The sequence below is a fragment of the Somniosus microcephalus genome, chromosome 30 (assembly GCF_052327205.1).
Source record: "Somniosus microcephalus isolate GS21.2 chromosome 30, FLI_Smic_1.0, whole genome shotgun sequence".
NCBI classification, from domain to species: domain Eukaryota; kingdom Metazoa; phylum Chordata; class Chondrichthyes; order Squaliformes; family Somniosidae; genus Somniosus; species Somniosus microcephalus.
The window spans coordinates 37,943,932-38,016,020 of NC_141016.1; the positions used below are offsets into that span (position 1 = coordinate 37,943,932).

General features: G+C 48.7%; 1 protein-coding gene across 1 annotated transcript; it reads left to right on the forward strand.

Moving 5' to 3' along the window:
• Positions 1–15,836: 15,836 nt before the first annotated feature.
• On the forward strand, positions 15,837–58,642 carry LOC147098153 (myelin-associated glycoprotein-like). The gene is made up of 9 exons (XM_085971348.1): positions 15,837–15,876; positions 21,001–21,366; positions 21,858–22,151; positions 35,378–35,659; positions 46,281–46,556; positions 47,147–47,440; positions 48,944–49,040; positions 54,577–54,658; positions 58,409–58,642. Exons 1-9 carry the CDS (start codon positions 15,837–15,839, stop codon positions 58,640–58,642), a joined length of 1,965 nt encoding a protein of 654 aa, XP_085827474.1.
• The last annotated feature ends 13,447 nt before the right edge of the window (positions 58,643–72,089 follow it).

The window sequence follows — 72,089 nt, forward strand, 5'->3', positions numbered from 1 at the left end:
GGTCTTTTGGATTCCTTGGCTAGCAATAGCTGACTCGCTGGTGGATTTATGAGACACACCAACCCGTTTGCCTTGGCTAGGGCTGTTCTCAGGTCCTCTTGCTCCCGGCGGCAAGCGCTGTGGTCGGTGCTCTCAGATCTATCCTCCATGGCCATCTTATATGCTGCCCTGACTCCCAGAAGTTTTTCCTCTTGGGTCTCTATTTGCTTAGCTAGACGGAAACACCTCTCTCTCTCATTCTACCTTCACAGGCCTTGGCTTCAATGACCTGACATTTTAAATATTCTACCCGGGTTTCGTGGCAGCGAGTTGTGGAGTGGCGTTCCTGATTCAGCGCGTTAAGCGCTTCAATCAGTTGCTGACCTCCCGCAACCTTCTCCTCTACGTCTTTAAGCAAGCCTTTGATCTGGGCTGTCTGTGCTGCAACGACCTGGTCCAAAAGCTGGACTTGCTTTTTGTAGCACATCAGCCAGACCGCCTTCTCGACAGATTTCTTATGCTCTTTACCCGCTGTCCGCTTGATGGCTGCGTCTAGCGGGCACCTATCTCTCAACAGGTCAGATATCCACTGCTTTGTGAGGTTAACTTTTCCAAAAACATAATCGGCTATTCTTTCGTCCATCACATCTCGTTTATTCAGATCTAACACACTACTTTCCTGCTGCCAAGGTCCTGCCGCGGTCGCCATTTCTGTAGGGGGTTTCTCTTGCTCGTTCTGGTCTCCTGCCAGGTTTCGTGCAATAATTACCCTTGAGTGGTTCGACCCACTCCCCCCTACGGTTCTAGACCTTGGACTTAGATGCAGGGAACAGTAGTGCAGAGAAAGAACTTAATAGACCAGGTTAAATAGCACGAAATGGATGCTTTTATTTTTAAACAGTTTGAAGCATTACAAAATACCTGTCATAGGCACAGATTAAAGTTACTACAATCATACACAAATTTATGAACTTAACTCTATGGAAATGGGGAACACACGGCACATCGAAAAGGGGGAAACACATTACGATTACCCTTAACTCCCTCCCCTATACCTAAACTAAGTTTCGACCTGGGGAACTTGGGATCATGCTCACCACTCTCGAAATCGCGAAAAAGGGGGTTCGCAGCCTTTTGGCACCGCTTTCCGTCGTCACGTGGATTTGGAAGCTTCTGGCGCAGTCGATATTTTCTCTCCCTCGAGGCGGTGGGGTAGACACAGCCTTGATGAGCGCTCATCAAGGTTGAGATCCACTATTTGGGTTCATGGAGCAGACTTAGATGCAGGCTGCTGAAGAAGTGCATGCACATGGGAGAATCTTTTGGCCTGGATCGCCGGTCCTCCAGAGGGTTTCTTCTCCGTCGGCCTGGGTCATCGATGATCTCCCGACCTCAGTACCCGGGCCACCCTCGTCGTCTTCTTGTCGTGGCCGAGCCTTGTTTGGCTGAACACCGACCACGTTGTCTTTTCACCGAAACCGTCCGTCTTTAAAAAGACAAAAACGTTTTCATCGATTCTGCATCTGCCGAAGTGGAAGAGGCGCCGATCCTGGCACCGTCCGTCCTTCATTCGTTCCTTGTAGGAGAAGTCCTTGAAGAAAAGTCAAGTTCGAAGTTGTTCCGAGTAGAAGCGAAGTAACGTAGAAGTCGAAGAAGTAGTCACGTAGATGGACTTTCAATCCATAGTTATACTCTTTTGGGACAGTCTTATCTCCCGCCAAATCATAGTCCTGTCTTTGTATTAATTTTGGCGGGCAGAAATCTCTGCAGGGGCACTTTGTCTTGTAACGGAGCCGGTGATAACTTAAACTGGCCTTCCTGGCCGATAATGTCTTTTAATGTCTTTTTCATTGTCACCGCGGCTCGGTTCGCATATTGATCGGTCCGGAGATTTTCCTTGATGGCTGCTAAACGGTTTTTCCTTTGTACAATAAATGGGTATAAGTGTTTTTGCATTGTCCGCCCATATCTTGATGGGCCCCATCCTGTACTTAGAATCCATTGAATATGTATGCTGTTTCTCTGAGTTTCAGTTCCCAGATACTGGCTTTCGCGGGCTTACTGTCTTCAATCCACAAGCCTGTCTGGCTTGCAGTAACAGAAATAAAATGGTCCAGAAAACTGATCACGGGGCCTGGCGGCCATTTTGTATGCCCTTTTATCAAAGGTTTTTCTGTGCAAGCTTACTTTGGTCAATAAACAGTGTTATTTTATCCAGTTTTCTTGCATGATTTTTTGCTGAAAATTTCGAATCTTACACAGCCCTGCTGTGTGGCCACATCTCAACGGAGGTACTGCCTAACTGCGTGCAGCCAACATGGCCGAATAGTAATGAACAAAAATGTGGTGCCACTCAACTTTGATATTTGATGTGAACGTACTTTCTGATTATTGCAACTTTTTATGCTGTGACAGATTCCAAGAAGCGTATGAGTTATATATAATATTACATTTATTAACACAATTGATTAAAATGCTCAGACTGTTATGTACAGATGTATTTACGTTAAACATTTCACATCTGTGCACAATTCGTGTCTTCAAAAGGTTACTTCCTGTTGTCAGGCCCCCCTCCCACTCCATTATGTAAATTCTGGTGTCCATATGTATAACAGGAATTTCCTATGTAAACATGTCACGCTGAAATTACACCCAGGAGTCAGTAGTGGCGTTGTAGTGACACAGTTTTGCATTTCAGTCAAAATATTCCCACTGTGTTTACGATATTTTTAACACACAGGGACAAGGGGGGATCTTTCGATGATGTTTACGATGTTCTTAAGACACTGGGACTTGGAGATTCTTCCTGCTGTGTTTCCGAGGTTGTTAACACACAGGACCAGGTGGAATTTTCTGGCTGTGCTTATGATTTTATTAAGACAGAGGATTGGTGAAATCTTCCAGTTCCTCCCAACTTGAGGGCAGGGCCAGGTCTGGCTGTGAGACAGCTCTCCCCTCCCCCCACCGCCCTGTTTGTTTAGTCGACCTTGCTTAAAATTACTCGATTTACAAATGAACAGTGGGCACATAGGATAACTATCGAAGGGCTGCCCATTGTCGCTGGAACAGAAAACCCAGCCGGGGTTGCAGGACACAGTGGGTGAACAACGGAGTAAATATCCTCCTTCCCAATCGCCATCGCTGTCTCTACCGAGCGGGAACAGCAGTCTCGAAACAGAGGCCAGAGTGCTCCCAACTGAGCCAAGCTGACACCGAACCCAGCAACAAATTGTCTGCTTAGGCACAGTATAGCATCAAGAAGGCACACTGTCTACAGCTCACACAGCTACTGCCCAAAAACCAAGCAAGGCATTGTGAAGCCAGCACGCAAAGTGGATTTTGACCTGTTTTATTCCCCGCTGTGGTCTTGAAATTTGGATTGCACGCTGTCCTGGCTCTGTTTCCCTTCTTCTTTCGCTCTCTCATTCACCCTCTCCTTTCTCCCCTTATGCTCTCCCTCTCATCTTCTCTCTCTCCCTCTTTTACATTCTCCAGTGTATCACATGCCTCCTCCCCTCTAGTCTCCTGAGACTGTGACAGAGAGAACACGATTGAAAGTGTGTGGGTGTGTTACAGAGCAAGAAGGATAGTGAGTGTGATTCAGAGTTTGTGTTAAGGTAAGTGAGAGGGTAGTAAGTGTGTGAATGAGATTTTGTGTGTGAAAGACTGAGGGCAGTGTGAGCGTGTGCTTGTGAGTGAGAGTGTCTGTGCACAAGTGCGTGTGCATGCAGGAGTACCCATGCATCAGATTAGTGTTTGCACCAGATTTCTCCGTTTTATGTGTAAAGGTTTGAATGTCCCAGGTGTTACGTCCGTGTGTAATTGAGACACGGACTGCAGGAGTTGGTTATAACAGGTGTTTACTGAATGGAGACAAAACTGGAGCTACTATACAAAGTTACTACACAGGCTTATATACCGGGGTGGTCACTACTGGTACTGCAGTATACAGGGGCTGCAGAATATAGTTCCTTCTTCAAAGTACATAAACTACAATTCCTCCCTGTTGTGTATGTACCTTTAAGAGAATAACTGGTCTCAGACTGCAGTACCGGCAGTGACCACCCCTATATAAAAGGCGCTAGTAAGCCTCTGTAGTTTCAGTTTTCCCGATTGACTCCTTTCAGTAAAGACTTGTTTTGTTCAACTCCTGCTGTCCGTGTCTCAATCATACATGGACATAATACTGGCGATGAGCAGATACGAACTTACCTACAGTCTGCACCACCTCCTGGGATCCATTCCTGCAGCGAAGTGAGCAGAGGTCGAGGCCAGAAGGAAGAAAGAAGCAGTAGAAACGGGCGTTGACCATGGGCATCCGCCCCTGTGTTAGCGGAGTTGAAGATTGCTGGAGAAGCTGTCGAAAGCGGGGCCTGGTTCCTGTTGACGGTGCTTCAGCTAATCGGGCTGGTGGCAGGTAGTACACTGATCCTTCCTGGGCTGCGGTGGTCGCGAACTCGAGCGGGTGGCTTGCAACAGGGCCGAGCAGCGTTGTCGGGAAGAGGAGAGAGAGAGGGTGGAGCACACAGGGCGCGGCCGGTGCTACGAAGCCGGGCTGCATATAGACCCGAGAAGAGGGAGGCAAGAGTCCCACAGGGTTGCTCCACGACGGGAAAATAATAAAAAAAAGAAATATTAAACGCGCAGGAAACCGCGAGGAGCTGCAGGTTGCAATGGAAACCGCGGAAAGCAGCGCTAGCAACAGCGGGGAAGAAGGTAAAGCGCGGGAGGCGCCATCTTAATCAGCGGGGAAGAAGGCAAAGCGCGGGAGGCGCCATTTTGTTAAATCGGGGAAGAAGGCAAAGCACGGGAGGCGCCATTTTAGATTTTCAAGATGCCGAAGACTGGCTGTATCACTGCCTTTGATAATACAATAGAGGACTGGACCACGTATGTGGAAAGAGTTGAGGTATATTGCGAGGCAAACGAAATAGCCGATGAGAAAAAGGCATCGGTATTGCTAAACTTAATGGGCGCTAGAACGTACGGCCTATTGCGGGACCTGATTATTCCAGCCAAACTGAAGGCGAAGAGTTTTAACGAAATTGTTGCTGTCCTACAGGAACATCTAAACCCTGCACCGCTGTTGATAGCAGAAAGATTTAAATTCCACAGGAGAACTCAGCATAAAGATGAGAGCAATGCTGAGTACCTTACGGAACTACGCAAGCTATCAAAGCACTGCCAGTTCAGAGCAGGACTGGCAGATACACTACGGGACAAATTTGTCTGTGGACTTCTGAGTGAAGGAACACAGAAGAAGTTACTCTCAGAGAAAGAGCTGACGCTAGATAAGGCTTTCAGCGTGGCAGTATCGTACGAAGCAGCAGCCAGGGGAGCTGCGGAAATTCAACAAAACCACAGGAATACGGCACCCACGAAATGACACGGGGATTTGCAAAATGTGATCGCTGCGGCAGAACTGACCACGACCAGAAGGACTGCCGGTCCAAGGACAAAATATGAAGGCAATGCGGAAAGATGGGACACATTGCACAAGTTTGCAGGTCTGGGAAGAAGACCAGCGACAACAAAAAGGCTACTAAGGAACCGTACAAGAAAGTACAAAAGATGACAGACAGTAGTTCCGAAGACCAGATGAGCGATAGTGAATCCGGGAACAGGAGACTAAGCTGTCTCAAACTTCACAATGTAATCGCAAAAGCGGATCACCGAACCATTTGGGTCACCCTCACGATAGCCGCGTCCCAAGTTAAAATGGAATTGGATACAGGATCAGCGCTAACCGTCATGAATCGACGAGACTATGAGCGGCTATTCCCACACATACCCTTGAGAGAGACATCCATCGTCTTGACGACGTATATGGGGCAAAAAGTATACCCCAGAGGAAAAATAAGTGTACCTGTTGAACACAACGGCAAGAAAATACGGAAATTGTATCTCTACATACTGCAAAATGGTGGACCACCGTTATTGGGGCGTGAATGGATCAGGAAGATAAGCTTAGATTGGCACTCCATTCATGCAATGATGGTGGACGGTAAAAAAGATGAAGACGTCACTCCTGGACGATTGTCAACAATCTTAGCTAACGGCAAAGAGGTATTTCAACAAGAACTGGGCACTCTTAAAGGCGTAACCGCCTCGATAAAAATAGAAGAGAATGCAATTCCCAAGTTTTTCAAAGCAAGACCGGTACCATATGCAATTCGCCCAGCCGTCGAGACAGAGCTGGAGAATCTGGAGAAGGCAGGCGTGTTGTCTAAGGTCGACTGGAGCGAGTAGGCGACACCCATCGTTCCTGTCATGAAGAAAACGTTAAGGAACAAGTCTGAGGAGCCAAGGAAGGTTCGCATCTGTGGGGATTTCAAGGTGACGGTGAACCCAGTCCTTCACACAGTACAATATCCTCTTCCAAGGATAGAAGACATCTTCGCCTCACTGTCTGGAGGGAAGCGTTTTACAAAAATTGACCTAGCACAAGCATATTTGCAGATGGAGGTTGAAGAATCCTCTAGGAAGTATCTCACGATAAACACTCACAAAGCTCTTTACCAGTATCATCGATTGGTATTCGGAGTAGCATCGGCTCCGGCGCTATGGCAAAGAGCGATGGAACAAGTCCTGCAAGGGATTCCGGGGACTCAGTGTTACTTGGACGACATCCTTGTGACAGGTGAAGATGACAGTGAACACCTTAACAACCTAGAACAGGTGCTCACTAGACTACGGGAACATGGGCTACGAGCCAACCGCCCCAAGTGCGAGTTTATTAAGAAACAGATATCGTATTGTGGCCACGTGATTGATGAAGAGGGGTTACATAAGTCCCCTGACAAAATTGAAGCGGTTCTTAAGGCCCCAGCGCCTGAAAATGTGTCGCAACTGAGGTCATTCCTCGGATTGGTGAATTAATACCATAAGTTTTTGCCGAATTTGTCGACAATCCTGCACCCACTGAACGCCCTGCTACGAACGGGAGTAGCATGGGAATGGAGCAATGACTGTAAGCGGGCCTTTCAGAAGAGTAAGGACTTAATCACTTCAAGAGAAGTATTGGCTCACTACAACCCAGCACTGGCGATCAGACTGGCGTGTGATGCGTCTCCCTACGGCATTGGGGCGGTACTGTCACATAAATTCCTTGATGGTTTAGAGAGGCCGATAGCTTTTGCGTCACGCTCGTTAACTTCTGCCGAGCGTAACCACGCCCAGATTGACAGAGAGGCCCTCAGCCTAGTGTGGGGGGTGAAGAAGTTCAATCACTACCTGCACAGTCAAAAATTTACTCTACTAGCCGATCATCAACCTCTTGTCTCCATTTTCAACCCTCAGAAGGGCGTACCGATAATGACAGCGCAACGGCTGCAGAGGTGGTCCCTTTTCCTAGGGGCACACCAATATGACATTGAGTACAAAGGAACTAAACAGCATGGGAATGCTGATGGATTGTCACGCCTACCGTTGCCGACGGTGGAAGAAGAAGACCTTGCAGTGGATCCAATGGAGTTATTCCACTCGACCATAGTCGAATGTCTCCCTGTGACGAATGCAAACATAGAAAAGGAAACACGGAATGACCCGACACTATCACGGGTTTATGATTTAACGGTGAAGGGATGGCCAGCACATGTGGAACCACTGCTGCCAGCATTCTCGCCGAGAAGAGAACAGCTGTCAGTGTGCAGAGGAACCTTGATGTGTGGATCCAGAGTAGTAATTCCACCTAAGTTGACAGATAGAGTGCTCAATGAGCTTCATGAGGGTCATCTGGGTGGGGTAAAAATGAAGAACTTAGCCAGAGCGTTTGTGTGGTGGCCGGGAATCGATAGCGAAATCGAAGAGATGACCAAGAGCTGTGCAGGATGCCAGAAGGTCCAAAACGCCCCATCACATCCATGGGAGTGGCCCTCATCTCCATGGCAAAGGGTGCACATTGATTTTGCTGGTCCCTTCATGGACTCGATGTTTTTAATTGCGGTGGATGCACATTCAAAGTGGCCAGAGGTAATAAAAATGTCCTCAACCACCACGGAAAAAACTATCACAGTTTTACGAACCATATTCGCCAGGAATGGGCTGCCTGAACAGATTTGCTCTGACAATGGACCACAGTTTGTGTCTGAAGAGTTCCGGAGGTTCTTAAAGAACAATGGTGTTAAGCATTACACATCTGCCCCATATCATCCAGCCACTAATGGATTGGCCGAGAGGTTTGTTCAAACATTCAAGAAGACTATCAAGGCAATGTGTAATGAAGATATACCCCTACAACACAAGGTGGACAACTTCTTGTTTGCCTACCGGAATGCGACACATGCGGTTACCAACCAAACTCCAGCCATGATGTTCTTCAATCGAAGACTACGATGCCACTTGGATTTGGTTAAGCCAAATGTCCGAAGAGATGTGGAGAACAGGCAGTTTCAGAATATGAATGAAAGGCCGACCAGGAGTTTTAAGATAGGTCAACCAGTTTTGGCCCGGGACTACCGCACTGAGAAATGGCAGCCAGGAACGATTTGTACATGGCAAGGACCTCTCATGTATACCGTGGACGTTGGAGAGAGCATTGTAAGACGCCATGCTGACCAGATTCTAGAGTCACTGGAAAACGTCAACTCCACACCACGATCTGATACACCTGGCAATGAAATCGACATACCAATTGCAGCTACCGCAGAATCGGTGATATTGGAAGCAGATGAACCAAACAACGACATTGATCCCGACTCAACCTTGCCAGAGGAACCTGATACCCCAAAGAGGCGTTATCCAGACAGAATCAGGAAGCCTCCTCAAAGACTGAACTTATAATTGCTTAAACTTAACCAATGTATCTAGCAACCGTAATTGTGATTGTAATTAGTTATCATTTAGTTGTTAAATGAATGTTATGTACTGTTTATCTAAAAGGGGAGGAATTGTTAAGAGAATAACTGGTCTCAGGCTGCAGTACCGGCAGTGACCACCACTGTATAAAAGGCACTAGTAAGCCTCTGTAGTTTCAGTTTTCCCGATTGACTCCTTTCAGTAAAGACTTGTTTTGTTCAACTCCTGCTGTCCGTGTCTCAATCATACACGGACATAATACTCCCCTTTTAGCTAAACAGTACATAACATTCGATTAATAATTAAATAACATATTTACAATTACAGTTGCTATATACATTAGCTGAAGTTAAGCAATTATAAATTCAGTCTTTGAGGAGGCTTCCTGATTCTGTCCGGATAACGCCTCTTTGGGGTATCAGGTTCTTCTGGCAAAGTTGATTCGGGATCAACGTCGTTGTTTGGTTCGTCTGCTTCCAATATCACTGATTCTGAGGTAGATGCAATTGGTACTTCGGTTTCATCACCAGGTGTATCGGATCGTGGTGTGGATTTGACGTTTTCCAGTGACTCTAGAATCTGGTCAGCATGGCGTCTTACAATGCTCTCTCCAACGTCCACGGTATACATTAGAGGTCCTTGCCGTGTGCAGATCGTTCCTGGCTGCCATTTCTCTGCGCGGTAGTCCCGGGCCAAAACTGGTTGACCTATCTTAAAACTCCTGGTTGGCCTTTCATTCATATTCTGAAACTGCCTGTTCTCCGCATCTCTTCTGATGTTTGGCTTAACCAAATCCAAGCGGCATCTTAGTCTTCGATTGAAGAACATTATGGCTGGAGTTTGGTTGGTAACCGCATGTGTCGCATTCCATTAGGCAAAGAAGAAGTTATCCACCTTGTGTTGTAGGGGTATGTCTTCATTACACATTGCCTTGATAGCCTTCTTGAATGTTTGAACGAACCTCTCAGCCAATCCATTGGTGGCTGGATGATATGGGGCGGATGTGAAATGCTTAACACCATTGTTCTTTAAGAACCTCTGGAACTCTTCAGACACAAACTGTGGTCCATTGTCAGAGCAAATCTGTTCAGGCAGCCCATTTCTGGCGAATATGGTTCGTAAGACTGTGATGGTTTTTTCTGTGGTGGTTGAGGGCATTTTTATTACCTCTGGCCACTTTGAATGTGCATCCACCGCAATTAAAAACATCGAGTCCATAAATGGACCAGAAAAATCAATGTGTACCCTTTGTCGTATAGATGAGGGCCACTCCCATGGGTGTAGAGGGGCTTGTGGTGGGGTGTTTTGGACCTTCTGGCATCCTGTACAGCTCTTGGTCATCTCTTTGATTTCTCTATCGATTCCCGGCCACCACACAAACGCTCTGGCTAAGTTCTTCATTTTTACCCCTCCCAGGTGACCCTCATGAAGCTCATTGAGCACTCTATCCTTCAATTTGGGTGGAATTACTACTCTGGATCCACACATTAAGGTTCCTCAGCACACTGACAGCTGTTCTCTTCTCGGCGAGAATGCTGGCAACAGTGGTTCGCCATGTGCTGGCCATCCCTTCACCGTTAAATCATAGACCCTGGAGAGTGTCGGGTCATTTCGTGTTTCCTTTTCTATGTTTGCATTCATCACAGGTAGACATTCGACTATGGTCGAGTGGAATATCTCCACAGGATCCACTGCAGGTGCTTCTTCCACCGTCGGCAATGGTAGGTGCGACAATCCATCAGCATTCCCATGCTGTTTAGTTCCTTTGTACTTGATGTCATATTGGTGTGCCCCTAGGGAAAGGGACCACCTCTGTAGCCGTTGTGCTGTCATTATCGGGGCGCCCTTCTTAGGGTTGAAAATGGAGACAAGAGGTTGATGATCAGTTAGTAGAGTAAATTTCTGTCCGTGCAGGTCGTGATTGAACTTCTTCACCCGCCACACCAGGCTGAGGGCCTCTCTGTCAATCTGGGCATAGTTACGCTCGGCTGCAGTTAACAAGTGTGACGCAAAAGCTATCGGCCTCTCTGAACCATCAAGGGATTTATGTGACAGTACCGCTCCAACGCCGTAGGGAGATGCATCACACGCCAGTCTTATCGGTAGTGATGGGTTGTAGTGAGCCAATACTTCTCTTGAAGTGATCAGGCCTTTACACTTCTGAAAGGCCCGCTTACATTCATCGCTCCATTTCCATGCTACTCCAGTTTGTAGCAGGACGTTCAGTGGGTGCAGAATTGTGGACAAATTTGGCAAAAACTTATGGTAGTAATTCACCAATCCGAGGAATGACCTCAGTTGCGACACATTTTCAAGCGCTGGAGCCTTAACTACCGCTTCATTTTTGTCAGGGGACTTATGTAACCCCTCTTCATCAATCACGTGGCCATAGTACGATATTTGCTTCTTAAAAAACTCGCACTTGGGGCGATTGGCTCATAGCCCATGTTCTCTTAGTCTAGTGAGCACCTGCTCTAGGTTGGCAAGGTGTTCACTGTCATTTTTACCTGTCACTAGGATGTCGTCCAAGTAGCACTGCGTCCCCGGAATCCCTTGCAGGACTTGTTCCATCGCTCTTTGCCATATAGCCGGAGCTGATGCAACTCCGAATACCAGTCGATTATACTGGTAAAGACCTTTGTGAGTGTTTATCGTGAGATATTTCCTAGAGGATTCTTCAACCTCCATCTGCAAATATGCTTGCGCTAGGTCAATTTTTGTAAAACGTTTCCCTCCAGATAGTGAGGCGAAAGTATCTTCTATCCTCGGAAGAGGATACTGTACTGTGTGAAGGACTGGGTTCACAGTCACCTTGAAGTCCCCACAGATGCGAACCTTCCTTGGCTCCTCAGACTTATTGTTTAATGTTTTCTTCATGACAGGAATGATGGGTGTCGGCCACTCGCTCCAGTCTACCTTAGTTAGCATGCCTGCATTCTCCAGATTCTCCAGCTCTGCCTCGACGGCTGGGCGAATTGCATACGGTACCGGTCTTGCTTTGAAAAACTTGGGAATTGCATTCTCTTCTATTTTTATCGAGGCGGTTACGCCTTTAAGAGTTCCCAGTTCTTGTTGAAATACCTCTTTAGCGTTAGCCAAGATTTTTGACAATCGTCCAGGTGTGACGTCTTCATCCTTTTTACCAGCCACCGTCAGTGCCTGAATGGAGTGCCAGTCTAAACTTATCTTTCTGATCCATTCACATCCCAATAACGGTGGTCCACCATCTTGCAGTACGTACAGATACAATTTCTGTATTTCCTTGCCGTTGTATTCGACAGGCACCCTTATTTTCCCTCTGGGGTATACTTTCTGCCCCGTATATGTCTTCAAGACAATGGATGTGTCTTTCAAGGGTATGTGTGAGAATAGCCGCTCGTAGTCTCGTCGATTCATGACGGTCAGGGCTGATCCTGTATCCAATTCCATTTTGACTTGGCACCCTGCTATCGTGAGGGTGACCCAAATGGTTCGGTGATCCTCTTTTGTGATTACGTTGTGTAATTTGAGACAGCTTAGTCTCTTGTTCCCGGATTCACTATCGCTCTTCTGGTCTTCGGAACTACTGTCCGTCATCTTTTGTACTTTCCTGTACTTTTCCTTAGTAGTCTTTTTGTTGTCGTTAGTCTTCTTCCCGGACCTGCAAACTCGTGCAATGTGTCCCATCTTTCTGCATTGCCTGCATGTTTTGTCCTTGGACCAGCAGTCCTTCTGGTCATGGGTTGTTCTGCCGCAGCGATAACATTTTTCAAATCCCCGTGTCATTTCATGGGTGCCGTATTCCTGTGGCTTTTGCTGTATTTCCGCAGCTCCCCTTGCTGCTGCTTCGTACGATACTGCCACGCTGAAAGCCTTATCTAGCGTCAGCTCTTTCTCTGAGAGTAACCTCTTCTGGGTTCCTTCACTCAGGAGTCCACAGACAAATTTGTCCTGTAGGGTATCTGCCAGTCCTGCTCCGAACTGGCAGTGCTTTGATAGCTTGCGTAGTTCCGTAAGGTAATCAGCATTGCTCTCATCTTTATGCTGATTTCTCTTGTGGAATTTAAATCTTTCTGCTATCAGCAGCGGTGTAGGATTTAGGTTTTCCTGTAGGATATTAACAATTTTGTTAAAACTCTTCGCCATCGGTTTGACTGGAGTGATCAGGTTCCGCAATAGGCCGTACGTTCTTGCGCCCATTAAGTTTAGTAGTACCGATGCCTTTTTCTCATCGGCTACTTCATTTGCCTTGCAATATACTTCGACTCTTTCCACATACGTGGTCCAGTCTTCTATTGCATTATCGAAGGCAGTGATATTGCCAGTCTTCGGCATCTTGGAGATCTAAGATGGCACCTCCCGTGCTTTGCCTTCTTCCCTGATTGAACAAAATGGCACCTCCCGCGCTTTGCCTTCTTCCCCGCTGGATTAAGATGGCGCCTCCCGCGCTTTCTGTCTTTTCCGCTGCTGCTAGCGCTGTTGCTGGCGTTTTTATGCCTTGATGGCGACGCCCTATGGTCTTCGCGCACTTCCCCCCCGCGCTGCTGCCAACGCCGCTCTCCACGGTCCCCGTGGCAAACTGCAGCTCCTCGCGGCTTTCTGCGCTTCTAATTTCTTTTATTTTAATTACTGTTCCCATCGTCAGAGCAGACCCTATGGGACACTTTCCTCCCTCTTCTCGGGTCTGTACGCTGCCCGGCTTCGTAGCACCGGCAGCGCCCTGTGTGCTCCACCCTCTCTCTCTCTCTCCTCTTCCCGACAACGCTGCTCGGCCCCGTTGAAAAGCCACCCGATCGAGCTCCAGCCCGCTGCAGCCCAGGAAGGATCAGTGTACTACCTGCCACCAGCCGATTAGCTGGAACACCATAGACTGGATAACCAAACCCAGCTCTCGACAGCCTCTCCTGCAAATCTTTGAATTCGATGAATCAGAGGCGGTTGCCCACGGTCGACGCCCGTTTCTTCTGTTGGTTTTTTCGTTTCTTTTTGGATTTCTTCCTTCTGGCCTCGACCTCTAACAACTTCGCTTCAGGGATGGATCCCCATGAGGTGGTGCAGAACTGTAGGTAAGTTCGGATCTGTTCATCGCCAGTGTAACGTCCGTGTGTAATTGAGACATGGACTGCAGGAGTTGGTTATAACAGGTGTTTACTGAATGGAGACAAAACTGGAACTACTATACAAAGTTACTACACAGGCTTATATACCGGGGTGGTCACTACTGGTACTGCAGTATACAGGGGCTGCAGAATATAGTTCCTTCTTCAAAGTACATACACTACACCAGGGAGTCGAGCTCTGGGCACCATCTGTTCCTTGAGGTGGAGAGAGAGGGTCCCCACAGTAGGACCCATCCCCTCGTGACTCAGCATTCAATATCAACCTGCATTTATATAGCGCCTTTCACAGCCTCAGCACATCCCAAAGTGCTCCACAGCCAATGAAGTACTTTTGAAGTCTTGTCACTTTTCTACTGTAGGAAATGCTGCAGCCAATTTGCGCACAGCAAGCTCCCACAAACAGTACTGTGATAATGTGTTTGTTATTGATGTTGGTTGAGGGATAAATATTGACTCCAAGACACCAGGGAGTAATCTTGTTCAAATCGTGCTATTAGATTGTTTACGTCCACCTGAGGGCAGGCGAGGTGCTGGTTTAATGTCTCATCTGAAAGACGGCACCTCCGACAGAGCAGCACTCCCTTAGTACCGCACTGGGAGTGTCGGCCTGTATTATGGGGTTCAAGTGCCTGGAGTGGGGAGTTGAACCCACGGCCTGCTGAATCAAAGGTGAGAGGGAGAGAGCTAAACTTACTGAGCCACGGTAGAAACTCCATGTCAACGGCTGCCCAGTTTTGAGCAGAAATATCGTCAGTGTCAGGAATCAAAGGGTTAACAAAATGATGTTTTCTTACTAGTTCCCCATTTCCTCAATTGACTCACAGTAACACATCAACCCTTTCTAATTAAATACACAGAGCAGACCAGGAAGAGGCCACTCAGTCCAAGCAGTGCGTGTCTGCAATCACACCCCAGGCGAGCAGTCAGACAGGCCCTGGGTAAGTAACGCAATGATTGTAAATCACTTCCACGACCAGCGTCGTCCTTTGTTGGTGCTGTGCCTTTATAAAGAGAGATTCCAATGATTGATGCCTTCTCAAGATTTCTACTTATTAATGAGAAGTGGGCTGAGGCCTCAAGTCTGTCATACAGGACATCTACCTAGTTCAGCGTGTAATCCACGCCGACATTCCCAGTGCCAATACTGCGGGATCTCTGTGTCGGAGTGTCAACACTGAGGGAGCACTGCACTGTCGGAGGGGCAGTACTAAGGAGCGCTGCACTGTCGGAGGGTCAGTACTGAGGGGGTGTTGCACTTTCGGAGAGGCAGTACTGAGGGAGCACTGCACTGTCGGAGGGGCAGCACTAAGGAACGCTGCACTGTCGGAGGGTCAGTACTGAGGGAGTGTTGCACTGTCGGAGGGTCAGTACTGAGGGGGTGTTGCACTTTCGGAGAGGCAGTACTGAGGGAGCACGGCACTGTCGGAGAGGCAGTACTGAGGGAGTGCTGCACTGTCAAAGTTGCCATCTTTTGGATGAGACATTAAACCAAGGCCGGCTCTGCCCTCTCAAGTGCACATAAAAGATCGCACGGCACTATTTGGAAGGAGGGAAGGGAAATTCTCCTCGGTGTCCTGGCCAATATGTATTCAATTAACATCAAGAACTGTTTGTCTAGCCATTTATGACTTCGCTGTTTGTGGGAGCTTGCTGTGTGCAAACTGACTGCCGCCTTTCATGCGTTACAACAGTGATGACAGTTCCAAAGTACTTCATTGGCTGTAAAGCGCTTTGGGACGTCCTTGGGTCGTGAGAGGCGCTAAAAAATGCAATTCTTTTTTTCTTAAAGCCGTGTTTTTTACTGCAGAAAATGTATCATCCCACAGAGAACCAAATTTGTCTGTGAAGATAATAGTCGTTTTGATCTCTCGACAGCTGTCGGGCAAGAGGTGAGGTCTCATGAACTCCTTTTTCTTGCAGACCTTGAGATTGATAAGTTGATGAAATATCTGGGAGTGGACAATGATCAGAAAATGTTACTTCCTCCTGTCACTTCTCCAAGGTAATATCATCATCATCTCGGACATATTAATGGTTAATAGTCTTTGCAAAAGATCATTCTCATTGAGCTATGATTGAGGACCAAATTCAGCAGTGACCCTGTATACTAACTCGCACCAAGTCCCGTTCACCCCTCACCCCTGTGCTCGCTCCAATATACAGAGCTTCCCTGCTTGCCTCTGATCAGCTGTTCAGTTGAATTTAATAGATTCATCGAATGATGCAGCACAAAAGAACCATTCTGCCCACCTGCCTGTGCTGGCTCTTTGGTGGAGCTCTCCAATTAGACTCACTCCCACGCTCTTGCCCCATAGAACGCACTTGGAATGCGCTGCCTGAAAGGCTGGTGGAAGCAGATTCAACAGTAATTGTCAAAAGTGAATTGGATGTAAACTTAAAGGGGAAAAATTTGCAGGGTTATTGTTAAAGAGCGGGGGAGTGGGACTAATTGGATTATTATTCAATTAGCGGCAGAGTCACTGTGGGCCGAATGGCCTCCTTCTGTGCTGGAAGAATATGTTTTAAGTTCCTTATCAGCAACTCTTTTTCTTTCCTGCTGAAATCATGAATATTTCAGAAGAACAGGGAACAAGAGATTTTGCCATCAGCATTTCATGTGGGGCCCACTTCAGTTTTGACAAACCCGCAGTGAGACCATCTGTGAAAGTCATGAGACCAACACAGCTGCACCTCCGACACATTCAGAGCTCAGGCTAGAGGCGCTTTGTTGCTGTGCTTCAAAGTGTCTGCTGGAGTAGGGCCAGTGCTGAGCCTGGGGACAAGCCAGGCTACAATGCTGTATCGGAATCAACCTACAACAATATTGTTAGATCTAAAATAATCTCTTAGGCAATGAGGATCCAACGTAAATCCTTAGACAATGAAAAGACAAAGTGCGCCAAGTGTGAGTCAGTGCAGAATATATCTCCATTGGTGTGTCTTGTAGGCATTGTGTTGGGTGGAAGACTTGCTTCACTAAACAGGGTCCCGAGGTCCAGGAGCCAATATAGAATGACTTTTTCCACTTCCCAGTCCAAGAGTTTTTTCCATCCGTTCAGTTGATGGAGCTATCTGTTTGGTCAAGAAGTGTTTTCACATACAGAAACTTTGAGGAATAGGCATCATCACAATGGATGCCCAAGCTTTCCTCCTCAGTACTCCTCCCCAATCACAGAATGTGGTGTGCTGGGTTTTATATTCATTCTTGGATTACTTTGCCTCAGTATGTACCAGGGAGACTAACAGGGTGGTCATGACATTTGGCGAAGAGATCAAAACAGATATCAAGACATTTGAGATTGAAAGGGGGTGAGCTAATTGATAAACTAGTCAACCCTGGAGCGGCTAAAAGCCCTGGCCTGGATGGATTGCATCCACGCATACTAAAATAAGCTAGGGAAGAGATTCCAGATGCACTAATCTATATATAAAATTGATTGGAAAAGGGAATAGGGCCAGAGAACTGGTGGACCGCTAATGTTAATTCTATAGAGCAGTTAGCTTAATGTCGGTGGTAGGAAAGAAAATTGAATATTTATTCAAAGATGTAATAGAAATACATCTAGAAAATGAAAAAATAATAAAGAGCAGTCAGCAGGGATTTCAAAAGAGAAGGTCATGCTTGGCCAACCTTATTGACCTCTTTGAAGAAGTAACAGAAAGATTAGATAAGGTTGTGTAGTAAATGTAATATAGTTGGATATACTCGCCCATCCGCAGTTGCCCTAAGAAGGTAGTAGTGGTGGAACTTCTTCTACAGTCCATGCGCTGAAGGTGTTCCCACAATGTTTTTAGGTAGAGAATTCCAGGATACTGACCCAGCGACGATGCAGGAATGATGATAAATGTCCAAGGCAGGATGTTGTTTGACCTGGAGGTGATGGGCACCCCATCACATTGCTGATCTTGTCTTGGGTGGTGGAGGTCACAGGGGAGAGAGGTGCTGCCAATATAATCTTGGTAATTCAGAAGAAACTTCTTTGCCCAAAGAGTGGTGAGAATGTGGAACTCGCTACCACAGGGAGTAGTTGAAGCAAGTAATATTTAAGGGGAGGCTAGGCAAGCATATGAGGGAGAAGGGAATAGAGGGTTATGCTGATAGATTTAGATGAGGAAAGAGGGGAGGAGCCTCGAGTGGAGCAGAAACGTCGGAATGGACTGGTTGGGCCGAATGACCTGTTTGTGCCGTATATCATAGAATCATAGAAAGTTACAGCACGCAAGGAGCCCATCATGTCCACGCCGGCCAACAAAATACTATCCAGCCTAATCCCACTTCCCAGCACTTCACAGCATCCCAAGAGCACATCCAAGTACTTTTTAAATATTCCTGCTTCTACCACCCTTTCAGGCAGTGAGTTCCAGACCCCCACAACCCTCTGGGTGAAGACATTTCCCCTCAAATCCCCTCTAAACCTTCCACCAATTATGTTAAATCTGTGCCCCCTGGTTTTTGACTCCTCTGCTAAGGGAAATAGGTCCTTTCTATCCACTTTATCTATGCCCCTCATTTTTATGCACCTCTAAGGTCTCCCCTCAGCCTCCTCTGTTCCAAGAAAAACAGACCCAGCCTATCCAGTCTTTCCTCATCGCTAAGATTCTCTACTCCCGGCAACATCCTTGTAAATCTCCTCTGTACCCTCTCTAGTGCAATCACATCTTTCCTGTAATGTGGTGACCAGAACTGCACGCAGTACTCTAGCTGAGGCCTAACTAGTGTTTTATACAGTTGAAGCATAACCCCCCTGCTCTTGTATTCTATGCCACGGCTAATAAAGGCTAGCATTCCGTATGCCTTCTTAACCACCTTATCTACCTGGCCTGCTACCTTCAGAGGTCTGTGGACATGCACTCCAAGGTCCCATTGTTCCTCTACACTACTCAGTGTCCTACCATTTATTGTGTATTCCCGTTCCTTGTTAGCCCTCCCCAAATGCATTACCTCACACTTCTCCGGATTGGATTCCATTTGCCACTGTTCTGCCCACCTGACCAATTTATTGATATCTTTCTGCAGTCTACAGCTTCCTTCTTCAGTATCAACCACACAGCCGATTTTAGTATCATCTGCAAACTTCTTAATCATACCCCCTATATTCAAGTCTAGATCGTTGATACATACAACAAAAAGCAAGGGACCCAGTACTGAGCCCTGCGGAACCCCACTGGAAACAGCCTTCCAGTCACAAAAACACCCATCAACCTTCTGCTTCCTGTCTCCGAGCCAGTTTTGAATCCAACTTGACACTTTGCCCTGGATCCCATGGGCTTTTAACTTCGTGACCAGTCTGCCATGTGGAACCTTATCAAAAGCCTTGCTAAAGTCCATATAAAGTAAATCAAATGCACTACCCTCATCTACCCTCCTTGTTACCTCCTCAAAAAATTCAATCAAGTTTGTCAGACACGACCTTCCCTTAAAAAATCCGTGCTGACTATCCTTGATTAATCCGTGTCTTTCTAAATGAAGATTTATCCTGTCCTTCAGAATTCTTTCCAATAATTTTCCCACCACTGAGGTTAGGCTGACTGGCCTGTAATTACTCGGTCTATCCTTTTCTCCCTTTTTAAACAAGGGTACCACATTAGCAGTCCTCCAGTCCTCCAGCACCACACCTGAAGCCAGAGAGGATTGGAAAATGATGGTCAGGGCCTCTGCTATTTCCTTTTTTGCTTCGCTTAACAGCCTGGGATACATTTCATCCGGGCCTGGGGAGTTATCCACTTTTAAAGCTGCTAAACCCCTTAATACTTCCTCTCTCACTATGTTTATTTCATCTAATATTTCGCACTCCTCCCCCCCGATAGCAATGTCTGCTTCGCCCCTCTCCTTTGTGAAAACAGACGCAAAGTATTCATTGAGAACCCTACCGACGTCTCCCGTCTCCACACACAGATTACCCTCATGGTCTCTAATAGGCCCTACCCTTTCTTTAGTTATCCTCTTACTCTTAATATATTTATAAAACATCTTTGGGTTTTGCTTGATTTTATTTGCCAAGAGTTTTTCATGCTCTCTCTTTGCTTTCGTAATATCCTGTTTAATTGCACCCCTGCACTTTCTGTACTCCTCTAAAGATTCTGGAGTATTTAGCCCTCGGTATCTGTCATACGTCTCCCTTTTTTTCTTTATCCTACCCTGTATGTCCCTAGACATCCAGGGGGCTCTAGATTTGTTATCCCACCTTTTTTCTTTAAGGGCACATATTTGGTCTGAACCCTCTGAATCTCCTCCTTGAATGCCTCCCTCTGCTCTGACACTGATTTACCTTCAAGTAGCTGTTTCCAGTGCACTATGGCGAAATCCCCTCTGAGCTTAGCAAAATTTGCTTTTCCCCAATTTAGAATTTTTATTCCTGGTCTATCCTTGTCCTTTTCCATAACTACCTTAAATCTAACTGAATTATGGTCACTAGCACCAAAATGCCCCCCCACTGATACACCTTCAACCTGCCCAGCTTCATTCCCTAAAACTAAGCCCAGAACCGTCCCCTCCCTTGTTGAGCTTGCTACATACTGGCTAAGAAAGTTCTCCTGGGTGCATTTTAGGAATTCCGCACCCTCTATACCCTTCACACTAATTTTATTCCAGTTAATATTAGGGTAGTTGAAATCCCCTACTATTACTGCCCTATAGTTTTTGCGCTTCTCTGAAATTTGTCAACATATTTGTTCTTCTATCTCCCTCTCACTGTTTGGGGGTCTGTAGTACACTCCCAGCAGTGTGATCGCCCCTTTTTTGTTTTTCAATTCGACCCATATTGCCTCGTTTGATGATCCCTCCAACATGTCCTCCCTCCTCACAGCTGTAATAGTTTCTTTAATCAATACCGCGACCCCCCCTCCCTTTTTACCTCCATCTCTATCCCGTCTGAAAATCCTGTAACCAGGAATGTTGAGCTGCCATACCTGCCCCTCTTTCAGCCTCATCTCTGTAATAGCTATAATATCATAGTCCCAATATCTACCTGTGCCCTCAGCTCATCTGCCTTGTTCGCGTAATTCTTGTTTGTCCTGTAGACGGTACACAGTGCAGCCACTGTACGCCACTGATGGAGGGTGTGGATATCGAGTCTTGTGGAGCGACCAGCCATCCAGTGCTAAATATTGATATTTTTCTCCTCAGCTGTATTGTCACAAGAGTGGAAAGGCGACACTCCACGAGATGTGACAGCACAGGAAGGTTTGTGTGCACAGATTCCATGTCATTACAGTTATCCATCGCGTCTGGCAAACAATCCGCGAGCTGGAGTCTGGTTTATTAACGAGGAATTGATGTCACCGTCTATAGCCTTTCACTCCAAGGATCGCAATCATGAGGCGCCACGGTTCCGCGGTCGGACCCGGCTGTCTGGAGACCTGAAAGGTGGTGACTGTTCACTGATTATAAACAACGTCGCACAGGAAGATGCAGGGCCTTATTATTTCAGAATAGAATTTAAGAACAGTGATAAGTTTAGCTACTATCCTGTCACACGGCTTCATGTTTCTGGTAAGTGCTGTGTTATAATTACTCAACAATTCACATTCAACATTCAATGGGAAATAACAAACTGTGGCGGTTACATATTAACACAAAACACAGCTTATTGTAACTCAGCCTCTGATTATCAATAACCTGGTGATATCTTCCAATTCAGTCCTAAAGCAACATCTAATACTCACTTTATTATCAATGATTACATGTCTTGACTGTGTCCATCAATGTTATTAGGTTATCGACACTCATCTATCGCTCTAGTCATGTTGACAAGTCTTACAGATAGACAAAAGAAAGAACTTACATTTCTGTAACGTCTTTCACGACCCTAAAGTTAATCAGAGTTACACAGAGAAAAGAGCCCCAGCCTTTCCTGATCGTTTTAACCTTCTCTCACTTCTGGTGTCATCTTCATAACAACACTTTCTCTTGTGGACTGTGATTTCTATTTGAACTGATGCTTCACGTTATATTGATCTAAAAGGCTCCATTCTCTGTGTTAGATTTCACAGGTAAACCCATGATATTCCCGGCTGAAATTATTGCAGGACAGCATGTGAACGTAAGCTGCACCTTCAACACCACGTGCAATGGAACAGCGCCTGTCTTAACCTGGGTCAATCCCACTGACATACCCGGGTCAGTCTCAAACAGTGTAACTCAGCACGGCGTCACTCTGACATATACTACTGTCCTGAGCCTGATCCCATCACTCAAACACCACGGACAAACTCTCACCTGCAGAGTCAGTTATCCATCTGTTTCATCAGAGCGGACCCTCGCACTAACTGTGCAATGTAAGTACGGACATCCTTTATTCTACATTACCCGTAATAGTCTACATTGCGCAGAGCAACATTTCACATACAACAATGTGGTGAGGACCAGATTGTAAAGTCTGTAGGTATTATAGTGAATTAATACACAGACTACAAGAGTAACTTTAACAGGACTTTACTATTCGAAGGTCAGGGCGAATCTGCCCAATAAATCCTGACACAGCACTTATATACCGGTGTGGTCACCGTCGGTATTACAGTATACAGCAGCCAAGATAAAGTAGTGCCACACCTAAAATAGTTCTCTTAAAGGTGGACGGTTACATACAATAATTCTCTTAAAGGTAGAACAGTTACATACACGACAATCCTCCCTTATTCCCCATTAGACATAACATCATAACATATATATACTTTATGCAAAAAAAACAGTTCACAGATGTAGTCTCTGCGGAAACAGTTCACAGACTCAGTCTCAGTGGAGGTGCCTCCTGTGCTTCTTGACCCGGTCCGGACAACGCCTCGGTGGTGTAGCAGTTCCCTGTGGTGTAATCGGTTCACCTTGCTGGAGTGACTCATCCAATCGTCTTTCACTGGCCTTAATAGTTTGAACTTCCGTCACTTCTGAACCAGCATTGCTGACTTCTAAAAACTTGAGTACGTTGGGAAGTTTTCCTTCTTCCAACTGATTTAACTCCGTTCGGGGGGAACCACGTGCGTGATCTAGTATAGGTGCTAATGGTTCAGATGGGTCATCTTCTTCTTCTGGTTCGTCTTTTCCTTTCCTGCTTCTTGGAGACTCTCTGTGCTCTGCTGCCAGTCGCATGCACAGTTCCTCCTCCTCTTTCTCCTGTTGCCTTAGCAGCGCCACCCTCTCCCGATGTTTCTTAGACTTTTTGTGATTCTTCCGGGTTTTTGCACTTCGGAAGATTTCCCCACAAGCTGGGCAGAACAGGTCATCGTTATATTCGGTGTCGTTCAACAGGACATGGTAATAATCGGTGTCATCCTGAGCTAGGCCTGCGAGAGGGTCTTGTATTTTCTCCATGCCCAGCTGGACGTTAGCCAGCTTTTGTTCCCCCTCCCGACATCTCACTGGAAGAGACTTCTTCATGTCTTCAGCTTCCTCCAGCTTTTTCTGGGCTTCCTGCAAGTCTTTTACTAATGACCTCATTCATGATTTCAATACTTCGACTTCATTCAGAGGTTGATTGATTGTATTATTCAATCCCTCTACTGTAGCAGCTGCTTCAACATTCTGTTGTTCAACATTGACGTGAGTCAGTGTACTTTTGGCATTCAAAGGTTGCTGTGCTGCCATCTTCTCAGTCTGTGTTGTAGCCTCAGCTATTTCAACAACTTTTGAGAGCTCCAAACCCCTCTCCTTTGAAGATTTAAACTCATGTGCGAATTGTTCCCATTTCAGAGTCTTGTCCCTCAGCATATGAAGGAGTTGGCTGACCGTTAACTCTTCTGACCTCATCCTTTTCCCAGTAGCTGCAGGGATGTTTATAACCTTGCCCTGGGGCTCCTTTGCTGTTTCTCCTTCGCCATCATCCGCAGCCTCCACCCTTCGAATTCCCACACGTGAATCGTCCGGTGATGCTGCACCCAACTTCAGTAGGAGCTCGGAATTCCTGGCGACCAAATCAGCATTTTCTGCCTGCAATCCGCTAACAAGTGCCTTCAGTTGCTGAATATCTTGTTCCACCAGATTAGAGCACGCACCTTCAGAACCCAAATCAGCTTTGATTCGTTTGGTCTCCTTGCGCAGCCGGTTTGTTTTCTCCTTCCGCTGTGGCTGTTGTCTTTCCAGGTTCTTCCACTCTGTGTCAAAGAACTTTTTCATTGCTTTCATCTCTTGCTCGAGATGGCAACTCAATTGTTCTAATTGCTGTTGTAATTTGAAATGGAGTTGAGTTCTAGCCCGGTGTTCCTCAGAATTGTGCCTGTCTGTAACCTGGACAGACTCAGAATTCTCTGTCACATTATGTTGTTGTTGTTCAGAGGAATTCTGTTCGGAAACTTTGTTCTCTTCTGAAACATAAGCATTTATGTACTCCTTCGTTTCCTCAACCTTAGTCAGCACGTCCATTTTAGGCTTGTCTTTCTCACCTAGGCTGGTCTTTTCGTCATCCGCTTCAGAGTCTGAGCTGATTGTCTTCACCGAGTTCTCAATCGCTATTGCTTTTAGGTAGTGCCATTCCATGTTTATTTCCCTGATCCACTCCCGTCCCAGAAGTGGTGGACCTCCCTCAGGTAATACATATAAGTCCATTCCTGGGTGTTCTTTGCCCCTGTCTCTCACCTTGACTTTGATCTTTCCCATGGGGTATACCTTATGCCCCGTGTATGTCTGCAATACGATCTTGGTATCTCTCAAGGGTATATGTGAGAATAGCCGGTTGTAATCCCTTCGATTTATGACTGATAGGGCTGATCCTGTGTCCAATTCCATTTTCACTCGGACTCCGGCTATTTTTAGCCTGACCCAGATAGTTTGCAGGTCAGTTTCCTTACTCACATTGTGAATTCTCAGACTACCCAGTTCCTGGCCGTTTGGGTCTGAATCCGAATTCTGTTCATCGGAACTCTTCTCAGCCACCTTGTGTACCTTGTTGTACATTTCCTGCGGTGACTTTTTTTTGTTGTAGTCGGTCTTCTGTCCCGACCGGCATACCTTAGCTATGTGACCAAGCTTGCCACATTTTCTACATTCCTGGTTTTTAAACCAGCATTGGTTCTGGTCGTGTGTTGTCTTCCCACAACGATAACATTTCGATGTACCCAAAGTAATTTTATCCACACTGAGTACCGCTGCCTTCAGCTGCATTTCCGCAGTGCCTTTTGCTGCGGCTTCGTGCGATGCTGCAATAAGGACAGCCCGATCAAGTGTAAGATCGTTCTCTTCGAGCAGACGCTTTTGTGTTCCTTCCTTCGACAACCCGCACACGAACTTGTCTCTCAATGCCTCTGTCAGATTTTCCCCAAACTGGCAGTATTTCGCTAGTCTACGCAGTTCGACCAAGTATTCCGCATTGCTTTCCTCTTTCCGTTGTGTTCTCGCATAGAATTTGAATCGTTCCGCCAACATCAGTGGTGTGGGGTTCAAATGATTCTTCAGAACAGTAACAATATTAGCGAAAGTCTGCTCCGCTGGTTTAGCTGGTGCTAGGAGATGCTTCAATAGCCCGTATGTCTTTGCCCCCATTGCGTTTAATAAGGTGAGAGCTTTATCCTCATCTTCTATTTTATTAGCCTCACAATATATCTCCATATGTTCTACGTACGTGGCCCAATCTTCCACCTCGGCATCGAAGTTGTTGATGTTACCATGCTTAGGCATCTTCACTATCTTTCTGTGAAACGACCACGAATTTGTACGTTAACTTTTTTTTTTTTTTACAAAAATGTCGGTTTCCCGCGCTTGTCTTCTTCCCCGCCGACTTCCAAAATGGCGGGTTTCCCGCGCTTGTCTTCTTCTCCGCCCACTTCCAAAATGGCGGTTTCCCGCTTTCTTCCCCTGGCGGGAGGGGTAAGCTTTCCTACGGGCGACGACCGCTGGCTTTCGGGGTTTGCAGCTTGCGCGTCTGCTTCAGTGCGTTCCTTGTTCCCTTTTCTCGCAGGGCAACCGGCGCTGGGGACAACCCGTTGATGGCGAACAGTTCCAGCCGCTGGGCTGGATCTCGCTCCGTCTCCCTCGCTCGGGCTCTGTCTCTCCCGCTCGCTCGGGCTCTGTCTCTCCCTCAGCGGCTTCCGATCGCGCCTCCCCGCCCTCTCGCAGTCCGGTCCTTCCCTCCCCGGCTGCTCTGAGTTCTCCGCGGTTTATTTATTTTAATTCTTTCCGTGCCTTACGATCCCGGTCGCAGCGCCTCGCGGCTTCGGTAGCTGCCCGGCCTTTTTCGCCGGTTGCGGTCGAGCTGTCTCACGACGCTGTTGCGTCTCCCAGCCCCTGGTAGCCCGGTCTCCCACACCAGCTGCGTTCCCGCTTGTACCACAGCTTCCGTGCTCCACGCTGCCCCAGTCTCAGCGCCTCTGGGCCCGACTTCTGTCCGGCTCCTTTCCCCCGACCGTGGTCGAGTTCACTGCCCTTATCCTCTGTTTATTTTTTTACTTTTCCCCTTACTCACAGTCCACGTGGCCGACTTGCTTCTCTTGGCTGATCGGCTCACTCACCACCGTGGCAGAAGGGACAATTAGTGCCTGTTGCTGATGGAAGGCTTCATGTCTGAAGTCTTCCTTCTTCTTTGCTCTGCAGACTCGAGTTTTCTCTCAGCAGAACGACGAGGGCGGGTGCCTCTTCTCGACGCTCGGTAACTGCTTTGGATGTATCGCTGCCGCAGGGTAAGATCGAACTCGTCGCCACTGTAAAGTCTGTAGGTATTATAGTGAATTAATACACAGACTACAAGAGTAACTTTAACAGGACTTTACTATTCGAAGGTCAGGGCGAATCTGCCCAATAAATCCTGACACAGCACTTATATACCGGTGTGGTCACCGTCGGTAGTACAGTATACAGCAGCCAAGATAAAGTAGTGCCACACCTAAAATAGTTCTCTTAAAGGTGGACGGTTACATACAATAATTCTCTTAAAGGTAGAACAGTTACATACACTACACAGGTCACCTGTTATTTATGGATAAATATTGGCCAGGACAATGGGGCGAACTGTTCTTTGAATAGTGTCATGGGATCGTTTACATCCAACTGAGAGGGCAGGTGGAGCCTCGTTATAACGTCTCGTGAAAGAAGACACCTCCATCACTGTAGCACTCCCTCAGTACTGACCCTCCGACAGTGCAGCACTCCCTCAGTACTGCCCCTCCGACAGTGCAGCACTCCCTCAGTACTGCCCCTCCGACAGTGCAGCACTCCCTCAGTACTGCCCCTCCGACAGTGCAGCACTCCCTCAGTACTGCCCCTCCGACAGTGCAGCACTCCCTCAGTACTGCCCCTCCGACAGTGCAGCACTCCCTCAGTACAGCCCCTCCGACAGTGCAGCACTCCCTGAGTACTGCCCCTCTGAAAGTGCGGCGCTCCCTCAGCACTGCCCCTCCGACAGTGCAGCGCTCCCTCAGTACTGCCGCTACGACAGTGCAGCACTCCCTCAGTCCTGCCCCTCCGACAGTGCAGCACTCCCTCAGTACTACCCCTATGACAGTGTAGCACTCCCTCAGTACTGTCCCTCCGACAGTGCAGCACTCCCTGAGTACTGCCCCTCCGACAATGCAGCACTCCCTCAGTACTGCCCCTCCGACAGTGCAGCACTCCCTGAGTACTGCCCCTCCAACAGTGCAGCACTCCCTCAGTACTGCCCCTCCGACAGTGCGGCGCTCCCTGAGTACTGCCCCTCTGACAGTGCGGCGCTCCCTCAGTACTGCCCCTCCGACAGTGCAGCACTCCCTCAGTACTGCCCCTCCGACAGTGCAGCACTCCCTGAGTACTGCCCCTCCGACAGTGCAGCACTCCCTGAGTACTGCCCCTCCGAAAGTGTGGCGCTCCCTCAGTACTGCCCCTCCGAAAGTGTGGCGCTCCCTCAGTACTGCCCCTTGGACAGTGCAGCACTCCCTCAGTACTGCCCCTCCGACAGTGCAGCACTCCCTGAGTACTGCCCCTCTGACAGTGCGGCGCTCCCTCAGTACTGCCCCTCCGACAGTGTGGCGCTCCCTCAGTACTGCCCCTCCGACAGTGCAGCACTCCCTGAGTACTGCCCCTCTGACAGTGTGGCGCTCCCTCAGTACTGCCCCTCCGAAAGTGTGGCGCTCCCTCAGTACTGCCCCTTGGACAGTGCAGCACTCCCTCAGTACTGCCCCTCCGACAGTGTAGCACTCCCTGAGTACTGCCTCTCTGACAGTGCAGCACTCCCTCAGTACTGCCCCTCCGACAGTGCAGCACTCCCTGAGTACTGCCTCTCCGACAGTGCGGCGCTCCCTCAGTACTGCCCCTCCGACAGTGTGGCGATCCCTCAGTACTGCCCCTCCGACAGTGTGGCGCTCCCTCAGTACTGCCCCTACGACAGTGCAGCACTCCCTGAGTACTGCCTCTCTGACAGTGTGGCGCTCCCTCAGTTCTGCCCCTTGGACAGTGCGGCACTCCCTCAGTACTACCCCTCCGACAGTGTGGCGCTCCCTCAGTACTGCCCCTCCGACAGTGTGGCGCTCCCTCAGTACTGCCCCTACGACAGTTAGCACTCCCTCAGTACTGCCCCTACGAGAGTGTGGCGCTCCCTCAGTACTTTCCCTCGGACAGTGCGGCACTTCCTTAATACTACCTCTCTGACTGTGCAGAGCTCCCTCAGTACTGTCCCTTCAACAGTTAGCACTCCCTCTGTACTGCCGCTCCGACAGTGCAGCGCTCCCTCAGTACTGCCCCTCCGACAGTGTGGCGCTCCTTCAGTACTGCCTTTCCGACAGTGCCACTGCCCCTGTGACAGTGCGGCACCCCCTCAGTACTGTTCCTTTGACAGTGTGGCACCCCCTCAGTACTGCCCCTCCAACAGTGCGGCGCTCCCTCAGTACTGTCCCTTCGACAGTCCGCACTCCCTCAGTACTGCCCCTCCAACAGTGCAGAGCTCCCTCAGTACTGTCCCTCCGACAGTCAGCACTCCCTCAGTACCGCCCCTCCGACAGTCAGCACTCCCTCAGTACTGCCCCTCCGACAGTGCAGCGCTCCCTCAGTACTGCCCTTCCGACAGTGCGGAGCTCCCTCAGTACTGCCCCTCTGACAGTGCAGAGCTCCCTCAGTACTGCCCCTCCGATAGTGCGGCACTCCCTCGGTACTGCCCCTCCGACAGAGCAGAGCTCCCTCGGTACTGCCCCTCCCACAGTGCAGAGTTCCCTCGGTACTGTCCCTTCGACAGTCAGCACTCCCTCAGTACTGCAGTAAAGTGTCAGCCTGGATTATGTGCTTTACGGTCTCAGGGTCTCTTAAAATGCTTCTCAGCCAATGTAAGTTAAATGACCTTTATTTGTTTTGAGATGCACCACAGAATCTCTCAATTACTTCTCTTAATATGAATAACGATTCAGCGATCAATATAAAGGAAGGGAATTCTACCACCATACTCTGCTCTGTCGAGAGCTTCCCAGCTTCTAACCTGACGTGGCGACATCTTGGTGTCACAATGAACAGAACAAGTTCCAACAACGAGCTGTGGTTGGAGTTTCCTCACGTTAGTCTCCAGCAACCCTGAATGTATCAGTGTGTGGCAGAGAATGAACATGGAGCAGTGGCGATGACCATAACCATCACAATGGTTTGTGTGTCTACAGAAACTTCCACAACTCTCAAACACAGACACATACGAACACATACACGCACTCACACATGGACGTACGCACACACACCCATGCAGGCACACACCTACGTACACACACAAACACACACATGGATGCACACACTCACATGCTTGGACACACATACGCATGCACACAAACTCGCACACGCATGCACAGCCACACATACATGCACTCACACTCACCTGTGAGTTGCCTGACCGCCATCAGTATTGCATTGAGTATCGGCCTGGATTCTGGGCCTTGTGTTGAAATACTACAAACAAGAGATTAACAAGGATAGATGCTGAGAGATTGTTTCCCCTGGCTTTAGAGTCCAGGACTAGGGGGCATAGTCTCAGGGTAAGGGTCCGGCATTTAAAGACAGATGAGGAGGAATCTCTTCACTCAGGTGGTTGTGAATCTTTGGAATTCTCTGCCCCAAAGGGCTGTGGATGCTCAGTCGTTGAGTATTTTCAAGGCTGAGATCGATAGATTTTTGGACTCCAGAGGAATCAAGGGATATGGGGATAAGGCAGGAAAGTGGAGTTGCACTGGAACCTCAGCCATGATCTTATTGAATGGCAGAGCAGGCGTGAGGGGCCGAATGGCAGAGCAGGCGCGAGGGGCCGAATGGTGGAGCAGGCGCGAGGGGCCGAATGGCAGAGCAGGCGTGAGGGGCCGAATGGTGGAGCAGGCGCGAGGGGCCGAATGGCAGAGCAGGCGCAAGGGGCCGAATGGCGGAGCAGGCGCGAGGGGCCGAATGGCAGAGCAGGCGTGAGGGGCCGAATGGTGGAGCAGGCGCGAGGGGCCGAATGGCAGAGCAGGCGTGAGGGGCCGAATGGTGGAGCAGGCGTGAGGGGCCGAATGGTGGAGCAGGCGCGAGGGGCCGAATGGCCAACTCCTGCTCCTAATTCTTATGTTCCGATGTTCTTCTGTAAGACCATGGGTTAAACGAGCAGTTTCCTGCCCATAGAATTGTAGGTTTCTACCTCAATACTCCATCGGTCCCTCACATTGGCCAAACAGAGGGCATGTTCCACAAGGGCAAGCAAAGGTGAAGGGCAGATAGCAAGAACTTGCATTGATATAGCACCTGTCACATCCTCAGCAGCTTATTGTTTCACAAATCAATGCAAACCAGCTGCCCTGTTTGCTGAACAACAGTGACAACACTTGAAAAGCAATGTATTGGCTGACAAGCCCTTGAGGACATTCTGAGGACATGAACGGCAATTTCTTTCCCTCTAGACGGACAGCGCCTCTGCTGGTGGGAGGGTGTAATTACAGCGTGACTCTTTACATAAGCAGTGTCCATTATAAATGTTGACATAGGAACTTATAATGGGGAAATAAATTTGCAAATGAAGAGACAGATAAGATATGGAGATATGAAGTTCAGACTCTTGCTGTGCACAGTTTGCTCACAATAAAACCCTTATTTGTCTTTAGATGCACCACGGAATCTCTCAATAACATCTCTAAATAAGATTGAAGCTTCATCGTTCAATATTAAAGAAGGGAATTCGACATTGATACTCTGCTCTGTCGAGAGCTTCCCAGCTTCTAACCTGAAGTGGCAACATCTTGGTGTCATAATGAACAGAACAAGTTCCAACAACGAGCTGTGGTTGGATTTTCCTCACGTTACATCCAGGGTCGCTGGAGACTATCAGTGTGTGGCGGAGAATGAACACGGAGCAGTGGAGAGGACCATAACCATTATTGTGGAACGTGAGTTTGCAGATATTTTCACAACTCTCACTCACACATGCGCGCACGTGTACATACACACGCATACGCCTCTGCAAACACAAACATGCAGACACACATGCACACAGAAAGGCACACTAACACACACACAGAAACACACAAGCTCTCTTGCACACACCTGTGAGTTGTCTGACCTCCATCAGTACTGTAGTGGAGTTTCGGTCTGGATCCTGGGCTTTGTGTTAAAACACTGAATACAACAGATCAACGAGACGCTGGATTCGACGAGCGGTGCCGGACACAGAGATACTCCATTGTTCCCTCACATGGCCCAAACAGAGGGAACGTTCCACAAAGGCAAGCAAAGCTGAAAGACAGAAAGAAAGAACTTGCATTGATATTGCTCCTGCCTCATCCTTAGCATCTCTCAGTGTTTCACAGTTAATGCAAGCTGGCAACCATGTTTGCCTATATAACAATCATGACAACACTTCAATAGCAATTAATTGGCTGTCAAGCACTTGGGGACATATCAGGATGTTAAAGGAACTTTTTCTCTTTCTAGACAGAGAGCGCCTCCACTGGTGGGAGGGTGTAATTACAGCGTGACCGTTTACATCGGCAGTGTCCATTATAAATGTTGACATAGGAACTTATAATGGGGAAAGATGGAAAAGCATGCAGACAAAAGATACAGAGAGATGAAGCACGGACCCTTGCTGTGCACCATGCCTGATTACAGTAAAATCTTTATTTATATTCAGACGCACCACGGAATCTCTCCATTACCTCTCCTGATACGATTAAAGATTCATTGGTCAACATAAAAGAAGGGATTGCTACAGTGATTCTTTGCTCGGTCGAGAGCTTCCCAGCTTCTAACCTGACGTGGCGACATGTTGGTGTCACAATGAACAGAACAAGTTCCAACAACAAGCTGTGGTTGGACTTACCTCACGTTACATCCAGGGTCGCTGGAGACTATCAGTGTGTGGCGGAGAATGAACATGGAGCTGTGGAGAGGGCCATAACCATCACTGTGGCACGTGAGTCTACACATACTTCCACATCTCTCACACACTCGAACACACACACTCCAAAACATATATATGCATGCACACACATGCACACACCACCATACAGAAACCAATACACACGGATACACACACATGCACACACACGCACACACACATGTATGCATATGCACACACTTAACCACACATACAAAATTGGATGCACACACACTGATGCGCAGACATGCATGCACACGTGCACACACACATGCATACAGACACATATACTCACATGCACATACTCATGCACACAGGCACATGCACACAGACACACATGCACACACGTACACACGAAGGCTCACTCATACACACAGAAATACACTAGCACACACAGGTCTATGAGTTGCCTGACCTCCCTCAGTACTGCATTGGAGTGTTGGCCTGGATTCTGTGCTGTGTGTTGAAACACTGCAAACAAGAGAGCAACAAGACCCTGGAGTCGACGAGCAATGTCCTGGATAGAGAATTGTAGGTTTCCCCCTCAATACGCCATCATTCACTCAAATTGCCCAAACAAAGGGAACATTCCACAAGGGCAAACAAAGCTGAAGGACAGAAAGAAAGAACTTGTATTGTAATAGCACCTGTCACACCCTCAGCATCTCTCAGAGTGTTTCACAGTCAATGCAAATTGGCTGCCATGTTTGATTGTGTAAAAGTGACAACACCTCAATAGCAAGTCATTGGCTGCCGAGCCCTTGGGAACATCCTGAGGATGTGAAAGGCACTTTCTTTCTTTATAGAAGGCTGGTGCCTCCACAGTGAGAGGGTGTAATTACATAGGCAGTGTTCTTTATAAACGTTGACATAGTAATTTATAATGGGGAAAGATGGCTGGAATATACCAAAGATAGAGAGAGATGAAGCACGGACCCCTGCTGTTCACTGTGTTTGCTCACAGTAAAATCTTTATTTTTCTTTAGACGCACCACGGAATCTCTCAATTACATCTTTAAATATGATTGTAGATTCATTGATCAATATTAAAGATGGGAATTCTACACTGATACTCTGCTCTGTCGAGAGCTTCCCAGCTTCTAAACTCATGTGGCAACATCTTGGTGTCATAATGAACAGAACAAGTTCCAACAACGAGCTGTGGTTGGATTTTCCTCACGTTACATCCAGGGTCGCTGGAGACTATCAGTGTGTGGCGGAGAATGTACATGGAGCAGTGGAGAGGACCATAACCATTATTGTGGAACGTGAGTTTGCAGATATTTTCACAACTCTCACTCACACATGCGCGCACGTGTACGTACACACGCATACGCCTCTGCAAACACAAACATGCAGACACACATGCACACAGAAAGGCACACTAACACACACACAGAAACACACAAGCTCTCTTACACACACCTGTGAGTTGTCTGACCTCCATCAGTACTGTAGTGGAGTTTCGGTCTGGATCCTGGGCTTTGTGTTAAAACACTGAATACAACAGATCAACGAGACGCTGGATTCGACGAGCGGTGCCGGACACAGAGATACTCCATTGTTCCCTCACATGGCCCAAACAGAGGGAACGTTCCACAAAGGCAAGCAAAGCTGAAAGACAGAAAGAAAGAACTTGCATTGATATTGCTCCTGCCTCATCCTTAGCATCTCTCAGTGTTTCACAGTTAATGCAAGCTGGCAACCATGTTTGCCTATATAACAATCATGACAACACTTCAATAGCAATTAATTGGCTGTCAAGCACTTGGGGACATATCAGGATGTTAAAGGAACTTTTTCTCTTTCTAGACAGAGAGCGCCTCCACTGGTGGGAGGGTGTAATTACAGCGTGACCGTTTACATCGGCAGTGTCCATTATAAATGTTGACATAGGAACTTATAATGGGGAAAGATGGAAAAGCATGCAGACAAAAGATACAGAGAGATGAAGCACGGACCCTTGCTGTGCACCATGCCTGATTACAGTAAAATCTTTATTTATATTCAGACGCACCACGGAATCTCTCCATTACCTCTCCTGATACGATTAAAGATTCATTGGTCAACATAAAAGAAGGGATTGCTACAGTGATTCTTTGCTCGGTCGAGAGCTTCCCAGCTTCTAACCTGACGTGGCGACATGTTGGTGTCACAATGAACAGAACAAGTTCCAACAACGAGCTGTGGTTGGACTTACCTCACGTTACATCCAGGGTCGCTGGAGACTATCAGTGTGTGGCGGAGAATGAACATGGAGCTGTGGAGAGGGCCATAACCATCACTGTGGCACGTGAGTCTACACATACTTCCACATCTCTCACACACTCGAACGCACACACTCCAAAAAATATATATGCATGCACACACATGCACACACCACCATACAGAAACCAATACACACAGATGCACACACATGCACACACACGCACACACACATGTATGCATATGCACACACTTAACCACACATACAAAATTGGATGCACACACACTGATGCGCAGACATGCATGCACACGTGCACACACACATGCATACAGACACATATACTCACATGCACATACTCATGCACACAGGCACATGCACACAGACACACATGCACACACGTACACACGAAGGCTCACTCATACACACAGAAATACACTAGCACACACAGGTCTATGAGTTGCCTGACCTCCCTCAGTACTGCATTGGAGTGTTGGCCTGGATTCTGTGCTGTGTGTTGAAACACTGCAAACAAGAGAGCAACAAGACCCTGGAGTCGACGAGCAATGTCCTGGATAGAGAATTGTAGGTTTCTCCCTCAATACGCCATCATTCACTCAAATTGCCCAAACAAAGGGAACATTCCACAAGGGCAAACAAAGCTGAAGGACAGAAAGAAAGAACTTGTATTGTAATAGCACCTGTCACACCCTCAGCATCTCTCAGAGTGTTTCACAGTCAATGCAAATTGGCTGCCATGTTTGATTGTGTAACAGTGACAACACCTCAATAGCAAGTCATTGGCTGCCGAGCCCTTGGGAACATCCTGAGGATGTGAAAGGCACTTTCTTTCTTTATAGAAGGCTGGTGCCTCCACAGTGAGAGGGTGTAATTACATAGGCAGTGTTCTTTATAAACGTTGACATAGTAATTTATAATGGGGAAAGATGGCTGGAATATACCAAAGATAGAGAGAGATGAAGCACGGACCCCTGCTGTTCACTGTGTTTGCTCACAGTAAAATCTTTATTTTTCTTTAGACGCACCACGGAATCTCTCAATTACATCTTTAAATATGATTGTAGATTCATCGATCAATATTAAAGATGGGAATTCTACACTGATACTCTGCTCTGTCGAGAGCTTCCCAGCTTCTAAACTCATGTGGCAACATCTTGGTGTCATAATGAACAGAACAAGTTCCAACAACGAGCTGTGGTTGGATTTTCCTCACGTTACATCCAGGGTCGCTGGAGACTATCAGTGTGTGGCGGAGAATGAACATGGAGCAGTGGAGAGGACCATAACCATCACTGTGGAATGTGAGTTTACAGATACTTCCACATCTCTCACACACTCGAACAAACACACTCCTAAAAACATATATGCATGCACACACACATGCACGCGTGCACACACCACCATACACAAACCATTAAACACGATACACACACGCACACACAGATGTATGCACATGCACACACTTAACCACACATACAAAATCACATGCACACGCACTGATGCACAGACATGCATGCAAACACATGCACACACAAATGCATACACAGGCATATACACGCATGCACATACTCACGCACACAGCCACATGCACACAGACACCCATGCACACACGTGCACACGAAGGCTCACTCATACACACAGAAACACACTAGCACACACAGGTCTATGAGTTGCCTGACCTCCCTCAGTACTGCATTGGAGTGTTGGCCTGGATTCTGTGCTGTGTGTTGAAACACTGCAAACAAGAGAGCAACAAGACCCTGGAGTCGACGAGCAATGTCCTGGATAGAGAATTGTAGGTTTCTCCCTCAATACTCCATCATTCACTCACATTGCCCAGCAAAGGGAACGTTCCACAAGGGCAAACAGAGCTGAAGGACAGAAAGAAAGAACTTGTATTGTAATAGCACCTGTCACACCCTCAGCATCTCTCAGAGTGTTTCACAGTCAATGCAAACTGGCTGCCATGTTTCTCTATATAACATTGACAACACCTCAATAGCAATTCATTGGTTGACAAGCCGTTGGGAACTTCCTGAGGACGTGAAAGGCCCTTTCTTTCTTTATAGAAGGCTGGCGCCTCCACTGGTGGGAGGGTGTAATTACAGTGTGACAGATTACATAGGCAGTGTCCTTTATAAAGGTTGACATAGGAACTTATAATGGGGAAAGATGGCTGAAAATGCATGCAGGCAAAAGATACAGAGATATGACGCATGAACTCTTGCTCTTCACTGTGTTTGCTCAAAATAAAATCTTTATTTTTCTTTAGACTCACCACGGAATCTCTCAATTACATCTCTACATTCGATTGAAGATTCATCGATCAATATTAAAGAAGGGAATTCTACACTGATACTCTGCTCTGTCGAGAGCTTCCCAGCTTCTAACCTGAAGTGGCAACGTCTTGGTGTCATAATGAACAGAACGAGTTCCAAAAACGAGCTGTCGTTGGAGTTTCCTCACGTTACATCCAGGGTCACTGGAGACTATCAGTGTGTGGCAGAGAATGAACATGGAGCACTGGAGAGGACCATAACCATCACTGTGGAACGTGAGTTTACAGATATTTTCACAACTCTCACTCACACATGCACGCACATATGTGTATGCAGCTACAGTGTATCCAACTACAGCTACTGGCAGACCGCATTGCAGCGCTGGAGCTGTGAATGGATACATACTGGAGCATTCGCGATGCTGAGGATGTCATGGATAGCACGTTTAATGAGTTTGTCACTGACGTAATAAAGACTCACTATGCACTTGGTTGAACATAAAGCAAGGCTTTAATCGACTTGTAACAAAACATGAAGGTCTAGTTAGTAGTCACTAGCTTCCTGTTACCGGACTGTCTCTGGCCAAAGTGGGCCCATGCCCGAGTATTTATACTCCTCGGGCGGCGCCCTCAGCTGGCCATTCAGTAGTACTTATTGTAGAAGTTGCGATTTATGACAGTCACACCGCAGGTAAAGGCTGCACAGGCAGGAAGGGAATGGTTGACCACCAGGTAGAGTACTAGGCACAGGCAGGTAGTGCAGGGGTCCCCTGTGGCCATCCCCCTCTCAGACAGATATACCGCTTTGGATATTGTTGGGGAGGATGGCGTACCAGGGGAAGGCAGCAGCAGCCAACTTCCTGGCACCATGGGTGGTTCTGCTGCAGAAGACGGGAGGAAAAAGAGGGGTAGAGCTATAGTAATAGGGGATTCTATTGTAAGGGGAAGAGATAGGCATTTCTGCAGCTGCAAACGTGACTCCAGGATGGTATGTTGCCTCCCTGGTGCAAGGGTCAAGGATGTCTCAGAGCGGCAGCAGAACATTTTGGACAGGGAGGGTGAACAGCCAGTTGTCGTGGTGCATATAGGTACCAACGATATAGGTAAAAAACGGGATGAGGTCCTAAAAGCTGAATATAGGGAGTTAGGAGGTAAATTAAAAAATAGGACCTCAAAGGTAGTAATCTCAGGATTGCTACCAGTGCCATGTGCTAGTCAGAGTTGAAATAGAAGGCTATTTCAGATGAATGTGTGGCTAGAGGAAAGGTGCAAGGGGGAGGGATTCAAATTCCTGGGACGTTGGAACCGGTTCTGGGGGAGGTGGGACATGTACAAAACGGACGGTTTGCATCTGGGCAGGACCGGGACCGATGTCCTAGGGGGAGTGTTTGCTAGTGCTCTGGGGGAGGGTTTAAACTAAAATGGCAGGGGGTTGGAAACCTGTGCAGGGAGACAGAGGAAAGGGAAACAAGGATAGAAGCAAAAGACAGGAAGGAGAAAAACAAAGGTGGCAGTCAGAGAAATCAAGGGTTTAAATCAAACATGGCCACAGTAAATAATAATTCTAAAAGGTGTAAGAGTGTTAAAAAAACAAGCCTGAAGGCCTTGTGTCTTAAAGCGAGGAGCATTCGTAATAAGGTGGATGAATTAGCTGCGCAAATGGAGGTAAACATATATGATATGATTGGGCTTACGGAAACATGGCTCCAGGCTGACCAAGGCTGGGAACTCTACATCCAGGGGTATTCAATATTCAGGAAAGATAGGCAAAAAGGAAAAGGAGGTGGGGTAGCATTGCTGGTTAAAGAGGGGATTAACACAATTGAAAGGAAGGATATTAGCTCTGATGATGTGGAATCTGTATGGGTAGAACTGAGAAATACCAAGGGGCAGAAAACATTAGTGGGAGTGGTATACAGACCCCCAAACAGTAATGTGGAGGTTGGGGATGGCATTAAATGGGAAAATAGAGAAGCATGCAATCAGGGCACAGCAGTTATCATGGGTGACTTTAATCTACATATAGATCGGGCTAACCAAATTAGTAACAATACTGTGGAGGAGGAATTCCTGGAGTGTATACGGGATGGTTACCTGGAGCAATATGTCGAGGAACCAACTAGAGATCAGGCCATCTTAGACTGGGTAATATGTAATGAGAAAGGATTAATTAGAAATCTTGTTGTGCGAGGCCCCTTGGGTTGGAGCGATCATAATATGATAGAATTCTTCATTAAGATGGAGGGTGAAGTCGTTGACTCAGAGACTAGGGTCCTGAATTTAAATAAAGGAAACTACGATGGTATGAGCCGAGAGTTGGGTAGGATTGATTGGGGAATGTTACTCAAACGGTTGACGATGGATAGGCAATGGCAAACATTCAAAGATCGCATGGATGAACTACAGAATTTGTTCATCCCTGTTTGGCATAAAAATAAAACAAAAAAAGGTGAATCAACTGTGGCTAACAAGGGAAATTAGGGATAGCATAAGATCCAAGGAGAGGACATATAAATTGGCCAGAAAAAGCAGTAAACCTGTGGATTGGGAGCAGTTTAGGATTCAGCAAAGGAGGACAAAGGGATTAATTAAGAGGGGGAAAATAGTGTATGAGAGTAAGCTTGCAGGGAACATAAAAACTGACTGTAAAAGCTTTTATAGATATGTGAAGAGAAAAAGATTGGTGAAGTCAAGCATAGGTCCCTTGCAATCAGAATCAGGGGAATTTATAATGGGGAACAAAGAAATGGCAGACCAATTAAATACATACTTTGGTTCATCTTCACAAAGGAGGACACAAATTACCTCCCAGTGATGTTGGGGAACATAGGGTCTAATGAGAGGGAGGAACTGAATGAAATCAATATTTGTAGTGAAATGGTGTGAAGGAAATTGACGGGATTGAAGGCCGATAAATCCCCAGGGCCTGATCATCTACATCCTAGGGTACTTAAGGAAGTGGCCCTAGAAATAATAGATGCATTGCTGGTCATCTTCCAAAATGCTATAAATTCTGGAACAGTTCCCATGGATTGGAGGGTAGCTAATGTTACCCCACTATTCAAAAAAGGTGGTAGAGAGAAAACGGGGAATTATAGACCGGTAAGCCTGACATCGGTAGTGGGAAAAATGCTAGATCCCATTATAAAAGATGTAATAGCAGAGCACTTAGAAAACAGTGACAAGATCGGACAAAGTTAACATGGATTTACAAAAGGTAAATCATGCTTGACTAATCTACTGGAATTTTTTGAGGATGTAAATAGTAGAATAGATAAGGGAGAACCAGTGGATGTGGTGTATTTGGACTTTCAGAAGGCTTTCGATAAGGTCCCGCATAAGAGATTAGCGTATAAAGTTAAGGATTGGGGGCAAGGTACTGACTTGGATAGAGAACTGGTTGGCTGACAGGAAGCAAAGAGTTGGAATAAACGGGTCTTTTTCCGAGTGGCAGGCAGTGACTAGTGGGGTACCGCAGGGATCGGTCCTAGGACCCCAGCTATTCACAATATATATAAATGATCTAGACGAAGGAACTAGATGTAATAGCTCCAAGTTTGCAGATGACACAAAGCTGGGTGGGCGTGTGTGCTGTGAGGAGGATGCCAAGGAATGACAGTATGATTTGGACAGGTTGGGTGATTGGGCAGAAGCATGGCAGATGCAGTATAATGTGGATAAATGCGAGTTTATCCACCTTGGTGTCAAAACCAGGAAGGCAGATTATTATCTGAATGGCAATAGATTGGGAGAAGGGGAAGTGCAACGAGACCTGTGTGTCCTTGTGCACCAGTCGCTGAAGGTAAGCATGCAGGTGCAGCAGGCGGTTAAGAAGGGAAATGGTATGTTGGCCTTCGTAGCGAGAGGGTTCGAGTACAGGAACAAAGATGTCTTGCTGCAGTTGTACAGGACCTTGGTAAAACCACATCTTGAGTTTTGTGTGCAGTTTTGGTCTCCTTATCTGAGGAAGGATGTTCTTGCCATGGAGGGAGTGCAGCGAAGATTCACCAGACTGATGCCTGGGATGGCAGGAATGACGTGTGAGGAGAGATTGGGTTGATTGGGCTTATACTCGCTGGAGTTTAGAGGAATGAGAGGGGATCTCATTGAAACTTATAAAATTCTAACAGGACTAGACAGCCTAGATGCAGGAAGGATGTTCCCGATGGCCAGGGAGTCCAGAACCAGGGGTCACAATCTAAGGATAAGAGGTAAGCCGTTTAGGACAGAGATGAGGAGGAATTTCTTCACCCAGAGAGTGGAGGACCTGTGGAATTCTCTACCACAGAAGGCAGTGGAGGCCAATTCATTAAATATATTCAAGAACATGTTGGATATATTTCTTAAGTCTAAAGGGATCAAGGGATATGGGGAGAAAGCAGCGACAGGGTACTGAATTTGGATGATCAGCCATGATCTCATTGAATGGCGGAGCAGGCTCGAGGGGCCAAATGGCCGACTCCTGCTCCTATCTTCTATGTTTCTATGTTTCACACACCTCTGCAAATACAAACATACAGACACACATGCAAACAGAAAGGCACACTAACACACATACAGAATCACACAAGCACTCTTACACACAGCTGTGAGTTGCCTGACCTCCATCAGTACTGCAGTGGTGTCCCAGCCTGGATCCTGGGCTTTGTGTTAAAACTGAAAACAAGAGATCAACGAGACGCTGGATTCGACGAGCGGTGACGGACACAGAGATACTCCATTGTTCCCTCACATTGCCCAAACAGAGGGAATGTTCCACATAGTCAAGCAAAGCTGAAAGACAGAAAGAAAGAACTTGCATTGATATTGCTCCTACCTCATCCTTAGCATTTCTCAGTATTTCACAGTTAATGCAAGCTGGAAGCCATATTTGCCTATATAACAACCATGACAACACTTCAATAGCAATTCATTGGCTGTCAAGCCCTTGGGGACATCTGAGGATGTAAAAGGCACTTTTTCTCTTTCTAGAAGGAGAGCACTTCCACTGTTGGGAGGGTGTAATTACAGCATTACAGTTTACATCAGCAGTGTCCATTATAAATGTTGACATAGGAATTTATAATGGGGAAAGATGCCTGGAAATGCATGGAGACAAAAGATACAGAGAGATGAAGCATGGGCTCTTGCTGTGCACCATGTCTGCTCACAGTAAAATCTTTATTTATCTTCAGACGCACCACGGAATCTCTCCATTACTTCTCCTGATACGATTAAAGATTCATTGGTCAACATAAAAGAAGGGATTTCTACAGTGATTCTCTGCTCTGTCGATAGCTTCCCAGCTTCTAACCTGATGTGGCGACATGTTGGTGTCACAATGAACAGAACAAGTTCCAACAACGAGCTGTTGTTGGACTTACCTCACGTTACATCCAGGGTCGCTGGAGACTATCAGTGTGTGGCGGAGAATGAACATGGAGCTGTGGAGAGGACTGTAACCATCACTGTGGCACGTGAGTCTACAGATATTTCCACATTTCTCACACACTCGAACACACACACTCCTAAACACACATATGCATGCACGCACACATGCACACCACCATACACAAGCCATTACACATGGATACACACACGCACACACATGTACGTGCATGCACAAACTTAACTAAACATAAAAAATCGCACATATTTGCACTGATGCACAGACATGCACAGACATGAAAGCAAGCACGTGCAGACACACATGCATACTCACACATATAGACACATGCAGATACTCATGTACACAGGCACATGCACACACATATACATGAAGGCTCGCTCATGCACAGAAAAACACAAGCACACACAGGTCTATGAGTTCACTGACCTCCCTCAGCACTGCACTGGGGTGTTGGCCTGGATTCTGTGCTGTGTGTTGAAACACTGCAAACAAGAGATCAACAAGACCTTGGATTCGACAAGCAATGTCCTAGACAGAGAATTGAAGGTATCTCCCTCGTTCACTCACATTGCCCAAACAGAGGGAACATTCCACAAGGGCAAACAAAGCTGAAGGACAGAAAGAAAGAACTTGTATTGTTATAGCACCTGTCACATCCTCAGCATCTCTGAGTTTTTCACAGTCAATGTAAACTGGCTGCCATGTTTGCGTATGTAACATTGACAACAGCTCAATATCAATTCATTGGCAGCCAAGCCCTTGGGAACATCCTGAAGACATGAAACGCACTTTCTTGCTTTATAGAAGGATGGTGCCTCTACTGGTGGGAGGGTGTAATTACAGCATGACAGTTTACATAGGCAGTGTCCTTTATAAATGTTGACATAGGAACTTATAATGGGGAAAGATGGCTGGAAATGCATGCAGACAAAAGATACAGAGAGATGAAGCATGGATCTCCGCTGTTCACTGTGTTTCCTCACAATAAAATCTTTATTTGTCTTTAGACGTACCACGGAATCTCTCAATTACATCTCTAAATATGATTGAAGATTCATCGATCAATATTATAGAAGGGAATTCTACACTGATACTCTGCTCTGTCGATAGCTTCCCAGCTTCTAACCTGAAGTGGCAACATCTTGGTGTTACAATGAACAGAACAAGTTCCAACAACGAGTTGTGGTTGGAGTTTAATTATGTTTCATCCATGGTAGCTGGAGACTATCAGTGTGTGGCAGAGAATGAACATGGAGCAGTGGAGAGGACCATAACCATCTCTGTGGAATGTGAGTGTACAGATACTTTCATATGTTTCTAAATACAAACAAATTAATATCTGTGGGAGAATATGTAATTTACAAAGAATATGCCTCTCAGTCACATGCACATAGAAACATAGAAACATAGAAACATAGAAGATAGGAGCAGGAGTAGGCCATTTGGCCCCTCGAGCCTGCTCCGCCATTCAATGAGATCATGGCTGATCATCCAAATTCAGTACCCTGTCCCTGCCTTCTCCCCACATCCCTTGATCCCTTTAGCCTTAAGAAATATATCTAACTCCTTCTTGAATATATTTAATGAATTGGCCTCCACTACATTCTGTGGTAGAGAATTCCACAGGTTCACCACTCTCTGGGTGAAGAAGTTCCTCCTCATCTCTGTCCTAAATGGCTTACCCCTTATCCTTAGACTGTGTCCCCTGGTTCTGGACTCCCCGGCCATCGGGAACATCCTTCCTGCATCTAGTCTGTCTAGTCCTGTTAGAATTTTATAAGTTTCAATGAGATCCCCTCTCATTCCTCTAAACTCCAGCGAGTATAAGCCCAATCGACCCAATCTCTCCTCACACGTCATTCCTGCCATCCCAGGTATGAGTCTGGTGAATCTTTGCTGCACTCCCTCCATGGCAAGAACATCCTTCCTCAGATAAGGCGACCAAAACTGCACACAATATTCAAGGTGTGGTCTCACCAAGGTCCTGTACAACTGCAGCAAGACATCCTTGTTCCTGTACTCGAACCCTCTCACTACGAAGGCCAACATACCATTTGCCTTCTTAACCGCCTGCTGCACCTGCATGCTTACCTTCAGCGACTGGTGCACAAGGACACCCAGGTCTCGTTGCACTTCCCCTTCTCCCAATCTATTCCCTAATCTGCCTTCCTGTTTTTGACACCAAAGTGGATAACCTCGCATTTATCCACATTATACTGCATCTGCCATGCTTCTGCCCAATCACCCAACCTGTCCAAATCATACTGGAGTTTCTCGGCATCCTCCTCACAGCACACACGCCCACCCAGCTTTGTGTCATCTGCAAACTTGGAGCTATTACATCTAGTTCCCTCGTCTAGATCATTAATATATATTGTGAATAGCTGGGGTCCTAGGACCGATCCCTGCGGTACCCCACTAGTCACTGCCTGCCACTTGGAAAAAGACCCGTTTAGTCCAACTCTTTGCTTTCTGTCTGCCAACCAGTTCTCTATCCAAGTCAGTACCTTGCCCCCAATCCTTAACTTTACATGCTAATCTCTTATGCGGGACCTTATCGAAAGCCTTCTGAAAGTCCAAAAACACCACATCCACTGGTTCTCCCTTATCTATTTTACCAGTTACATCCTCAAAAAATTCCAGTAGATTAGTCAAGCATGATTTACCTTTTGTAAATCCATGTTGACTTTGTCTGATCCTGTCACTGTTTTCCAAGTGCTCTGCTATTACATCTTTTATAATGGACTCTAGCATTTTCCCCACTACTGATGTCAGGCTTACTGGTCTATAATTCCCCGTTTTCTCTCTACCACCTATTTTAAATAGTGGGGTAACATTAGCTACCCTCCAACCCATGGGAACTGTTCCAGAGTCTATCGAATTTTGGAAGATGACCAGCAATGCATCTACTATTTCTAGGGCCACTTCCTTAAGTACCCTAGGATGTAGATGATCAGGCCCTGGGGATTTATCGGCCTTCAATCCTATCAATTTCCCTAACACCATTTCCCTACACATGCTGATTTCTTTCAGTTCCTCCTTCTTATTAGACCCTATGTTCCCCGACATCTCTGGGAGGTTATTTGTGTCCTCCTTTGTGAAGACAGAACCAAAGTATGTATTTAATTGGTCTGCCATTTCTTTGTTCCCCGTTATAAATTCCCCTGATTCTGACCGCAAGGGACCTACGCTTGACTTCACCAATCTTTTTCTCTTCACTTATCTATAAAAGCTTTTACAGTCAGTTTTTATGTTCCCTGAAAGCTTACTCTCATACTCTATTTTCCCCCTCTTAATTAATCCCTTTGTCCTCCTTTGCTGAATCCTAAACTGCTCCCAATCCTCAGGTTTACTGCTTTTTGTGGCCAATTTCCTCTCTTTGGATCTTATGCTATCCCTAATTTCCCTTGTTAGCCATGGTTGATTCACCTTTTTTGTTTTATTTTTATGCCAAACAGGGATGAACAAATTCTGTAGTTCATCCATGCAATCTTTGAATGTTTGCCATTGCCTATCCACCGTCAACCGTTTGAGTAACATTCCCCAATCAATCCTACCCAACTCTCGGCTCATACCATCGTAGTTTCCTTTATTTAAATTCAGGACCCTAGTCTCTGAGTCAACGACTTCACTCTCCATCTTAATGAAGAATTGTATCATATTATGATCGCTCCGACCCAAGGGGCCTCGCACAACAAGATTGCTAATTAATCCTTCTTTGTACATATGTACATAAACTCCCCACCTCTCCCTCCTCCTTTAAGAGGCCCCTTAAAGCCTACCTCTCTGACTAAGATTTTGATCACCTGTCCTAATATCTCCTTATGTGGCTCGGTGTCAAATTTTAACTGAGCGTCTTAAAGGATGAGAGAGACAGAGAGGATTAGGGAGAGAATTCCAGAGCTTGTGGCGTAGGAAGCTGAAGGAGTGGTGGGAATCAGGGATGGGTAGGAGGCCAAAATTAGATGAATGCAGCGATCTCGAAGCTTGTAGGGCTGGAGGAGGTTACAGAGATAGGGAGATGGGCAAGGATCATAAAGGGACTCGAGCACAATGATGGGAATTTTAATTTCGAAGTGTTACTGGACTGGGAGCCAATTGAAGTCAGCGAGCAACAGGGGGTGATGGGTGAGTGGGACTTTGTATATGGGGCAGCAGATTAGGACAAGCTACAGTTTACGGAGGATGGAAGATTGTAGGGCCGGCCGGAATAGCATCCGAATTACCGGCTGACTATTCTCTGGTCTTGTTCCAGATCCACCCAAGGAGACGAAAGTGGCCATCAGTGGAGTCACGGGTGGAATAAGAGAGGGAAGCAACATCACGTTAACCTGCTCCAGCGAAAGCGTCCCCCCGGCATCGAGTTACACCTGGTTCAGGATCGACAGAACCACGATCGTCCAGTTAAACACAAGTGCTCGGTCCATCTACTTCAGTCACGTAACACGGGAGAATGATGCCAGTTTCTACTGTACAGCGAGGAACCAACTGGGTATCGGCAAGTCCACCACTGTACACCTGAGTGTGGAATGTAAGTAGTTTACTCTATCGGTCTCTTATTAAAGCTCAGGCACTTCCTGTCTAAAAAGAGCTTACTTCCTGTCGTCACATTTCCAGTGTCCAGTGTTCCCGTTATGTCCAGTGACCACATTTCTAATGCTGACTGGCTATGTAAACGTCACGCTGTAATTACAACCTCCCACCAGTGAGCAATTAAAATCGGGAACACTCAGAAGGCCAAAATTGGAGAAGCTCAGAGATTACGGAGCATTGTAGGGCTGGAGGAGGTTACAGAGATAGGGAGGGGCGAGGCCATGGAGGGATTTGAAAACAAGGATGAGAATTTTAAAATCGATGCCTTTCTTGATGGGAGCAAATGTAGGTCAGAGAGCCACAGGGGGTGATGGGTGAACGTGACTTGGTGCGAGTGAGGACATGGGTGGCGGGATTTTGAATGACCTCAAGTTTACGCAGGGTGGAAGATGGGGGTCCAGCCAGGAGTGCTTTGGAATAATCAAGTCTAGAGGTAACAAAGGCATGGATGAGGGTTTCAGAGTTAGGTTCAATCTTACAGTCATACGGTGCTACGACATTGCCTAATTGTTGTTCTCCCCTCCACAGATAAGCCGGATATTTCACAGAAGTCGCAGTGCACTCGGAGGGCTGAGGGCATCACCTGTGTCTGTGCAGCCAGATCCAACCCGCCTGGAGCCCTCACCTGGTACCTCCCCCACACTAACAGCAGTGGCAACCAAACGCACGACAGTTTCGTGGCATGGCAGGTCAGCAACGGGCAGCTGGTGACTGGCCACCTGACCCTAAGAGGACGCCAGGGTGAGGAGGAAGCGACGGCCTTCTGCTCGGTTAGAAACCGGCACGGAGAAGCCTTGTTCAAAGTATATCTGTGGGTCAAAGGTGAGAGCACATTTTGGGATCACTCTCTGTTCAGCCGCCCAGATCCCTACGCTCTGGAATTCCCTCCCTCAACCTCAACCTCTCCGCCTCTCTACCTCTCTTTCCTCCATTAAAACGTTCCTTAAAACCTACCTCTTTGACCAAGCTTTTGGTCACCTGTCCTAATGTGATATATGATCAGGGAATCTCCTCAAAATGTGATAGTGTAGATGGAGAGAAGCCATTTCCCTTGATGGGGTGAACAAGGGTGGCATAAGCTGATAATCAGAGCTTTCAGGGGTGATGTCAGGAAGCACTTCTTCACACAAAGGGTAGTGGAAATCTGGAGCTCTCTTCCCCCGAAAAGATGTTGAGGCTGGAGGTCAATTGCAAAGGAAAATAGGTTACACAAACCGGGATTATATTGAAGTATTGTGTTCAGTTCTGGGCACCACACCTTAGGAAGGATATATTGGCCTTGGAGGGAGTGCAGTGTAGATTTATCAGAATAAAACCCGCACTCAAAGAGTTAAATTATGAGGAGCGATTGCACAAACTTAGGGTTATGCTCCCCGGAATTTAGAAGGTGAAGGGTTAATTCTATCGACGTTTCCAATATATTCTGGGGAACTGATAGCATAGACGCTCCTATGAAGCATCTTGGGGTGTTTTACTTTGTTACAGGTGCTATATAAATACAACTTGTTGTTGTCTGCTACAAGACAGCTGATTGTTGCATGAGTTAGAGCAGAATGGTCCCAGGGATGAGCGACTTCAGTGACGTGGCGAGACTGGAGAATCTGGGGTTGTTCTCCTTAGAGCGGAGACGGTTATGAGGAGATTTAATAGAGGTGTTCAAAATCATGAAGGGTTTTGATAGAGTAGATAGGGAGAAACTGGAGGTCGACAAATATTACATCTTTAGATATTACACATTTTGATACTTATATATAAATGTTATATCTATAAATATTACATAGAAAAGGAAGATTGCATTTATATGACGCTTATATAGTCTCAAAGTACTTACAGCCAATGGAGAACTTTTGAAGTGCAGTCACTGTTGTAATTTAGGAAACATGGCTGCCAATTTGCACACAGCAAGATCCCACGAATAGCGATGTGATAATGACCAGATAATCTGTTATTTTAATAATGTTGGTTGATATATATATAACAGTAAGAAGGTGGTTCACGAACATCTCTTTAGGGAAGGAAACCTGCCGTCTTTACCCAGTCTGGGCCTATATGTGACTCCAGTCCCACACCAATGCGCCTGGCTCTTAACTACCCTCTGAAGTAGCCACTCAGTTTGTATCAACCCAACTAGCAGTGGTTCAAGAAGAAGTTCCACCACCACCTTCTCAAGGGGTAACCATGGATGGGCAATAGATGCTGGCCTTGCCAGAGGCGCCCACCCCGCAAGAATGAATTGTCATAAATTGAGCGAGTGTATCACTTCTTGAGGTACATCAGAGCACCATTCCAAAACTGTACTGCAGTAATTAATGGCTGTTTTTACAGGCAGAGACTCAAATGAATGGAAAGTAGGATTGCTTGCGGCTGGGATCATGCTGAGTGTTGAACTGGCTGGATTCCTAATCTTCAAGTACGTGAGAAAGTAAGTGTGAAGGTTTAACTTTGTTTTTTTATCAAAGTCTTTACTTCAATCTTCTCTTCTTAAGTCAGTGGCTGATTCCCTCGGGTTCAGCGCCTGACGCCACTCCTGTAAGTGGTCCCTTCGTTCCTTGCAATCTGGAGTGCGACTTTCACGGCCCAGTATCCAGGAGAATGCTAACAAGACCCAGCGATCGCTCACTCTGCACACTCGCTGCTGGACTGTATAAGGGGGGCCTCGAGGATGTGAATTAATAACAGCACATTCGTATGTTCTACCTTTCACCCTCTGATTTAGATTCAAAAGGATGATACCAGAACTAAGAGGTTACAGCGATCAGGAAAGATTGAATAGGCTGGGGCTCTGTTCTCTCGAAAAGAGAAGACTGAGTAGTGACCTGATAGAAGTCTTTAAAATTATGACGGTATTTGATAGGGTAGATGTTGCAAAGATGTTTCCATTTGTAGGGGAGACTAAAACTGGGGGTCATCAATATAAGATCATCACCAATAAATCTGTGATGAAATATGCCTTCATCAGCCCATGTGTTTTACCTGCTTGTATTTTACCTGCTTGTACTTTACCTGCTTGTATTGTGTGAACCGCACCCTTTTGTTCCTATTGTGTGTATTGGCTACGCCCCTGTCTTTTGCCATATAAAGGTCTCAGGAGCTGTATGAGTCATTCACTACCAGACGAACCCGATGTGGGAAGACCCGCTATGCTGCTATGTTCTTAGTGATTAAAAGCCTTCAGTTGAATCCTTGACTTTGAGTCATTGATGGCATATCAATTTTAATCACTAAAACACCAAGATGGATCGACTCCTGAAACCAGAGCACTTGGATCTGGACCCCCATGCCTCAGACGCAGCCACACAGTTCGGACACTGGTTCCAATGCTTCGAATTTTTCATTGCAAACTCATCCACTGCCATAGCCGCAGCCGAAACCGCTACTGGAGACATGAAACTGGGAATCCTGCGAAACTGGGTGAGCCATCGGGTCTCACCTCTCATCCAAGATGCCACCAGCTACGAGGAGGCCTGCACCATCCTGAAGGCCCACTACGCGCGGCCAATAAACGTGGTGTACGCCAGGCATCTTCTGACTACTCGCACGCAGCGGCATGGTGAGTCACTAGAGGACTTTATACTAAACCTAAAAGTATTGGGCAGAGACTGTAACTGTAAGGCCGTGTCTGCCATCGTGTACACGGAGGAGCTGATCCGAGACTCCCTTATTGCGGGCCTCAGTTCAAGTTATATTCGGCAGAAACTGTTTGAAAAGGAGGGACTGGACTTAAAACAGGCTATAGATATAGCGCGATCGCTGGATATGGCCCAGAGGAACTCTGAATCCTGTTCCCCAGGCCACGCAGCCGTGGGGGCCGCCATCTTGGAAGCCATCTTCACCTCCCAGGTCTCAGGCCAGCCCAGCACCATCGGAGCCCCAGCCTCCACCCAGGAGCCCCACTACTGCCGCGATGCATCGGGGCCCGAAATGCTACTTCTGCGGTCAGGACAAACACTCCAGGCATCTGTGCCCAGCGAAGGGCACCACCTGTTTTAAATGCGGGAAGAAAGGACATTTCAGCAAAGTCTGCAGAGGGAACCCCGCCTCCAACTCCACCACCGCCGCGTGCGCGCCGTGGGAGCGGCCATCTTGGAAGCCATCTTGTCCACCCTCATGGAGTCCACCATCTTGCCCCGACTACACGGACCTCCAGGACCCACTGGTGGCCTCGATCACAGTGGATCAATCCAGGCCACATCCGTTGTCTAAATCGATGATGGACATAGAGGTAAACGGGAACAAGGTTAAATGCTTGATTGACTGCGGGAGCACCGAAAGCTTTATTCATCCTAGCCTGGTAAAACGACTTTCTCTAACGATAGTCCCCACACAGGGCAAAATCGCCATGGCCGATAAGACTCATACCTCAAAAATTACAGGTTTCTGCGCGGTTATGTTGTCGGTAAAAGGCAATGATTACAGAGATTTTAAACTATTGATAATGCCAGATCTCTGTGTGAGCGTGATCTTGGGTCTGGACTTCCAGTGCCACCACCAAAGTATCACGCTTACCTACGGTGGGTCCCAGCCGCCCCTCACAGTGTGCGGTCTGGCTACCCTGAAGGTCAAGCCGCCCTCTCTGTTCGCCAACCTCGCACCCAACTGTCGACCCATAGCGACCAAGAGTAGGCGGTACAGCTGGGAGGATAGATGGTTCATTGCGTCGGAAGTAGAAAGACTCAAGCGGGAGGGTATCATCGAATGCAGTACCAGCCCGTGGCACGCCCAGGTAGTAGTAGTTAAGGGTAGCGAAAAGAAGCGGATGGTGATAGATTATAGCCAGACGGTTAATCTATATACCCAGCTAGATGCCTACCCTCTGCCCCACATAGCGGATATGGTTAACCAAATCGCGCAATACTGGGTGTTTTCCACCATCGACCTAAAATCGGCATACCACCAGCTCCCCATTAGGCCGGAGGACCGTCCATACACCGCCTTCGAGGCGAACGGACGTCTCTACCACTTCCTCAGAGTCCCCTTTGGGGTAATGAACGGGGTCTCGGTCTTCCAGCGGGAGATGGACCGCATGGTCGATGAGAACCAGTTAACAGCCACCTACCCATACCTAGACAACGTCACCATCTGCGGCCACGACCAGCAAGACCACGACTCGAACCTCGCGAGATTTCTGAAAACCGCCCTCAGACTCAATCTCACCTACAACGAGGATAAGTGTGTCTTTAGCACCACGCGCCTCTGTATCCTGGGCTGCGTGGTGGAAAATGGGGAAATCGGTCCGGACCCCGACCGATTGCGCCCCCTACGGGAGCTACCCTTATCAAACACTCCCAAGGCCCTGAAAAGGTGCCTGGGGTTCTTCTCCTATTACGCCCAATGGGTCCTCAATTGTTCCGACAAGGCCCGTCCCCTCCTGAAATCAACGTCCTTCCCGCTCACAGCCGAGGCCCACGCCGCCTTCAACAGCATTAAACACAACATTGAGAAGGCCGCGCTGCGGGCAGTGGATGAAAACATCCCTTTCCAGATCGAAAGCGATGCGTCCGACTTCGCTTTAGCAGCCACCCTCAACCAGGATGGGCGGCCCGTAGCCTTTTTCTCAAGAACCCTCCAAGGGCCCGAGATCAGGCACTCCTCGGTAGAGAAGGAGGCCCAGGCCATAGTGGAGGCAGTGCGGCACTGGAGGCACTACCTAGCCGGCAAACGCTTCACCCTGCTTACCGACCAGCGGTCGGTAGCCTTCATGTTTAACAACAAACAGAGGGGGAAGATCAAGAACGACAAAATTCTCAGGTGGCGGATCGAACTCTCCATGTTTGAGTACGACATAATATATAGGCCGGGGGCCCTCAACAAATCCCCCGACGCCCTATCACGAGGGATGTGTGCCAGCATCCAGGGGGACAGGCTACAGGGCCTCCACAATGGCCTCTGCCACCCGGGGGTCACCCGGCTATTCCACTTTAGAAAATCCCATAACCTGCCCTATTCCATCGAGGAGGTCCGGTCTATGACCAGGGACTGCCGCACCTGTGCGGAATGCAAGCCCCGTTTTTTCAGACCCGACCAAGCCCACCTGATCAAAGCTACACGGCCATTCGAGCGCCTGAGCTTAGATTTCAAGGGACCACTCCCCTCCACCGACCGCAATGTGTACTTTCTCAACATTATGGACGAGTACTCCCGCTTCTCATTCGCCTACCCCTGCCCAGATATGACCAGTGCCACGGTCATCAAGTGCCTCGGCAACCTGTTTTGCACGTTCAGCATGCCTAACTACATCCACACTAACAGGGGGGCGTCGTTCATGAGCGACGAACTGCGCCAATACCTGCTGTCGAAGTGGATAGCCATGAGTCGGACCACTAGTTATAACCCCCGGGGTAATGGGCAAGTGGAGAGGGAGAACGCGACAGTGTGGAAGGCGGTCACCTTAGCACTAAGGTCTAAAGGCCTCCCCACCTCCCGCTGGCAGGAGGTCCTCCCAGACGTACTCCACTCGATAAGGTCGCTACTGTGTACTGCTACTAACGCCACTCCTCACGAGAAGGTGTTTGTTTTTCCCCGCAAATCAACCTCAGGAGTATCCCTACCCTCGTGGCTCTCCACCCCAGGGACAGTCCTGTTACGGAAGCATGTGAGGGGCCACAAAATGGATCCCCTCGTGGAGGCAGTACACCTACTCCACGCAAACCCACAGTACACGTACGTCAAGCACGCCGACGGGCGTGAAGACACCGTGTCCATAAAGGACCTCGCCTCGGCAGGAAGCGACGACGACGACCCATCACCACCACCCCCAGAAGAACCTCCACCATCCACAGAGGTACCTGCAACACCCCCAGCACATGGGTATGCCCAGGAGGGCACCACGGACTCCCGGTTGGAACCCGAGGTACTGTTGCGACATTCAGGAAGGACTATCACACCCCCGGACAGACTAAATCTGTAGAAGGGGTGAATGTGGTGAAATATGCCTTCATCAGCCCATGTGTTTTACCTGCTTGTATTTTACCTGCTTGTATTTTACCTGCTTGTATTTTACCTGCTTGTATTGTGTGAACCGCACCCTTTTGTTCCTATTGTGTGTATTGGCTACGCCCCTGTCTTTTGCCATATAAAGGTCTCAGGAGCTGTATGAGTTATTCACTACCAGACGAACCCGATGTGGGAAGACCTGCTATGCTGCTATGTTCTTAGTAATTAAAAGCCTTCAGTTGAATCCTTGTCTTTGAGTCATTGATGGCATATCAAAATCCAAGAGGGAATTCAGGAGAAACTTCTTTACCCAGAGGGTGGTAAGAATGTGGAACTCGCTCCCACATGTAGTGGTTGAGGCGAATAACACAGATACATTTAAGAGGAAACTAGATAAACACATGATGGAGAAAGGAATAGAAGGATATGTTGATAGGGTTAAATGAAAGAGGGGTGGGAGGAGACTCTTGTGGAGCATAAACACTGGCATGGGCCAATTGGGTCAGTTAAAGGGAGATTTAACAGAGGTGCTCAAAATCAAGAGGGGTTTTGACAGAGTAAATAAGGAGAAACTGTTTCCACTGGCAGGAGGGCCGGTAACCAGCGGACGCAGATTTATGGTCATTGGCAAAAAGCCAGCGGGGTCGATGAGGAGCAATATTTTTACGTCGTGAGTTGTTATGATCTGGAATGGACCACCTGAAAGGGCGGTGGATGCAGATTCAATACTAACTTTCACAAAGGGATTTAGATAAATACTTGAAGAGGAAAAGGTTGCAGGGCTATGGGGAAAGAGCAGAGGGGAATTTGGACTAATTGGAGAGCTCTTTCAAAGAGCAGGCACAGGCACGATGGGTCGAATGGCCTCATTCTGTGCTGTGTGATCCGATGACTCAATGTATGTGGACAGAAGTGATTTAAAGAGAGAGTCCAGTAGTTGTTGTAACGTTACAGTGGGGTCTGGGCCTGTCCTGCACTGACAGTCTGATATATGATAATCACAACACGATATTCTGCTATTTCAGGAGAAAGGCAGCAACTGAGGAGAGAGCTTCAGGGACCAGTGACATTGCAATGGCCTTCAGTCTACTCCCCGAGAAGCACCAGGTAATGCAAAGAGACCTGGGTGTCCTTGTGCACCAGTCGCTGAAGGTAAGCATGCAGGTGCAGCAGGCGGTTAAGGCAACAAATGGTATGTTGGCCTTCGTAGCGAGAGGATTCGAGTACAAGAACAAGGATGTCTTGCTGCAGTTGTACAGGGCCTTGGTGAGACCGCACCTTGAGTATTGTGTGCAGTTTTGGTCACTTTACCTGAGGAAGGACGTTCTTGCCATGGAGGGAGTGCAGCGAAGATTCACCAGGCTGATACCTGGGATGGCAGGAATGACGTATGAGGAGAGATTGTGTCGATTCGGCTTATACTCACTGGAGTTTAGAAGATTGAGAGGGGATCTCATCGAAACCTATAAAATTCTGTCAGGTCTGGACAGACTAGATGCAGAAAGGATGTTTCTGATGGCCGGGGAGTCCAGAACCAGGGGTCATAGTCTAAGGATAAGGGGTAAGCCATTTAGGACTGAAATGAGGAGGAATTTCTTCACCCAGAGAGTGGTGAACCTGTGGATTTCTCTGCCACAGAGGGCAGTGGAGGCCAGTTCATTAAATATATTCAAGAAAGAGTTGGATATATTTCTTGAGGCTAAAGGGATCAAGGGATATGGGGAGAAGGCAGGGACAGGGTACTGAATTTGGATGATCAACCATGATCTCATTGCATGGCGGAGCAGGCTCGAAGGGCCGAATGGCCTACTCCTGCTCCTATCTTCTATGTATGTTACAGCAGCTGTTTGCACTTAGTCCGAAGCCTCAATCTCAGCGTGCAGACAAAGCGTGTCGGAGATTCCCAGTTAGGTTGTCAATGAATTGCTGCCTATGGTGTCAGCCGGGCTCCGTGGGTTTAGCTCTCTCTCTCTCTCTCTCGCCTTTCAATCAGAAGGTCGTGTGTTCGAGTCCCACTCATCAACTTAAACCCCATAACCCAGGTTGTCACTCCGAGTGCCAGTACTGAGGGAGCGCTGTACTGTCGGAGGGGCAGTACTGAGGGAGTGCTGCACTGTCGGAGGGGCAGTACTGAGGGAGCGCTGCACTGTCAGAGGGGCAGTACTGAGGGAGTGCTGCACTGTCGGAGGGGCAGTAGTGAGGGAGCGCTGCACTGTCAGAGGGGCAGTACTGAGGGAGTGCTGCACTGTCAGAGGGGCAGTACTGAGGGAGCGCCGCACTGTCGGATGGGCAGTACTGAGGGAGTGCTGCACTGTCGGAGGGGCAGTACTGAGGGAGTGCTGCACTGTCAGAGGGGCAGTACTGAGGGAGCGCTGCACTGTCGGAGGGGCAGTGCTGAGGGAGTGCTGCACTATCGGAGGGGCAGTACTGAGGGAGCGCCGCACTGTCGGATGGGCAGTACTGAGGGAGTGCTGACTGTTGGAGGGGCAGTACTGAGGAAGCGCGGCACTGTCAGAGGGGCAGTACTGAGGGAGCGCTGCACTGTCGGATGGGCAGTACTGAGGGAGTGCTGACTGTCGGAGGGGCAGTACTGAGGAAGCGCTGCACTGTCAGAGGGGCAGTACTGAGGGAGTGCTGCACTGTCGGAGGGGCAGTAGTGAGGGAGCGCTGCACTGTCAGAGGGGCAGTACTGAGGGAGTGCTGCACTGTCAGAGGGGCAGTACTGAGGGAGCGCCGCACTGTCGGATGGGCAGTACTGAGGGAGTGCTGCACTGTCGGAGGGGCAGTACTGAGGGAGTGCTGCACTGTCAGAGGGGCAGTACTGAGGGAGCGCTGCACTGTCGGAGGGGCAGTGCTGAGGGAGTGCTGCACTATCGGAGGGGCAGTACTGAGGGAGCGCCGCACTGTCGGATGGGCAGTACTGAGGGAGTGCTGACTGTTGGAGGGGCAGTACTGAGGAAGCGCGGCACTGTCAGAGGGGCAGTACTGAGGGAGCGCTGCACTGTCGGATGGGCAGTACTGAGGGAGTGCTGACTGTCGGAGGGGCAGTACTGAGGAAGCGCTGCACTGTCAGAGGGGCAGTACTGAGGGAGCGCTGTACTGTCGGAGGGGCTGTACTGAGGGAGTGCTGCACTATCGGAGGGGCAGTACTGAGGGAGTGCTGCACTGTCGGAGGGGCAGTGCTGAGGGAGTGCTGCACTATCGGAGGGGCAGTACTGAGGGAGTGCTGCACTGTCGGAGGGGCAGTGCTGAGGGAGCGCTGCACTATCGGAGTGGCAATACTGAGGGAGTGCTGCACTGTCGGAGGGGCAGTACTGAGGGAGTGCTGCACTGTCGGAGGGGCAGTACTGAGGGAGTGCTGCACTGTCGGAGGGGCAGTACTGAGGGAGCGCCGCAATGTCGGCGGGGCAGTACTGAGGGAGCGCCGCACTGTTGGAGGAGCAGTACTGAGGGAGTGCTGCACTGTTGGAGGGGCAATACTTAGGGAGTGCTGCACTGTCGGAGGGGCAGTACTGAGGGAGTGCTGCACTGTCGGAGGGGCAGTACTGAGGGAGTGCTGCACTGTCAGAGGGGCAGTACTGAGGGAGTGCTGCACTGTCGGAGGGGCAGTACTGAGGGAGTGCTGCACTGTTGGAGGGGCAATACTTAGGGAGTGCTGCACTGTCGGAGGGGCAGTACTGAGGGAGTGCTGCACTGTCGGAGGGGCAGTACTGAGGGAGTGCTGCACTGTCAGAGGGGCAGTACTGAGGGAGTGCTGCACTGTCGGAGGGGCAGTACTGAGGGAGCGCTGCACTGTCGGAGGGGCAGTACTGAGGGAGTGCTACTCTGTCGTAGGGGCAGTACTGAGGGAGGGCCGCACTGTCGGAGGGGCAGTACTGAGGGAGCGCTGCACTGTTGGAGGGGCAGTACTGAGGGAGTGCTACACTGTCGGAGGGGCAGTACTGAGGGAGCGCCGCACTGTCGGAGGGGTAGTACTGAGGGAGTGCTACAGTGTCGGAGGGGCAGTACTGAGGGAGCACCGCACTGTCGGAGGGGCAGTACCGCACTGTTGGAGCGGCAGTACTGAGGGAGCGCCGCACTGTTGGAGGGGCAGTACTGAGGGAGCACCGCACTGTCAAGGGGGCAGTACTGAGGGAGCACCGCACTGACGGAGGGGCAGTACGGAGGGAGTGCTACACTGTCAGGGGGGCAGTACTGAGGGAGCACCGCACTGACGGAGGGGCAGTACGGAGGGATTACTTAGGATGCACAACACAGAAATAGGCCATTTGGCCAAACCAGTCCATGCCGGCATTTATGCTCCATTCGAGCTTCCTCTCATCTAACTCCATCAGAATAACACTCTATTCCCTTCTCCCTCATATGCTTATCTAGCTTTGCCTTAAATGCACCTTAGCGAGAACCGCAATGTCAAACATGGCCATCTTTCAGATGATACATTAAATCTGCGGGCCCCATTTGCCCTCTCAGGTGGACATAAAAGTTCTCCCAGCCACTATGTCAAAGGGCAGGGGAGTTCTCCCTGGGTGTCCTGGGCCAACATTCATCCCTCAACCAACATCACTGTAAAAACAGACTGCTTTGTCATTTTCACGTTGCTTTTTGTGGGAGCTTGCTGTGCGCCAATTGGCTGCCGCGTTTCCTAATTTACAACAGCGACTACACATCAAAAAAGTAGTTAATTGACTGCAAATTCTCTGGAGTGGGACTCCAACCCACGGCGTTCTGACCCGAGGCGCGAGAGGGCTACCCAGAGCCACGGCTGACACTAGCAAGTCTATGCAACAATTTAACCTTATCAGCCCCGAGAAATGGTGAGAATGTCTTGTGCTTCCATTTTCTTTGTAGGGTTCGCAGAGCGTGGTGGGTGTTGACACCTGGAACACAACCAGTGACGCAACTAATGAGGCGAAGACACCAGCTCCCCAGGATCTCTCTGAAGGTGCGGCGGGAGGAGATGCTGGACATGGACAACCCGCCAAGCATGAGGACCTTCTGTACGCCAACATCAACTTCTTGAAGCTGCCCAGTGGTGACGATACTGTCCACAGTGGCGAGGACACGGAATACGCAGAGATTACATTCCAGTGAAACTAATTGTGAAACGGGGAGAGGGGTCAGGGGTGAGGAGGTGAGGGGTGAGGGAGGGTTTGAGTTTCCTGGTAACACCAGACAATCTGCTGGGGGAGATGTTGGGAGGAGGGAAGAGACTGAAAGGTTTTGCGTTTTGCGGGATTTGGGACAGAATGCTTGACCAGGGACAACTTGATGCTGACCCATTGGAGCAAAGGATTCATAGCTCCGCCTCTCACGCACAATCATCAAATGTGACGGGTGGAGGCGGTGATACGAGCTCCATTAATTACAGTCAGGGAATTCTATGGCACAGGAGGCAACCATTTGGCCCATCGCAACTGAAAGAGCTGTCCCCTTCATCCCGTTCCAACAGCCTTTCCCCCATTCAGCCATCAACCACTGTGCTAGTTCTCTGAAAGAACTCTCCCCTTAGTCCCAATCACCTGCCCCTTTCCCCATACTTATAAAAAAAAGTTTCTTATTTCAAATATTTCTCCAATTTCCTTTTAAAATCTATTCTGGATTCTGCTTCCCCCAGTGTCCCTGGCAGGACATTCCACGTCCCAACCATCCTCTGCTTAAAGACAGTCTCTCCCTGAACATCTGGTCAGTGTGTATTGTACAAAGTGAAGTACAGATGAGAGAGGCCATTCGACCCATCTAACTAAACATTCCACATAACCCCGGGATCCTCCGACCCCCATTCCCCAGTCTCCATCACCCCAAGCAGCCATTCCCCAGTCTCCCTCTCCCCGAGACCCCATTCCCCAGTCTCCCTCTCCCCGAGACCCCATTCCCCAGTCTCCCTCTCCCCCGAGACACCATTCTCCAGTCTCCCTCTCCCCCGACCCCATTCCCCAGTCTCACTCTCCCCCGAGAGCCCATTCCCCAGTCTCCCTCTCCCCGACCCCCATTCCCCAGTCTCCCTCTCCCCGAGACCCCATTCTCCAGTCTCCCTCTCCCCGAGACACCATTCTCCAGTCTCCCTCTCCCCCGACCCCATTTCCCAGTCTCCCTCTCCCCCGACCCCCATTCCCCAGTCTCCCTCTCCCCGAGACCCCATTCCCCAGTCTCCCTCTCCCCGAGACCCCATTCCCCAGTCTCCCTCCCCCCCGAGACACCATTCTCCAGTCTCCCTCTCCCCCGACCCCATTCCCCAGTCTCCCTCTCCCCCGACCCCCATTCCCCAGTCTCCCAATGCCCCGAGACCCCATTCCCCAGTCTCCCTCTCCCCCGAGACCCCATTCCCCAGTGTCCCTCTCCCCCTACCCCCACTCCCCAGTCTCCCTCTCCCCAGAGACCCCATTCCCCAGTCTCCCTCTCCCCCGACCCCATTCCCCAGTCTCCCTCTCCCCTGAGACCCCATTCCCCAGTCTCCCTCTCCCCCGAGACCCCATTCCCCAGTGTCCCTCTCCCCCTACTCCCATTCCCCAGTCTCCCTCTCCCCAAGACCCCATTCCCCAGTCTCCCTCTCCCCCGACCCCATTCCCCAGTCTCCCTCTCCCCTGAGACCCCATTCCCCAGTCTCCCTCTCCCCCGACCCCCATTCCCCAGCCTCCCTCTCCCCTGACCCCATTCCCCAGTCTCCCTCTCCCCCGAGACCCCATTCCCCAGTCTCCCTCTCCCCCGACCCCCATTCCCCAGCCTCCCTCTCCCCCGAGACCCCATTCCCCAGTCTCCCTCTCCCCCGAGACCTCATTCCCCAGTCTCCCTCTCCCCCGACCCCCATTCCCCAGTCTCCCTCTCCCCCAAGACAATATTCCCCAGTCTCCCTCTCCCCCGAGACCCCATTCCCCAGTCTCCCTCTCCCCCGACCCCCATTCCCCAGTCTCCCTCTCCCCCGACCCCATTCCCCAGTCTCCCTCTCCCCCAACCCCATTCCCCAGTCTCCCTCTCCCCCAACCCCATTCCCCAGTCTCCCTCTCCCCCGACCCCCATTCTCCAGTCTCCCTCTCCCCAGAGACCCCATTCCCCAGTCTCCCTCTCCCCCGACCCCATTCCCCAGTCTCCCCCTCCCCTGAGACCTCATTCCCCAGTCTCTCTCTCCCCCGACCCCCATTCCCCAGTCTCGCTCTCCCCCATTCCCCAGTCTCCCTCTCCCCCAAGACAATATTCCCTCGTCTCCCTCTCCCCCGAGACCCCATTCCCCAGTCTCCCTCTCCCCTGACCCCCATTCCCCAGTCTCCCTCTCCCCCGACCCCCATTCCCCAGTCTCCCTCTCCCCCGACCCCATTCTCCAGTCTCCCTCTCCCCCGACCCCATTCTCCAGTCTCCCTCTCCCCGAGACCCCATTCCCCAGTCTCCCTCTCCCCCGACCCCCATTCTCCAGTCTCCCTCTCCCCCGACCCCCATTCTCCAGTCTCCCTCTCCCCCGAGACCCCATTCCCCAGTCTCCCTCTCCCCCGAGACCCCATTCCCCAGTCTCCATCTCCCCCTACTCCCATTCTCCAGTCTCCCTTTCCCCCGAGACCCCATTCCCCAGGCTCCTTCTCTCCTGAACTCCCGATTTCCTTTGCTCTGTCATTTGCAGTCATGCCTTCAACCGCCTCGGCCCTAATCTCTGGAATTCCCTCCCTAAACCTCTCCGCCTCTCTCTCTCTACCTCCTTAAATGTTCCTTAAAACCTAGCTTAGACCAAGCTTTTGGTCACCTGTCCTAATATCTCCTTCTGTGACTAGGTGTCATTATTTTCTCTGATTAATGTTCCTGTGAAGTGCCTTGGGACGTCTTACTATGTGAAAGGCGCTATATAAATGCAAGTCCTGTTGTAACTTTGATCTGAGCAGAGTCATAATGGAACCAAGGAGGGTCCTTCAACAGGACGTACAGCGTGCGGGCAATAAATGCGTCGCAAGCCAACAAATAAACATGCCCTTTGAACCTGGTGTGCCCCAGCCCTGCTGTGTGGCCACATCTCAACTGAGGCACTGCCCCACTGCGTGCAGCCAACATGGCCGAATAGTAATGAACAGAAATGTGGCGCCACTCAACTTTGATACTTGATGTGAACGTACCTTCTGATTATTGCCTTTTTTATGCTGTGAAAGATTGCAGCAAGCATATGGGTTATATACATATGATCATACGAATTAGGAGCAGGAGTCGGCCACTCAGCCCCTTGAGCCTCTTCCGCCATTCAAGAAGATCATGGCTGATCTGATTACTCCACATTCCCGCCTACCCCCGATAACCTTTCACCCCCTTGCTTACCAAGAATCTATCTACCTCTGCCTTAAAAATATTCAAAGACTCCGCTTCCACCGCCCTCTGAGGAAGAGAGTTCCAAAGACTCACGACCCTCTGTGAGAAAAAAATTCTCCTCATTCTGTCTTAAATGGGCAACCCCTTATTTTTGAACAGTGACCCCTAGTTCTAGATTCTCCCACAAGAGGAAACATCCTCTCCACATCCACCCTGTCCAGACCTCTCAGAATATTATATGTTTCTATCAAGTCACCTCTTACTCTTCTTAATCTTCTGTAATATTACCTTTATTAACACAAGGGATTAAAAAGCTCAGACTGTTATGTACAGATATATCTATATTAAACATATCACATCTGTACAAAATTCATGTCTCCAAAGCCTTACTTCCTGTTGTTGCATTTACCCCCCCCATTATGTAAATTCCTGTGTCCATATTTATAATGGAAACTTCCTATGTAAACATGTCACACTGTAATTACACCCTCCTGTCAGTGGTGGTGCTGTAATGTTGCAGTTTTATATCTCAGAGTAAATCCTCCAACTGTGCTTACAATGTTATTAAGACACAGGGCCTGGGGGTGTGGGGAGGTGGGGGGGGGGAGGTTGCTGCTATGTTTACAATGTTCTTAAGACACAGGGACCAGGTAGTTTCTTCCTGCTATGTTAATGATGTTGGAAAGACACGGGAAAGAGGGGGGAATCTTCCTGCTGAAGAATGGGCACATAGGACAACTATCGAAGGGCTACGTTGATAGGTTATCCTAACTCGCACCAAGTCCCGTTCACCCATCGCCCCCTGTCCTAACTCGCACCAAGTCCCATTCACCCATTGCCCCCTGTGCTCACTGCCCCCTGTCCTAACTCGCACCAAGTCCCATTCACCCATTGCCCCCTGTCCTAACTCGCACCAAGTCTCGTTCACCCATTGCCCCCTGCCCTAACTCGCACCAAGTCCCGTTCACCCATTGCCCCCTGTCCTAACTCGCACCAAGTCCCATTCACCCATTGCCCCCTGTCCTAACTCGCACCAAGTCCCATTCACCCATTGCCCCCTGTCCTAACTCGCACCAAGTCCCGTTCACCCATCGCCCCCTGTCCTAACTTGCACCAAGCCCCATTCGCCCATTGCCCCCTGTCCTAACTCGCACCAAGTCCCGTTCACCCATCGCCCCCTGTCCTAACTCGCACCAAGTCCCGTTCACCCATCGCCCCCTGTCCTAACTCGCACCAAGTCCCGTTCACCCATCGCCCCCTGTCCTAACTCGCACCAAGTCCCATTCACCCATCGCCCCCTGTCCTAACTCGCACCAAGTCCCATTCACCCATCGGCCCCTGTTCTAACTCGCACCAAGTCCCGTTCACCCATTGCCCCCTGTCCTAACTCACACCAAGTCCCGTTCACCCATCGCCCCCTGTCCTAACTCGCACCAAGTCCCGTTCACCCATTGCCCCCTGTCCTAACTCGCACCAAGTCCCATTCACCCATTGCTCCCTGTCCTAACTCGCACCAAGTCCCATTCACCCATTGCCCCCTGTTGCTCGCTGACTTACATTGGCTCTCAGTCCGGCAAAGCCTCGAATTTAAAATTGTGATCCTTGTTTTCAATACCCTCAAGGGCTCCCTCACCCCTCCCTATGTCTGCAACCTCCTCCAGACCCACAATCCTCTGAGATCTCTGTGTTTTTCCAATTCTGGCCTCTTGTCCATCCACGATTTCCATCACCCTACAATTGGTGGCCATGCCTTCAGCTGCCAGGGTCCTAAGCTCTGGAATTCCCTCCCTAAGCCTCTCCACCTCTCCTCCTTTATAGAGGGTACAGATTTAACGTGATTGGCAAAAGAACCAGCCACGACAGGGGGAAAAAACCTTTTTACACAAGTGGTTAGGATTTGGAATGCACTTCCTGATGAGGTGGTGGAAAGAGATTCAATAGGAGCCTTTGAAAATGAATTGGATAAATACTGGAAGGAAAAGAAATGCAGGGATACGGGGAGGAGCGGGGTAGTGGGACTAACTGGATGGCTCTGGGAAAGAGCCGGCACAGACTCGATGGGCCGAATTGCCTCCTTCTGTGCTGGACTACACTAAGGGGGAAAAATTCAGTTGGTAGCGCCACCCATTAGCGCCTTAAGAGGGCGCCAAGTGGGGCGCAAACCAACTAGCGCCCGAGCGCAGCGATATCTGCGCCTCTCGCGAAATTGACCGGACATTTTGCGGCGGCGCTAAACAATACCGCCCGATCTCCTGCGCACGCAGATCGTGACGTCATTCGAGAGTGCAACGCCCTTGGGGCGCCCTGGACCGGAAATTCAGTGGCGCCCCCCCTCCTTTCCGCCTGGCACTACCAACGACAGGTTGACTGGAACGCTTCCCAGTCGCTGTGGGGCTGGAGGGGTGCTATTTAAAGGGGGCCTCTTCCTGGCTTTTGTGTGGTAGCCATTTTTGCACCACTTGTTCTGAGAGAGGGAGAGAGATTTGCAGAGAGACAATAGAGAGAAAGAGAGACTTCTGCATTGAGTCAACGCTGTCTGAGGTAGTTTTGGCTTCTGACCATAACTTTGCAGGTACTTTGCTTTTTAACCTTCATAACTTTGATTGGCCAGATACTATGGGGGCTGCAATGGATGGGAACGTTGTCCTTCTCCATCACATTCGGAGGGCACAGAGACGCAGAGAGAGAGAGTGGCAATCATGGCCAGACGGAGGAGGGCCAACAGGCCTCGGTACAGGAGACCTTACCCTCCCAGGGTTTTTCGCCAACAGTTCTCCTACGTCTGAGGAGCAGTGTTTGCGAAGGCTGCGATTCAGCAAGGAGGTTGTCACTGAGCTGTGCCACCTGCTTCAGCCAGATCTGCAACCTCAACTGAGGAGCAGGACATCTCTGTCAGTGGCAGTGAAGATAACAGTGGCTCTCAACTTTTATGGCACCGGCTCATTTCAATCAGCTACTGGGGACATTGCCAACATCTCCCAGTTCGCGGTGCATTGCTGCATCCGTCAGGTAACAAATGCCCTCTTTAAAAGGAGACGAGAGTACATCTCTTTCCCCATGACCCCGGCCAAGTAGCAAGAACATGCAAAGGGCTTTTGGATGATAGCGGGCTTCCCCATGGTGCAGGGCGGCATTGACTGCACGCATGTGGCTTTGCGGGCGCCGCAAGAGAATGCCGAGGATTTCCGCAACCGAAAGGGCTTCCATTCCTTAAACGTCCAGTTGGTCTGTGACCACAGACAGCTGATACTCGCTGTCAATGCCCACTTTCCTGGCAGCAGCCACGATGTCTTCATCCTGCGCCAGACTTCTGTGGCAGACCTTTTCCAGCCACCGCATCACCCAGGAGGTTGGCTTCTCGGGGACAAGGGATATCCTCTGTGCACCTGGCTGATGACACTGCTCCGTTCGCCCAGCACCCCTGCTGAGCTATGATACAACGAGAGCCATCAAGCTACCAGGAACATCGTTGAGCACACAATCGGCGTGCTCAAGCAACGGTTCCACTGTCTGGACCATTCTGGAGGAGCCCTGCAGTACTCGCCTGAGCGAGTCTCCCACTTCGTTGTTGTGTGCTGCATGCTGCATAACCTTGCAATCCTCAGGACCCAGCCAATGCCACCAGGCATTGGAGCACCAGCAGAGGAGGAGGAGGAGGAGGGGGAGGAAGATGAGGAGGATGATCATCAGCAGCACCAAGGCGGGAGGGAGGCACAAAGTGGAAAGGCCGTCCATCAAAGGCTCATAGCAAGTCGCTTCTAGGCCCCCTCTGAGGGAATGGCTTCTGCCATTCAAACAACCTGAATGAAACCATCCCGCAACCCCTAAGCCGGTCAAGGCAACAATGAGTGCAAAGACCAAACATGTATATTTTGAATACAGACACTTCTTTATTTCACAAACTGTGTCTCATTTCCGCATGACAAAGTAATAGAAAGAAACACACAAAAAAACAATCATTCACATAACTGACTCTCACAACCTGGAGACAATGTCCAAAACAGTAACAAAAATTTGACCACGACCCTCGGCCTTCAGTAAAACAATGAAATACATTTTGCGACACCTCCTACTTTTTGTCCTTCGAGGGTGATCTGCTTCCCTTGCGAAATTGCCCCCTTCCCACCCTGCAGCTCCTCCGCAATGGGACCCCAGTGGCTGCAGCAAGGCTGGGGGAAGGCTGCTGAGTGTCAGAAACTGAGACGCAGATGCCCTTGAGGGACGGCCTGGACCAGCTCTGGGCCTGGATGGCCCGGCTGCTGACTGCTCCAACTCTGCATGGGCAGCAGCAGTCTGTCCTACAGGTGGTGGCAGCTGCAGTGGAGAAGTGCCAGTGGTGGCAGCAGGAATGCTGTCATCTTGAGAGAGGACAGCAACTCCCCGCTCGACTGACACACTGGCACTCCCACGGGGCAGCACTTCAGCATCCGGAGCAATCTGATGGAGCACAGATTGCTGGCCTGCTGCGGACCGGGGAAATGTGCCCGATCCAGCGAGGGTGGCAGCAGTCAGTGCTCGCGTGGCCTCAATCTGGGTCTGCATGAGACCAGCTGTAAAGTCTGTGGGTTGTGCAGTCAATAAATACACAGACTTCAGAAGTAACAAACAAACAGGTCTTTACTATTCGAAGGTCAGGGCGAATCTGCCCCAGCAATCCTGTCACAACACTTATATACTGGTGTGGTCACTGTCGGTATTACAGTATACAGAAGCCAAACAAGTAGTGCCACACCTAAAGTAGTTCTCTTAAAGGTGAACGGTTACATACAATAATTTCCTTAAAGGTAGACGGGTACATACACTACAATCCTCCCTTTTTAGCTTATTACTTACAGAGTCCCCATTAAACATAACATATCTCCAATTTCATATAAAACAATTTACAGATAGAGTCTCAGTGGAAAACAGTTCACAGGTTCAGTCTCTGCGGGAACAGTTCACAGATTCAGTCTCTGATCTTGACTTGGTCCGAACAACATCTCTTTGGTGTAGACGGTTCACTTGGCTAGCGTGACTCCTCCATAGCCTTTTCTTGACGTAACCGTGTGAACTTTCGTCCTGCTAAACCAGCAGTGCTGATTTTTACAACAACTGGGTTGCCTTGGTAATTTCCTACTTTCCAACTGATTTAGCTCTTTTCGTAGGGTCCACGCATGATCTGATAGAAGTGATAATATTTGAGATAGTTATCATCTTCGGCTTCTTCTTTTTCTTTTCTGCTTTTTGGAGACTCTCGGGGCTCCCTTCTCAGCTGCCAGCTGTAGCGCCACCAACTCTCTATGTTCCTTCGACCTGAAGTGCTTCATCCTGATTTCGGCGCTTTGGGAGTTTTCATCACAAACTGGGCAGACCACATCCTCGTAATATTCAGTGTCACTCAACAGGTCATGGTAATATTCGGGTTCGTCCTGAGTTAGGCCAGCGAGAGGGCCTTCTACTTCCTCCTTACCCATCTGGACGTTAGCTGACTGTGGTTCCTTCCCTAGACATCTTTCTTGAAAAGACTTCTTCATGCATTCATCTTCATCCCGCTCTTCCTGGGTTTCCTGCAAATCCTTCACTAATGACCTCATTTGTGATTTCAATACTTCCCCTTCCCTCGGGGATTGATTGATCGGGCTATTCAATCCTTCTACTGGAGCAGCTGTTTCAACATTCTGTTGTTCACATAGACGTGATTCAGCGTACTTTTGGCATCCCAGTAAAGTCTGTTTTGCAACCTCAGCTATTTCCCTAACTTCTGAGAGCTCCGAACTCCTTCCCGTTGAAGATTGAAGCTTGTGTTCAGATTGTTCCCATTGCAGAGTCTTTTCCCTCAGCACATGAAGGAGTTGGCTGACCGTTAACTCTTCCACGGGAACACTGTGGATCAGAGTCTTCTCCATTTCATCCACCTTTTCCTCCAATGCTTCCACCTTCTGTTCCTCTTGTACTTTGGCTTTCAGCGCTCGGAAAAGTTGCGCCCTGATGCTCTCTAGTTCATGTTCAGGGACCATTCTTACAGTCTCTGAGTTTCTTACAGTTTCCTTTTCTTCCACTGAAAGGATTCCCAGTTGAATCTGTTCTTCAAGTTGTTGAACCTCGGTCATTGCCGCCTCATATTTGTCTTGGGTTTCCTTCAATATTTTTATGAGTTCTTGGACATCCTGTCTTTCATGTTCTGCCATGTTTTTCACCTCTAATTTCTCATCTATGGATGGAACTTCTACCGATGAGTCTGTCTTGGCCTTGAGCTCATCAAGAATTTCCTGCAGCCTTTGGACTCCTTGCTCATGTTCAACCTTTAGTTGTTCATATGCTTCTACTGAAACTAGCTTTTCGGAGGTTGCCGAGTTAACCCCCTCCAGAATTGTAGCCTGGGCCTGTTCATACTGTTCTTTCAACTTCTCACACTCTGCTTGTAAGGAGTCATAGAGAAGAACTGGAATAACATCCTGGCTTCCTGAAGATTCCTCTTCATTTGCTTCTTTCGCAATTTCCTGTTGGAGTTCAGCCAAGGCTGCTATGCCATCTGCCTCTCGAAGTCTCACTGCCATCAAATCTTCTTTATTCTTGCAGTCTATCTCAGCCATTTTCCGTTTACTTTCATTTAACTGAGTGAGTAGTCCCTTATTCTGGGCTGAGAGATATTGCACCTTCTCATGTAGACCATAGCACTCCTTCTCTGCTCGACATAGCTGGTTACTGCTGATTTGGTTCTGTGTTTCAAGTTCCAACATCCTTTGCTTAGCTTCTTTCAGTTTCGCCCCTATAAGCTCCTCTTGCAACATGGCCACATTATTCACCTCAGGTAAAGAAGCGTTTCTCTTTTCCATGCCCAAGATTTTTTTCTGCATCTCTTTAAGTGCACACTGCGATTCAGCTTCTCTTAACCTTGCCTGCACTAGCTCCGTCTCCAATTGCAGAACAAAATCCTCAGTGTAGTGTGGTTTGCCTTTATGCTGTATCTCTAGATCATGCAAATATTCTAACTCCTGAACATCATAAGGGATATGTGATCGGTAATTTGTCACGATGGCTCTATGGTCGCTCTTTGCTTGAGCTAGCTGCCTCTGCTGTCTTTCCAGGTTCTCCCATTCGGTGTCCCAGAACTTTTCCATTGTTTTCATCTCTTGCACGAGACGGTAACTCAACTGTTCTAATTGTTGTCGTACTTTGAAATAAGTTTGAGTCCGAGTTCGGTGTTCTTCCGTCGTGGATAAGTCCTTAACTTGAACAGGCTCAGAATTCTCTGTCAAACTGGAGTTCTGCTCTGAAGCTTTATTCTTCTCGGTAGCATAAGCCTTTATGCATGTCTTCGTTTTCTCCACCATAGACGGCAAGTCCATTTTAGCCTTGTCTTCCATATTTGCGTTGGTCTTATCGTCATCCGTTTCAGAATCTGAGCTGATAGCTTGCACCGAGTCCTCACTCATTATGGCTTTTAGATAGTGCCATTCCATGTCTATTTTCTTGATCCACTCCTGTCCTAGAAGTGGTGGTCCTCCCTCAGATAATGCGTACAAGTTCATTCTTGGGTGTTCTTTACCCCTATCTCTCACCTTGACTCTTATCTTCCCCATGGGGTATACCTTATGCCCCGTGTATGTCTGCAATACGAACTTGGTATTTCTTAAGGGTATGTGAGAGAATAGCCGGTGGTAGTCCCTTCGATTTATGACTGATAGAGCTGATCCAGTGTCCAACTCCATTCTTACTTGGACTCCAGCTATTTTTAGTATGACCCAGATAGTTTGTAGGTCAGCTTCCTTACTCACATTGTGAATTCTCAGACTACCCAGCTCCTGGCTGTTTGGGTCTGAGTCTGAATTCTGTTCGTCTGAACTCTTCTCAGCCACCTTGTGTACCTTGTTGTACTTTTCTTGTGGTGGCTTCCTTTGGTTGTTGGTCTTCTTCCCTGACCAGCATACCTTAGCGATGTGACCCAGTTTGCCACATTTGCTACATTTTTTTTTTTTTTTTAACCCCACAGTGCAGATAGAGGCCATTTCGGCCCATCGAGCCTGCACCGACACATATCCCACCCGATCCCCGTAACCCCACGTATTTAATCCCCCTAACACTAAGGGTCAATTTATCATAGCCAATCAACCTAACCCGCACATCTTTGGACTGTGGGAGGAAACCGGAGCACCCAGAGGAAACCCACACAAACACGGGGAGAATGTGCAAACTCCACACAGACAGTCGCCGAGGCCGGATTTGAACCCGGGTCCCTGGCGCTGTGAGGCAACAGTGCTAACCACTATGCCACCGTGCTTGAACATTCTTGGTTCTTAAACCAGCATTGATTCTGGTCGTGTGTTGTCTTCCCACAACGATAGCATTTTGTTGTACTCGAGGTAATTTGGTCCACCCCGAGTGCCGCCGCCTTCAGCTGCATTTCCGCCGTTCCTTTCGCTGCGGCTTCGTGCGATGCAGCTATAAGGACAGCCCTGTCTAGTGTGAGGTCGTTCTCTTCCAGTAGTCGCTTTTGCGTCCCTTCTTTGGACAATCAACATACGAACTTGTCTCGCAGTGCCTCTGTCAGATTCCCTCTGAACTGGCAGTCTTTTGCCAGCCTACGCAGTTCGACCAAGTATTCCGCGTTACTTTCGTCTTTCTTCTGCGTTGTTGCATAGAATTTGAATCGTTCAGCCAGCATCAATGGTGTGGGGTTCAAGTGATCCTTCAGCACTGCTATAATATCATCGAAAGTCTGATCCGCCGGTTTAGCTGGTGAGAGAAGATTCTTCAACACCCCGAATGTTTTCGCACCCATCATGTTAAGTAAGGTTAAAGCTTTTTCATCCTTAGCTATTTTGTTAGCCTTACAATGTATCTCAATACGTTCCACGTACGTGGCCCAGTCTTCTATCTCAGAATTGAAATCGTTGATGTCCGCCCGCTTAGGCATCTTCCTTTCCTTGGGTACAACACAAGTATTTCTTTAAGTATTCTTATTTATTTGTTTATTTCTAAGATGGCGGTTTTCCCGCGAAAATGGCGGTTTCCCGCTCTTTCCTTCTCTCCCTGCCCACTTCAATGGCGGATTCCCGCTTCTGTCGTCTTCTCCGCCTAATGGCGGCTTCCCGCGTTTCTTCCCTGGTGGAAGGGGTACGCTTTCCCCACAGCGGACAGGTTCAGCCGCTGGGCTGGCTTCCGCACAGCTCCCCTTACTCGGCTCTGTCTTTCTCTCCCGCTCGCACGGCTCTACCGGCGCTGGGTACCCCGTTCACGGAGAACAGTTCAGCCGCTGGACTGGCTCTCACGCAGTCCCTCTCCCCTTGCTCGGCTCTGTCTCTCTCTCCCCCCATGTTCGGCTCTACCGGTGCTGGGTACCCCGTTGGTGGAGAACAGTTCAGCCGCTGGACTGGCTCTCGCGCAGCCTCCTTTGGTCGGCTCTGCCTCTCCCACACGCCCGGCTCCCGTTCGCCTCCCAGCCCTCACGCAGTCCGGTGCTTCCCTCCCCGGCTGCGGCTGAGTTTCTCTCTTCCCGCGCCTGCTCCCGGTCTCAGTGCTTCGTGGCTTCGGTCGCTGCCCGGCTTTTCCCGCCGATCGCGGTCCGGCTATCTCACGACGCCGTTGGACCCGACTTCCTGACCAGCTCTGCTCCCCCTCGACCGTGGTCGAGTGCACAGCCCTTATCCTCCGGATTTCGTTACACTTTCCCCTACTCACAGTCTCCGCGGCCGCCTTGTTTCCAGCTGATCGGCTCACTCCGTACCGTGGTAGAAGGGTAGTCAGTGCCTGTTGCTGATGGAAGCTTTTGTTGCTAAAGTCTTCCTCCTTCCTCCTGCTGCAGCCTCGTGTTTTCTTTCAGCAGCACGACGAGGGCGGTTGCCTCTCTTCGACGCTCTTCGTTGCTTTGGTAGTCTTGCCGCAGGGTACGATCGGACTCGTCGTCACTGTAAGTCTGTGGGTTGTGCAGTTAATAAATACACAGACTTCAGAAGTAACAAACAAACAGGTCTTTACTATTCGAAGGTCAGGGCGAATCTGCCCCAGCAATCCTGTCACAACACTTATATACTGGTGTGGTCACTGTCGGTATTACAGTATACAGAAGCCAAACAAGTAGTGCCACACCTAAAGTAGTTCTCTTAAAGGTGAACGGTTACATACAATAATTTCCTTAAAGGTAGACGGGTACATACACTACACCAGCCACTGACTGCATTGCAGCACTTAGCATTTGCGTGGCAGCCATCTGTGCTACAGCGAAGTGCTCCACACTCCTTGCCAGTGATTCAGTGGATTCGGGCATCCTTGCTACTGCAGC

Bases quoted from the DNA above. Each gene is read 5' to 3' on its own strand.
- LOC147098153 (XM_085971348.1), top strand. From the start codon at position 15,837: ATGATCAGAAAATGTTACTTCCTCCTGTCACTTCTCCAAG. The intron at 22,152-35,377 runs GTAAGTACGGAC...ATTTTTCTTTAG, and splicing joins CCTCGCACTAACTGTGCAAT to ACGCACCACGGAATCTCTCA. The intron at 35,660-46,280 runs GTGAGTTTACAG...GTCTTGTTCCAG, and splicing joins CATAACCATCACTGTGGAAT to ATCCACCCAAGGAGACGAAA.